Here is a 72089-nt window from a genome sequence, read left to right as displayed (position 1 = left end):
TAGAGTCACCTGATATTACTAGCCTTCCAAAACAAATGTGTGTCACAAGCAAGTGATCACTAAAAATGGGACATCAAAATTATGCCTTACCTTAACAAATACAAAAAGGTTATAATGTTGTTTATGAAGTGCTTTTTTGGAATAAACTAATATATATATATATATATATTATACATAGACTCCCCAATGAAACTTTTGTTAGTGAATGACACTTTCACCCTAATGGATGATTGAAGTAGTTCAAGTCAAATTCCAAAATTTGTAAATCCCTATAAAAACTACCAAATTTCACGTTGTGAGCTTCAATCTTTTCAATTAGGCAAAAACCTCAAAATGCCTACTTAATTAAACAACTTGATTCAAAAGGGTTCATTGATGCATGCCCCTCATTTGGTGTGCAACTCTTCGTAACATGCAAGGTAACAAGGTAATTGTTGAAAATGTCATCACTAACGACATTCTATGCATTGGTATGGTTTACAAAAATGTCAAGAATCTATATCCTATATAAGGATATTAGAGAGGAAAGGTTAAATGCCAAAGAGCTTGACCCCCTTGGAAAATAAAGGGCAGATTACGAAAAGTAGACACTTTCGATTCGGACAATTAATAAAAACACTCATGATGGCACATCTGACTTGTTATACGGTTTGAAAAATGGTGTGCCCATGTAGCGTCACATCATGTGGGGCACATGTTCGTGATTCGAGCCATGCGTGACCATTCCATGCCGTACTGCCAAACCAAGAGAGAGAGAGAGAGAGAGAGACGAAAGAGGACGATAATGAAAATGGGAGGGAGACGAAACCTCATGCACAACAATAATATTAATAATGGAGAACAAGAAGAATAAGGAGATAGAAGAGAATCTAGAGAGAAGAAGGGGGAGGAGGGATTTTTTGAGGAAAACCTAGCGCAAGGCGTGTGGAGGGCGTGTGGAGGATGTGTGGAGGTATGGGCCCATGGAAATGACAAGATCCCAAGATTAATCATGTGGCCTAGTATGCCTAGGGCGAGCTTTTTTTCGCGTATATAAGGGGGGCGCGTGGGTACGCACGCTAGCCACAAGCTACAAAGTGCAAAAGAGCAAAAATACCAACAAAACAATACCACAATCCTAAGTCCCCTCCCCAAACAAAACACACACACACACTCACACACTCAAAACAAAAAGACTTGCCCCCAATTGTGTGTGTGTGTGTGTGTGTGGTTGTAGAGGTTCTCAAGAGACATACATTAAACATACATATGGAGACATTGGCTTTCTACAATGAGGGTTGCTTGCAGCTCCTTAGGCCCCAGGTCCCGGGCCTGACCCTAGTGTCAGGTACGGCGGCGGCGGCCCCTCCGCCCGACATTTGCGACAACTCCACGCACACGCACAGCATCACGATCTCGCGCGAGGATCTGATCGCGTCCGTCCTGGAGCTCCACGCGGACATCGAGGGGCTGGAGGACGATCTCCGGCCGTCGGGGAGGGTGAACGAGCTCTTCTCGAGGCTGGTGTCGCTGTGCCTGCACCGGTGCGAGATCGACTTCGGGAACCCGGAGCACGTGCCGGCGGAGGTGGCGAGGGTGCGGGGGAGCCTCATCCGGCTGTGCGGGAAGGCCGAGGGACTGCTGGAGCAGCACTACGCGAGGATCCTCGGGGACATGCCGGAGCCCCACAATTCCTTCCATCTCTTCCCTTACTACTCCAATTACCTGAAGCTAGCCATGCTGGAGCACCATCTCCTGCTTGGAGCCGCAGCCGCTTTCTCTGCCACTGCCGCCGCTTCAAGCTCGCCTGAGCTCTCCATGGATAAGGTCGCCTTCATCGGATCTGGGCCCATGCCCCTCACCTCCATCGTCCTGGCCGCGAATCACCTGCGGAACGCAGTCTTCGACAACTATGACCTAGATCCGCAGGCCAACGAGCTCGCCTCCAGGCTCGTGGCCTCTGACCCCGATCTCGCCTCCAGGATGCGCTTCCATACCTGCGACATCCTGGACGTCGGCCAGGAGATGGCCTCCTACGACGTCGTCTTCCTCGCCGCCCTCGTCGGCCTCGACCAGGACCTGAAGCGCAAGATCTTGAAGCACCTCTCCGAGAACATGAGGCCCGGCGCCTCCCTCGTCGTCCGCAGCGCCAACAGCGCCAGGGCCTTCCTTTACCCCATCGTCGATCTCTCCCTCCTGCAGGATGCAGGCTTCCAGGTCCTGTCTGTCTTCCATCCCACAGACGAGGTCGTGAACTCTGTCATTGTTGCCAAGCTAACCAACACAACTCTCCCTCTTCCGCTCCCAATTCCGCTTAATCTTCCTGTTCCTGCTCCTGCTCCTGCATCATTATCATCCCATTGACATCTCCGCTTCTGTCTGTCGATCGATCGATCGCTCGCTCTCTCTTTCTCTATCTCCGCTTCTGTCTGTCTGTCTGTCTGTCTGTCTCTCGATCGCTCGCTCGCTCGCTCTCTCTCTCTCTCTCTCTCTCTCTCTCAGAAGCTTCATACATCCATGTCGATTAAGCTTCTGAGTTTTCCATATTTACACACCATACCCTTTTACAAAAAATTCTTCAGGAAAGCCCCTGCCTGCCTTCCCTCTCCCAAACTTAAAACACCACCATTTCACACTATACACATACATATAGATTATCTTCATAATATTGGACCCCCCCCCCCCCTGTATCAATAAAAAATCCCATGTATCCAATTCGCAGGTCGTCATCGTGCTCCCGCACCACGATTCATCGAACCCTCGACACCCCTTCCTTCCCTTCTTGCCCCCGTTGATAGATATCTTGATGAGCATGAAACCAATCCGGTTCGGCTCTTTCTCGATTGTAAGCATAGTTGATTACTTAATATATGTAAACACTCTCCTTCGTATTACTCCGGTGCACCCCTTCCGAAAAGTGTATTCATCCCCTTCTCCCGACTCCGTTCATGCCCTAGTCCCAAGCGTATTCGGTCCCTTCGCTTTACTTTCTTGTACTCATCCTAGAATAATCGAACATGACCACTCGTGTCCGTCCATTAACCATCCCCGCTAGTACAAGCGTACTACTACTTGTTCTCCACCTCTATCATAGAATGCGCACCTCCTAGTGCCTATTCGTATGCTCATCCATATGTCACACCAATTCTAGTACCATTACCCGTTATCCTCGGGAGCCTAATTTCCCTTCAATAATAAGACAACACTTTTCACCTCATTCACTCTCCAATAATATAATACGTGCCCTTTTTTATAACTAGAGTCGTTCCATCTCCCTCCCTTTCACACACACTCCAATAATATGATACCCTCTCATAATATGCTTCTATCATATCTAAATCATTGAAGTATGGCTCCAATAATGCTCTTAAATCTACTATATCATATGTATTACCATAACATCATCCACATTAATACATACATTTGTATTTTAAGTCATTATGAGTGTGTCCCACTCCATTTTAATAGCTTTATATTAAATTTAAAATATATCTATCAAATCTTATGTAACACGTGTTGGTCAATAACTTCCAAACCTTGGATTTTCCCAAGTATTAAGGATTTTATGACAATGTGAATCCAAACCTATTCAATTCTCTTGGTAAAACGACATGTTTTAATCCATTTCTCTCTATAGTTTGTTTAGATCAACAAGAATTTAAGACATCTTGTAACTTTGCTTCCACACTATTATCAAATCTTAATGAGTTCAACTCTAAGTATCTATGTTTAGAGAACCTTATTGTGTTAAAATGTGATAACAATTAAAATCATCTCCTTTTCAATTGGATAATGTAAGTGTTGCAAACACGTGCCATTGATGCTTAATGTTCCACCATATCAATAGTGTGAAGATGTTTCGAAAACAAAATGAGTAGCTAAAGAGTTATGTGATTTCTATCCTCCAAAGTTCAAACCCTATTGTTCTTTTGTTTAAATGCAAAAATTGCTCAATGAAAGGGTTTGTGACAAATTTTGTGAAATTGAACTTGCGATAATGAGCATGAGTCTTGTCTTGCATAGAATGGATGTTGAAGCATGCATTTTGGACTATTTTGGAAATGGATTTGTTTCACATTATGCAACAAAAAACTTAAAAATGTGAATTTAGAGCATTAGTTAATGAAGTTGTGGGAAAGAAATATTGTTACTTTTGCAAATGGAACAACTTTGATTCAATTAACTACCTCCCTAATTCTTAAACTATGGTCATCCTTCGCCAATGCTTGCAGTGTGAAAGTGTAGGAAAGTTTACAGAACTAGAACCGTGCCAATTGTGACCATATTTTGAAGAATAGTGTTGAAATTCAACAACTTCGCACCATGTGGTCTTTATTTAGTCTAAAGTGCATAATTTGGGTGATAAGAGCACTTGAGAATGCCACAACTCATGTTTTATTCTTGGGAAAATTTTGGGTCTTATATTCTTTTAACTGTTTTGTATGTGTAAGTGGAAAGAAGCACGTGGCATGTCCAAAAGGAACAGAGCAAATCCCAAAAGTCACAAATTGGAATAAATTGAAGATCCTCATAGGCCAAAGATATTACAAGATCATATAGATCTTATATATGCATATACATATGCATCCCAAATGATTTTCTCTTTTATTTGATTGGCTTGGAGATTTACATCTAAGCATCCAAAATGATCCTCATTGTGGGCTTCACCCCCATCCCATAGATCATATTCTTGTGGAAGATAATAATCTATCTATTGTGTTGTCCCTCTGCCCCCTAACCTTATGTCTATATAGATAGATAGGTAGATGTTATTGATTCTCTAATATGTTTTTTGAGACATTTAAGGGAATTGTTTTTTAATTGTTTATATTAGGGAATCATATTAACTAGTCAAGATTAACACTTATTCAAATAAGGATATGAGTTGCAAAAATAGTATATGAATATTGGAATGCTTGATGTTACTTGTGGGAACCTCAAGTGGAGATAAAAATGCACAAAAATACTAATGTAAGGGAAATATCACGGAGTCGGAGACAATCATTCAAGGATTTCCTAAGGTACTACCTGAATACGAAGAATTCATCTGAATTATGTCTTGAGTGGTTACTTGATTTTCATAGTCCAATATATGCCATGATCCCTAAACCCTCAATCAAATAGTTGAATGTATTCCAAGGATTAGATTACCTTATACTATACGAGGATGTTCCTACTCTTAACATCCTTTCTAGAAGGAGGGCAAGACATTATGAGCAATCCACCTCAAGTGCTTCTTCTGTCAACCCTTGCCTATGACCTCATTTGCCCATTTTGCACAAACTAGAGAATGCCAACGAAGAATGAATTGAGAGCCGATAACATTGTATCATAGTACAAATTATTAACATTCATCATACCATGTTACATGAGTAGCATATGGGTTGACCTTGTATGATTCACGCATCACTTGTGTAATGTCTCATCCTCCAGGAATGCAAGCCCATTCAAATATTCATTTTGGATGTAGAACTTATCCAAATATGCAAGTTGCATCCCAAACATGTTTCTGAGCTCATTGTAACCACATAATCATGGACAAAGTAATTGTTCCATCTTTAGTGAGCATTGCACCTCTAATTTTGCAAGTATGCATGCCTAAACATTGCATGTAACCTCACATGTTCAATTGGAGAAAACTCACCCTTTTGTCTTTCTCAAGTGTCTTGAATTATTAGTACAAGATTATACTTTGATATCTTCTTCTTTATCTCGAGATACATTTTCCATAATGTGCATGTTCTAGAGGAGCACTAATAGAGATATCTACTTAATGAAAAATTGGTGCAAGGGTTATGTTAAATTGCCCAGGAAGTTGTGTATCAAACTGGTGTTGATTAGCCTTTCATGAAAGCACTTGTAGGAGGTGGAGTTGGTGCAACTTGGAATGTATATAGATACAACAATTGTAGCTAAGGGAAAGTCAATATGGATAATATCTTCTCTTTGTATTTTGTGACTTATGAGACGATGCATTCTACCCAAGCAAAGTGCTTTAGGATATAATGGCCATTACATAAATTGTTTATTGATATATTGCACATTATTTAAGGTATTACAGGCCCCAATCTGATCTAAATTTGCTCCATATATATTGGTTATGACCAGGTATCGTATCAATCTCTAACTTTTATTAATCCAAATTATTTCCAAGGGGGAGGGTTGGGGATGACTTATGGGAGGAAGACAAATAAAAGTGAGGGGTCATTTTGTGGGAGATGCACAATACTTTCCTTATATCTTCCTTAAAAAAGTAATTAAACTCTATTGACATCTCATTATTGCATAGTTTCATTATTACAAACTCGATCTCTACTACATTTTACCGAGCTAGGAGCCTCTTGAGAAGTTTGACATGAACTCCCAATAGGCCAATGCCCAAGCAAAAACATAACCCAATGTGTAACGAGGTGGCAAATCTCGAAGGGCATTGTGAACCTTTAGGTTTTTGGTTTGTGGACTCTACATTTTGTTGTTCCAATGTGAGTAAGCCAACTTCTTCTATAAGAATCCTATCATGGTAGAGAGTTCATAGTGGTACATTTTGAATATCAACTTGTAGGGAAGAAGGATGTTTGACCCAAGTTTGATCAATTCAAACCCTAAACTTGGTAACAACACAAATGAACACGTCATCATCGTGGTGGTCACACTAAATGAAGCACAATGAGGGAATAATGATGAGAACAGAGAGATGTAATTCTCACCTCTAAATTGTATGAGACATATGACTCAATGTTTGACCTAGATGATACGAGGACATAGAATTACAAATCTTGCTTGAAATTACAGAGCTAGAATGGCAAGAGTTAATCAAGGACAACGATGAAATTGCTATCTCTATCAACATATTAAAAAAAGGCACACTATATGCTAATATGATGACATTTTCTAGTATGTTGAAAGCATGTGGCAACATGGGAGAATTGGTTGTACATACTAAAATGAAATTAGATTTTGTGATGGATGGAGGAGTTGTGAGATACATTGGATTCAATAGTTGCACAATATCTATGGAATGTATAGTGTTGTAACTTATGTGCCTTTTTTAAAACTAATGGAAAGATATTTTGTTTTGAAAAAAAGAGAGGTAATTCCTGCACTTGTATTTCAAATTCAAAATGTTACATTATAATATTTGGCTATACTAACATTTGGAGGGTGGGAATGGGGGTCTTTCGATGAAAGCAACAACATAATGCTTTTAAGGACTCGATTCCCCAAAGATTCATTTATATATTAGTCACTAAATGGTATATTATTAATAAACTAACTATTAAGTATCTACACGTTAATTATAATGAGAGAGCACATGGATCATACCTAGTGAGTCGTAGTTTGATCATGCTTGTGTCAAAGAGACATGTAATTTCCTTTATAATTGTGTTCATTTACCAATAAGTTCCAAGCTCTTTTTGTAGACACTAGATGACGAACTTCTTGACCCCTACATGATTAAACAAGGATCTAGTGATTTTAGGCCTAATATTATAATTTATAAGTTATAACATTCATGACATATCTCAAACATGTATACTTTCTTCCAAATAGGTCTCTATTCGAGAGAGATATAACTCTACGAGGTCATTTAACATCTTTTTAAGCATCATCCTATTTCCTTAATGAATCATGCCAAGTTTCTTGTCATTCTCACATTGGATTTTGATAGAACCAACCAATGTTTATGTAGAAGTCGATAGTATATCAATTTGAGGTTGATCTAGCTCCATGTTGGTTGATCCACATGGAAGGTTTGAGGCCATGCCAAAAGTTAGTTGGTTACAACTTCGGGGACACCTGTGGTACATCCAACCCAAAGCTGAGAACAAGAAAAATCATGAAATTATAGTAAATGTTGTCTAGAATATAACTAAAGTAGGGAAATACAAACGTTTTACCATCGTCATCCTCTTGAATTGATATGGTGGAATCATTCACTTGAGTGTTTTTTTCATTAAACATGTAAATACTATTAGCAATTAAAACTAAGAACCTATGCAAGCAAAGATTGTGATAAATAATGCATCTACTTAGATTTTCCAGATTGTGGCTCATGGTAGAGCAAGATTGTGTGTTTGAAAGTGTTGGGTCTTACGAGGTACCAATTGCGCATATAGGTGTTGTTAGTGATAATGTTGGTGGATGTGCAGGTACAATATTTGTATTGATGATGTGTCTATAGGTGCTTGCTCTTCAACAATTGGTTGTAGAACCACAACACCTATAGCCAAATCATTAGCATCACAACACCTATTTGTATTGATGATGTGTCTATAGGTGTTGTGGTAAAATATGCTTATTTAAAATTGGCTTACACATTTTTGTAGCTCCTCAAACTTGAGAGAGTGTAGGAGCTCCTTTGCCTCTTTAAATCCCTTATTCAAAAGCCCAACCCCTCATTACATTTCTTGTCCCAAAGAGGAATGTTGAAATGGTTGTTACTAGTTAGTATTAAGTAAATTGTAAGAAGGCTCCATGTTTACCTAAAAAATATATCAAAACTTATGGATGTATGTATGTGCATATGTATCACGTGTATCATATATGCATGTATGTACGCATTCTCTAATTCAACAATGCTTATACCATTTTAATATTTGATAAAAAATATGTATGTACTTCATAAAGTTTGATACTTTTTCCTTTTCAATAGGGAAAGTTTGGGCCTAAATTGTTCCTTAGAAAGTTTTTGAAGGCAAAAATATTTTGTACAAATACATCCTCATAAAGATTCCTTGGCATAGAGAATCTTTGCAATGTAAAGTAGTTGATTCACAATAATAATCCAGATTGGCATATCAAATGAAAGTTCTCGAATATTACATTCTAATGAAAGTCCATGAACTAAAAGAGTTTAATAATGCAGGTCTATTAGGCAGGGGTGCCCGCTGGCCCCCTACCTTTTTTTATTTAATATAGAGGCATTCTCTTTCTTTTTGAACAGATCAGATGTGGGAATAAGGGGTTTAGTTGTTCCACATGCGAGCAAGGATTTGCTGGACACTGAGTATGCAGATGACACTATGCTTTACTTGCAAGGCAATGATGCTAATTTCTAGAAGGCTGAAGGACGGATTGAGTTATTTTGCAAAGCGTCAGGTAACAATCGGCAACGGTTCGGTTTGAACCGAACTGCGAAACCGCGGTTTAACGGCTTAATGGCTTAACGGTTTCAACGGTTTTGGTTTGGTTTTAACAGTAAAAAACTGCAGTTTAAACGGTTTAACGATTTTTAATTTTTATTAAAAAAATTTTAAAAATTGTTTTAAAACAATCTTTTCATTTTTACACCTTATTCTCACATTTTAGGAACATCTTAAAAATTCAAAAAACTGAAATATTATAAATTTTAAAAAATTAAAAATTAGACCTATGTTGAAAACCGAAACCGAACCACGAAACTGCGGTTTTTACGGTTTAATGGTTTAACGATTTGAAAAATGTTTAACGGATCGGTTTTACGGTTTCACGGTTCGGTTCAGGTTTCAAAAAATTTAAACGGTTCGGTTTGGGCCCTCTCGAACCGAACCGTTGCCGATTGTTAGCGTCAAGGGGGGAAATTAACTAGAACAAAAGTAGAGGATTCTAGGTAAGTTCAAACCCACGATCGCTCTAGTGTCCTAATGTTGATTTTCAATGGGTCCTCAATGGAATGGATGTAAGTATTTGGGCTTTTTGGTGGGAGTTGAGACACCTAAATATCAGCAGCTCGAGCAAGTGAAACACAAAATTAGAAAAAAGCTTCTGTTGTGGGCATTAGTAAAGCCTTCCCTTGTTGGTAGGGTGGTTGTGGTGAACCATATGTTTCTGGCCACCATGTGGTACTTAGTGGTATGTTGGATGTTAGACACAACCTGCATAAAAAATATTAAGGCAATGGTGAGAGGGTTCCTTTGGTCGGGTAGAGACAATGAGATGGTGTCAGCTAAAGTGGCGTGGGGTTATTTAATTAAGGCGAAGAATCAGGGAGGACTTGGGCTGGTGGATCCGGTTCATCAAACTAAGGCTCTACTTGGTAAGCTTCCGGTGCAAAGTTTGCAACCCGGACCAGAATTGTGGAAGGTGCTCCTTAGGAACAGAGCTGACCTTTGGTGTCCCATGAATGGTTGTTGTTCAATTCAACTCTAAAGTTGAAAGAACCGGCTAACACGGAGGATAGAGTGGTTCTTGCCATAATGAAGGCATGGTCAAGTTTAAGAGAAGGGTTAGTCTTGATGCAACAAAAAATGTTGTATGAACAGCTACGACAACCGTTATTTTGGAACCCTAGGATTAGAAGTGAAGACGGTATGATGCTTGGACAGAAAAGTACTTGTCTTGGGGGAGGATCCTAGGGTACAAGATTAGGTCGGTACACGATTGGGAGGTCTTCAACATGAAGAGGCAAGAGGGTCAGGCTGGTTTGTAGGTGAGGGTCATGCACAACATATCCGTGGTAGGTGCTCAACTAACGAGGTGTGTTTGTGGGGTAACCTCAGTTCTTTGACAAATGATCGCAGGTGGTTTGTAGTGCGGGTGGCAGTGTTGAAGGGTAGGAGGTGGCAATTGAACCCAAACCCTAAAACACTTGATCAGGATTGTAAAATATGGTTTTTCGACAACAAGCCCGTATATGATTTGGAGTGGGATCCATTGGAGGTATGGTGGCAAACACCAAGAACAAACAACTTGAATTTATTTTTTGAGTACAATACTAAGCTAGGAAGATGAATCATTGGCTCCAAAGAGGTGGGTGTGTTGTCCGTCGGAATAGTAACCGACGGACAAGAGCGTAGGAATAGGAAATAATATAAGATCATAATGCATGTAATGGTTCACGCAGGAAGCGTGAACGGCTAAATAGACCCTACATATATAAAGGGCAGAAAACTTCTGATAGAGGGAGCGTGTATTTTTTGAATGTAAAGAAGCGTATCATAGTAGAATTCTATCTTCTCTGAAAGTCTGTGTATAGCTACGGCTAATCTACTGTGTGTCTAGAATACCTGAGCGTGTAAGAACGTGAGTGTAACCACTGATAAGGAGTCGGTTGTAGCCATCTCCCTTATACGTTGATAGGTTACGAGGAACATTCCCCTACGCATTACGCATAGACGCCACCATTCGTTGTTTCACAATCACTTGGAGGTCTAGGTCGAAGGACTGACCGCAGACCGTGTTCCTAATCGGTAACACTTTTGGCACGCTTGGTGAGCTGTGTCTTCTCACAGACGAGCAACGACGAATGGATGTTTAGCCGCAGACGCCCCAGAGAACCAACACGACAAGACCGACCAATCACAAGGTTCGTCACACGCCAGGCAAAGGAACGTGCACGGCAGAAGCCTCGTCTCAGCGACCTCAGTACTACCTGCCGGGATTACAAAGGTGATTCTTCGCTCTCCAAACACCTCGACGATACGTGGGGAGCACACTCACCACAACCACCCTGTGGTCTTTCCCGACCCGCCGTAGCCCCCAACATGACCTTTGCCTATCCCCGCTTTAACGACGAAACCGACGCCGCAACCCATATTCGCATGTTCCTTAATGTTTGGAATGCGAACCACATGGCGCAGAGCCTTTCAGAGGCGGTAGCGCACCAGTCGAAAATGACGGAGTTCGGGTTAACATTGGATGGGCGAGTGGCGTTTTGGCATTCATAGATGGATTTACCAACAATCACAACCTTCGATCAAGTGCAATCCTCTTTCTTGCGGTTCTTCCATCGGAGGGTTCCACAATGCGAAATCCTCGGACAGTTCTACATGATTAAGCAACTGCCAACCGAGACGATCGCAGACTTCAGCTTACGTTTCCAAAATTTACGGCGGAAACTAGAACGGAGCCCCGCGGAGGACGAGGCTCGAGAGACATTTCTGGCAGCATTACGCCGACCCATCCGGGCAACGCTCAACAACAATAGCGTGAAAGGGGAAACGACGGATATGGTCATTGAACGAGCGTTACAACTCGAGTTGGACGAGGAGGAGGAAAGGTTTTCTATGTCCTCCTTACGACAAGCGTTACCCCAGGACAAGGAACGCCAGTTTCGTCAAGCAATCCAGTGCACGATTTGCTTGAACTTGGAGCATTCCGCAGTGGAGTGCAACATGCGAATCCACTGTCCAATCTGCCACTTGAAGGCTCACACAGTCGAACAATGCAAATACAATATGTTGAACAGAGCCGCTCCCACAGTCCGTAGCATGGACACACAGCGTCCCCCACGTCGTAATGAACAAAGGAGGCAACAAGACCAACCACGGTATATGGATCGCAACCCACGGGACGACGAGCACCACTGGAATCGCCGAAATCACAACGATTCCAAGGAAGACGAACCAGAGGATGAGAATTATCGTGGACATCCGAGTTATGCTAAAGGGGGCCAACGCTATGAGAATCTCCGGCCGACAAACAAACGTGGCGGTTTCAATGGTTATCATGGGAAGCCGCGGCAATATCGAGATCACCGGCATTACGATGAAAGCTCGGGAGATGAGCGACACCAAGAACCACGACGGGACCAACAACAATCACCGCGTGCGTTCCGACAAACAAGGCCGGGCCGGGAGGAGCAGGTCGCACCAGGGGATCGGCACACACCACCAGGAGCCGAGAAGGGTGAATCAAGCATCCATTATTTTATTTATTAGCAGCCTGGACATTATGCCACGCAATGCCCAACACGCAAGGGCAAGGGGCCCGCCGTCAATACGATTATGGCAGAAGTGCAGCAAGTCACGACACGCCAACAAACAAAAACGGCTGATTGGGCTGTGCAAGATGAGATACGACGACAAGCCCAGGCATGGGTGGAAAAAGCAAACGCGAACAATACAGAGCGCATGCGGAAGGAGTCTGCGAATACGAGGGAGCGAGCGGAGGACGAAGGACCGGTCCCGGACCCCATTTGGCAGGCATTAATGGGCTGCGAGATAACGTTAACCATGGAGAACCTGCTGCAGCTAGTCCCACGCTTCCGCTAGACCATGGAAGAACGGGTGACGGGCATACCCGAGGTGAACGTCGCTACAAACCTTACAGACGTTAGCGACGGCCCGCTTGTAGTGGATCACCACAACCCGGCTATTATATTAATATTACACGGACAGGAAATTCCTGGATGCGTAATCGATGGCGGCTTAGGTGTCAATGTAATTAGTGCGAAAACTTGCGAGCAATTAGGCATTTCAGAATGGGAGGCTTGCCCATTCTGGCTCCGAATGGCAGATACCCGCTCAGTTCGACCATTGGGGTTAATTCGCAAGATAGGCATTATCGTGGGTGGACATCGCTTCGACATCTCGGTGGTCATCCTCACCTTGGACGCCCCAAGGGCGTACCCAGTGCTTCTGGGCAGACCATGGCTTCGGGTAGCAAATATCAAGCAGAGCTGGCAACACAAGTGTATCAGTTTCCGACACGGACGCACTAAGGTTCACATACCTATGGAAGGAAGCACGCCACAACCCAAAGGTATACCACCATTATACGCAGAAGATATAAATATGCTGGCTGGGGTGATGGATGCAGAATTAGAGGCATACCTAGATGAGCACCCTCGGATCATTCCGCTGTTCGAAATCGACGTCATCGCAACCGCGACAAAATATGCCACGACCACTATTCTCCACGACAAGCCTTACGAACCAAACCCGAAGTCCATATTGGAACTCAGCAGAGCACAGGTGGCATTCGAAAGGGAAATGGAAATTTCACGACGAGTCACCGCCTCCGCCCTGGAAGAAGTAAATGTGGGTACGGAGTCGGAACCCCGTTTCCTCTCCATCGCAAAGGAATTAAGGCCGGACCAGAGAAACACGATGATCACATTACTCATGAAATATAAAGATGTGTTCGCTTGGGCTCACGAGGACATGAAGGGGTTAGATCCCAAGTTCTATCAACGTAAGATCAATTTAGCAACCGACGCAAAACCTGTCCAGCAACGCCGCTACTGCATGAACCCGAACTACGCGACCCGCGTAAAAGAAGAAATTGACAAACTCCTGAAGGCGGGGTTCATACGGCCAATTAAACAAGCCACATGGTTAAGCCCGATAGTGGTCGTTCCAAAGAAAAACGGCAAAATACGGGTATGCGTAGATTACCAAAAATTAAATGCCGTAACCATTACGGACGCATTCCCTTTACCCTTCACTGATAGCGTACTGGACGCCGTCGCAGGAAATGAGATGTACAGTTTTTTAGATGGCTTCAGTGGGTATAACCAGGTACGCATGCATCCCGAGGACCAAGAAAAGACAACATTTGTCACGGACTGGGGAGTCTATGTGGCAGTCGTCATGATGTTCGGGCTAAAGACGGCGCCGACAACATTTCAACGGACAATTACAGAGATCTTTGGGGAATACATTCCGACGTTCATGCAAGTTTCTTTAGACGACTTTGCGGTATATGGGAGAACAATAGACCATTTTTCGCACTTACAACTGTGCCTGAAACATTGCCGCACCGCACGCTTAAGCCTGAATCCCGCAAAATGTGCTTTTGGCGTGACCAGCGGGACTCTCTTGGGCCATATAGTCAGCAAGGAGGGAATAGCGGTTGACCCGAACAAAATCTCCGCGATTACGCAAGCCAACACTCCGACAAAATCCAAATCACTCAGCTGGTTTTTGAGACAAATACGGTGGCATAGTCGGATGATACGGTATTTGGCGGACTTCGCCACGCCGTTACATGCTGCCGTACATCAGACTCCCTTCCAATGGACCGCAACGGAGGATAAGGCCTATGAGGCACTTAAGATAATGCTCACATAGGCTCCCGTCGTACAACCACCAGTTTGGGCGAAGCCACTCCACGAGTTCGTCGACACCTCGGACATAGCAATAGGAAGTGCACTAATGCAGCTTACAGAACCAAGTTGGTATCGGCCAGTATACTACGCTAGTCGCAAATTATCAACAACAGAGCGTAACTATTCCACAACGGAGTTGGAGGCGCTAGGGATGATCTATAACATCAATAAATTCCGGCATTATTTACTAGGGAGGAAATTCACGTTCCATGTAGATCATTCGGTGCTGTTGTATTTGGTGAAGAAACAAGCCGTGATAGGGAAATTGGCGCGGTGGATGCTGCTGCTCCAAGAATTCGATTTCGTAATCCAGCACTAACCAGGGACGCAAAACGCAGTGGCAGATTTTTTGAGCAGACTCAAGAATGGAGAAATAGTACAGAAAGATGACGACGATTTTCCGAACGCCGACATCCTAGGGGTAGTAGCACTAGCTGAAAGAACGGAATCGACCTTTCCGGACCGGTGGCTTATGGAAATGACGTACTTTTTAACTACAGGACTGCCTCCACCACAATTACGCACGGACGAGAAGAAACGACTAGCCGTTTGAAGCCGTAACTTCTGCCTAGTAGAAGTAGTTTTATATCACAAAGGAAGTGACGAAATTTGGTGACGTGGGGTAGGCTAGGATGAGAAAGAAGCAGTTTTACGGGAGGCGCACTACGGCATGACAGGCGGCCATTACGCGGGTGATGTTACAGCCTGGAAAGTATGGCAGGCGGGCTTATGGTGGCCAACAACGTAGAAGGACGCATCCGAGTATTGTAGAAAGTGTGATTTGTGTCAACGGATGGGCCAACCCACGGAGGGCGCAAGGATGCCACACCAGCCCGTATGACCGCTAGACCCCTTCCAAAAGTGGGGATTGGATTTTGTGGGCCCCTTCACACCGGCGGCAGCCTGTACGGGCAATAAATACATATTGGTAGCTACGAATTATTGCACCAAGTGGGTAGAAGCAAAGGCACTACGTGAAAATACGGCGACCGTCACAACTAGATTCCTTTACGAGCACATCTGGTGCCGGTTCGGCTGTCCGATTGAGCTCATCAGTGACCAAGGGAGTCACTTTCTCAATACGGTGGTTCGGGAACTAACACATCATTATGCCGTAGTCCATAAGAAGAGTATACCATATTATCCACATGCGAATGGGTTAGCGGAATCCACCAACAAGACGTTGCAGACCATCTTGAAGAAAATCGTCAATGAAAATAGAACGGACTGGGATACCAAATTACAGAGTGCGTTATGGGCGTACAAAACCAGCTACAAAACAAGCATACAGTCAACACTGTTTCGACTAGCGTTTGGGCTGGAGGCTTTGATGCCGGTTGAATTTTAGGTACCCAGTTTGCGGATTTAGGTACGGGACCGACTATCGGAAGCCAAGTCGTGACAGGAACACACGCTCCCGATGAACAACGCTCGGCCACAACCCAGCTTAGAATCAAAACATAGAAAAACGGGAATGAATGCATGACACAATGGAGAGAAGAGAACATAGGATGTTAACGTGGAAAAACCCAAACTAGGGAAAAAACCACGACAACCCACAGACTACAAACTATCACTATGTCAGAATGTACAAATCGTAAAGCACCGAAGCAACGACCTCGAGCTTTCTATCTTCGCCACAGGCGGCGGTTACAACAGAGGCAACGGCCTCTTCCTCTCTCTCACTCTCTCTGTACACAGTTACGCGCTCTAATCTTGCGCCAACAAGAATGACAATTACTCTACTAAGTTTGCCCTAAGTCATATTTATACTAATATGACTTTTCGGCTATTTACAAATATAGCCCCGATGGACTCTCAGAAACATATTTATGAATATGTCCCTTCATCCGGTGAGCACTCCTCATCGGGCCTGCATCATCCGGCGCTTGCCGGGTACTTGTCATCCGGTTCTCACCGGGTCTTCCGTAGCCGGGTACTCCACATCTCGTTTCGGCCTTGGCCGAGTTTGCTCATCAGTACTGATCTTCTCACTTCCCATCTGGAGGGACCTATTTCCTAACAAGTCGGAGGAGGTACATCTCCACCAGCTACTTGAACTCGGGGAAAAATGCGTACACAACATGGTTGTGTTGGAGCAAGAACAACGACGGCGTAAAGCGTTTGTGGATCGACATCGGAACGCAAGGGAAAAGGAGTTCGCCGTCGGTTGAGCAGTGCTGGTTTTCCAAACCTGCATGGGCCATATGCTAGGGAAGTTACGATTCCGTTGGACCGGCCCATACTGGATAATTGGAGCGGAACAAGGCACGTTCCAACTAGGTACGCTGGCTGGGGAAGTAGTACGGCAAAAGGTGAATGGGTTTCGCCTTAAACCGTACCTAGGCTCTACCACCTAACCCATTCACCGCCAAACAGGATAGAGCCAGAGAACCCGCGGCGTAAATGGACGGCTCCACTTGTACCATAATGTAAAAATAGGTTGTATATAACCGTTACGAAAAAAAAAGGAGAAGATAGCAACTATGAAAAGGACTAAATGCATGCACAGACTCCCAGTTCAAGAACACGTGACACCACGATGGCTCACCACCCAATGAACCCTAAGCCACAAAAAGAAGGAAATAGAAGATTTTCTGCACAAAACAGAAACCCACCAACTAACTATCAGTGCTCCCATCGCTCCTCCCCCTCACCTTCTCCTCCATCCTATCACAGAGCTTCAGCCCACCGCAACCACCAGTCTCCTTCCCACGAACCTGCTCTAGGGATGCCGATCTTCATCTCTACTGCCTTACGCCGATGGTTCGTGGAGAAACGCCTGGATGGGTACATCCGGGTCGCAGAGGAACCCCCACACCCGGATGCCATGGATATCGCCAGGAAGCTTAACATCGACACGGTCACCAACTCTTCCATCCGGAAGAAATTGGACCTGTCATCGCTAGGCGAAAGGTATTTTGAAATCCCTCCTGCAGAGGCACTGTAGTGATATTTCAGGCCATATTCCTCCTCCGCCAAGGCCTATAGAACAAAGCAGATCCCAAATCCCTTCTTCTGTGAAGTTGCCAAGTTCCTGCTAGAAGTCGGCTGCGTACATGTCAACATATATGGGATGCCCAAGCAGAAGGCGAGCATCATTATCGATACCTTTGAAGGGCGTGCGGTCGATTGGGGGATCATCACAGGGCCGACGTTAAGGGATGGCCTACATGCATATCAGGCATGCAAAAAGCTCATGCCGATCATACAACAGTACCTTACGGTACTATTCCTACCCCGAGGCCTGCCGGCACCGCAGCCCAGCCGACCCATGCCCCCGTCCCGATCCGCGAAGCACAGGTTAGCGGAGTTAGCGGCCCCAGAGTGGGAAGAGGAACCCCAACCCACCCAACCAGACACACGGACAACACCTACCGCCGAGCCGGACACACGGACAACGCAGGAGGAACAACCGGCACGTTTCGTGGAAGCAGCCCCAGAGCCAGACACCAAAACATGGCAGGATAGCCCTAGACCGAAACGACGTAGATTGGACATGAAAGATGGGCGGGGATTGGTCAAAGACGTCCCCACGGCGGTAGAGACACCGACCGAAGGCGATGGCTCCGCAGCTACGGAGCCGAATACCACCTTCGAAATCATCCGGGAGCCACGACCAATCATTACGACCCAGTCCCAACGAGGGAAAACCGTATTGACGGCGGAAAGCAAGGTTTTGGCATATCAAGATATCCCAAATATGGCCCATGAGTTCATCTCCCTCTTACAGTTCGGAACCTCTTTTGAGCTCATGGAATTCCTGGCAACACAACAGATAAAAGCCTCCCAACAAATGGCCGAGGAGCACGCAGAGCGCTAGATGATCGAGCGCGCCCTAACACAAACGACGGAGAGCAACGATGAGGACCGGCTAGCCAGGGTCGGCAGATAGAGGAATGCCGGGGTACGCCGAGTGGGGATGGAGCTATCCCCATTAAACACGGCCCTAGTCGAAGTCCATAGGGAACTGGCAAAGGTCAGCACGGGCGCCAAGGAGATGGCCATTAAAAATAAGAATGTTTGGAAGAAGGTGAAAATGACCCAAGTCGAGCTACAAAAAGCGAACGAACGCATCGCGGAGTTGGAAGCTAACGCGACTACGGCGCAACACGCAACTCCGCCACCAAACCATGCCATCAACGCTTTAAAGGAAGAAATTGAGGCTTAGACCGCCATTGCCTCAAAAGCGAAAAGGGCCGTGCAACTAGCGGAATCCGAAATTGACCGCCTTCGAGCTGAACTGAGCCAATCCTCAGACAAAGAAAAGGAGATACGGGCTAATGGCCAGAAGGCAGTAAAAACCCTTGAAGAGAAACTCACTACGGAGGTAGCTCAGCACATTCGGACAAAAGACGAAAATGTCCAATTACGGGAGGAAGCGAAGAAATCGGAGGCGGCAATCGCGGGACTCCGGGCCTTATTAGAGAAAAAGAAGGTATGGCTCAACGAGTAGCTGGTGGTCGAACAGGAAAGAAGGCATCAGCTCGAAATCCGCCTAAACAATGAAATGGGGAAATTAGAAGAACAACATGCAAGCTGTGGGCAGGCCTGAAGACCACGTACGAAGAAGCGGCAACGGTTAGGCAGCAAGAAATTGCAAATCTTCAGAAGTCGATGGAGGACGCACACAACCGTTGGCAGGCCATCACATACAACGTGTGTATCCTTCTCCAAACAAATCGGGAGAGGTTCACGGCGCAATTAAAAACGGCATTGGACAAAGGATGGATGGCGTGGGCAACCCAAGCAGCGGAATTGCATGCGTATCGTGCGGACTGGGAGAATCGGCGAAAAGACGGCCGAGGTTTCTATAAACTAAATGAGGAGAGCATTGCGGCCGTACGTGAGGACCTAGCGCAAGACTATCGTGCGCTAGCGGACCAACATTCCGAAGAACTCGCGCAACTCTTAGATGATTTGGTGAAAGCTAGGAAGAGCTATTTCACCAGATCAACAAGCCGGAAACATGCGAACAAATGAGGAATCCAGCGCGACGCCAAGTCCAGGCACAACCGAAGAAGAGGAACCTCAGGCCAAATCGCCAGAAATTACAACGACGGAGAACAACGCGGACCGACGAGCGGAGTCCCGCACAGTACCTGACAACGAAACCGCTGCGCAAGAGGAGCTCCATCCGCAGGAGCCCACGCTATCGACGGACCACATGGAGAACGATGCGGGTCAGGCGAACTCGCAGCCCCAGTCCTCGGAACGTACAAATACGGCCGACAGCACGGAGGAAGTAACAATTGAGACAGAGCCGCGACCGACCGCAAGCACGACGACGGCGGAGCCCAACCCACTAGATCAAGAAGAGCCCACTGTACCCGGACCGCCCAGACACAACGATTGCGACACCGGGAGAAACCTTTCCGAACAAATAGGGGAGCCACACCACGAGGCACCTACGGGCCCTACGTCGCCTCCGGACGCGGACACCGTAGCAGAACCAAACATCCGGGCCATTTTGGAAGAAGATTAACGGGATGGGTTCGACGTGCCAGGGCACGTGAGTGTAACCACTGATAAGGAATCGGTTGTAGCCGTCTCCCTTATATGTTGATAGGTTACGGGGAACATTCCCCTACGCATTATGCATAGACGCCACCATTCGTTGTTTCACAATCACTTGGAGGTCTAGGTCGAAGGATTGATCGCAGACCATGTTCCTAATCTGTAACAGGGTGTTGTAACGATTCACAATAGTTGAAAGGATAAAGGCATATCAGATGACGATCTGAAGTCGTTTTGGAGGAGACTATGGGCATTGGATATGCTAGAAAAAATAAAGGCTTGGTTGTGGCTTCTTGGCCACAAGGCGGTAATTGTAGGAGAGTGGTTGAGTTCCTGTGGTGGCGAGGCTAGTTGTAAGTTATGTGGACATGCTTTGGAATTAATCTCTCATTGTTGTTGGAATTTTACAGAGGCAATTAACATTTGGAGTAGAATCCTTCGAATCGTGGCAGCTTGTGGTGTGAATGAGAACGTTGTGTGGGGCTCCATACAAGGACGATCTCTAAAAGGGGAAACCTGGGGGGAACAGTCAGACCCACAAGGACATGGATTTATTGTGCAGGGTGGTAGTGTGCTCCAATGTGATGGGGTGAGACCTAGCACAACTTCTGAATATTTTGAGGAGATTTGGCTTATGTTAGCATGTTTATCGGTCTGGCACATTTGGATCAGGCACTGTAAGTTTGTTTGTCAGCAACAAAGCTCTCATGCGGGGAGGAGATGTTAAATATCTAGTTTGAGCTTGTGGCTCAGTTGCGCGGACGATATTACTCGATTCAGGGGGAATTGGATGAAGTAGAAAGGGCAAGGTCAAAGTTCTTGCTTAAATGGGGTGGTTCTCCCATGATGGTCACATCTTAATCAAGGCCTAAGTGGAATTATCAGGTGCCTACGTGGTTGTTTCCGCCGATGGCTCCGAATATTGTACATGGGTTGTAAATTCGTGTTCGTCTAGCATAACATTCGTTTTTCTACGTTGGAAAACGAATGTGAATGTTATTCAAACATTCTTGAGTTTTTTTTTCATTTTTAGGTTTATTTACCTCATAATAAATAGTTAATCCAAAAGTATGGTATTTACCATTCTTGGAGGGTGTTTACCACACTCGAATGATTGAAACATTCATGAATGCGAATGCACGTATGATACATATGGTTCATACTATGGTTGTAATTATGTATGTATAGCTGAAGCACAAGTGGCATAGGTCATGTTATCCGAATAACTTTGTTATAAAAGAGCTAGTTCGAAGAAGTAGAGTCGGGGTAAAATGGGGTTTATTTCAATTTTGTTGGAGTTAAGGGTTGTGTGAGTTTTTGTTGTTTTTGTTCGATAGTTTTGGAGTTGTTCCTTGGAATTGTATATGTTGATCCCAATGTGTATTCGGGTAAACTCTGTTGTATTCTATTTGCTAACTAATGTGAAGTAGTGTTTTTTGGAGAAAAAAAAGAGAGTTTAATATTATGTAATTTTTCAATGCCCCACCCGCAACTTTCTTCAATATTCATGTTTTGACTTTCGTACATAACCCTTCTTCAATGTCTACGTTTTGACTTTCGTACATAATCCTTTCTTCAATGTCTGAGCTTTGACTTTAATTTTCACATTTAATGAAACCTCCAATAATCTTTCAAATTTATCATAAGAAAATAGAACACACCATAGATTGACCCATGCGTGATATTCTTGAGATTCGACATCCGTCATATTCGTCGTATTCGAGAATAGAAAATGACCCTAAGAATATTATAAAACCATTCGTTTACATATACATATACACACATACATACATACCCATACATATATACACACATACACAAACATATATATACATATACACACACATACATAGATACATATATACACACATACATAGATACATATACACACACATACATAGATACATATACACACGCATACATATATGTGTACACAGACATACACCAATAATTAATTAACTCATTAATATAATAATTAATTTACTATTAACTAATTAATTCACGTAAACATTAATTGATTCACTAATACATTAATTAATTTACAAATACATATCTTAATTCATTAACACATTAATTAATTCATTGGAAAATATTAGTTAATTAATTAAATAATCAATTAATGCATTAATAATTAATTAATTAGGGCTTTGGCAAAACTTAGGGTTTCAGTGAAACTCTGAATTTGCAGCGGACAACAAGATGTAGGATTAGGTAGAGCATGAGAGGGAGTCGATGACGCAGGCCGAAAAGAAGAAATTTTGTCGAAATTAGGATTATGACAGAAATTAGGGTTTTTTGTCGAAACCCTAATTTCTGGCTGAGAACAGGATATAGAGGGAGGCGAGGTTGTAAGTAGCACGCAGAGGGAGTAGGGTGAGGCGTCCTCGCTTCCTGTTGGCCATTGTTCACTCGCTCGTAAATAAAACACAATTTTATTATTATTATTATTATTATTATTATTTTTTAAATTTCAAAAAGAAGAAGAAAACGAATATATTTACGTGTATTCGTATTTCTATTCGTATGGATTCGTGGGGCAGGCCCCACAAATGCGAATATTTCAATTTATGGAACACACAATTAATCAATGGCCATATTTTGATCAATCAAGAAACAAAGTAATTAAATATGGTATGTTTTCTACAAACTAATCTTGACTCACCCTTATATATGCCCATGGTGCATAAATGTCGCCTTATGAAGAACCCCCTACGAAAGATTTTTGTTTCACCTTTCTAGTGCTTTCTTATCTAACAATATTTTCCCTTCGACATTTTAGAGCGAATAAAAGTTTTATATATTACCTTTAAACGGTAAACCCTCTTACAATCTCTCTCTCTCTCTCTAGTGTCCTACATCTATTTAAGGATCTTCGGTGTATCCCAATACCATAATATCAAAAGAGAGACTATCTCGTGAATACTTAATAGCTTCCCAACCTAATGTCCACACGCTCACGAGTGCACTAAGGGAGGTCTCGCCAAAGGTGCCAACATGGAGGAGATTTACTCAAAATATCGTTGCAAATATCGAAAGCAAGAGGGGATGAGGGAGGCTGTGGTTGTTATTGCATGGATATTGAGGCAAGTTGAATGGGGGGAAGTTGGACACCTAAAATCTTAGATGTGAGGATGAGGAACTAGGGGGTCACACAAGTGAGCAATGTCGAGAAGATTCGCGCACAGTCGTGATTTGTTTGACCGGGACCACCGGGGTCTTGGACCAGGGAGGATGTTCGCAAATTTGTCAAAAAAGATGACAATGTCAACGTAAGAGTCAAGGAAACCAATGTCACACTTTAAAAGAACAAAAAAATTTATATTTGAGAAGAAGATAAATTAGAAGAATATTATATTATTGATGAATCTGATGATCTCCAAATTGACCCCCCCTTTACACAAGCCCTACTAGGGTTTTTATAGCTTTCTTCATGTACAAAACCATGGTTTTTGTGCACCTTGTTTTGCTTGCACAAAACCATGGGCTGAAAACCATGGTTTTGAGCACACGGTTTTGTATGGTTGTTTCGTATGAATTCCGAATATGATAAGGAAGTATACAAAATCTAAAGTACTCAATAGTAGCTCTAGTGGTAAGTCAATTGTCTCTTACCTTGGATGTACAAGGTTTAAACCTTGCTTGCACCCCTTTGTATACACTCAAATGTTACTAGCCCTTAATGTTTATGAAATGGGCGTGGAACCACAGTTTTTCACTTTTTCTCCCAACAGACACCACTTCACGATAACGATATTCACATCATGCATTGTGAAGAGAGGGACGTGGGAAAATGACTAAAGAAGAAGTAGATAAAGACAAAGAGGTTTCTAGCATGAACTCAAAAGTATTGTTTGATGGTGTCATGGTTGAGATTGAACATGAGTAGGCCCTACCAAGGATGATCGAACTAGTGAAAACAACGATTTCAAAAGAGGTGAGGAGAGGAGATAAAGGAGAGTCAAAAGGCGAATGCAGGTTTGAATGTCAAGATTAGGGATATGCAAATGATAGATTATCCACAACTACCTTCTTGAATGGGTGGCGAGGTTTGGAGTACTTATCATTTAGGAAAAAACACAAAGAGGAGAGAAAACACAGAGAGCGATCTGAGTAGTGTCGCTGTGATGCCTGCAACTACGCACAGGAGGGGATCCCGTGAATCATCCTCCGACATATGTCTTGTTGCGGATCTCACAATCGACTTTGGTCCTTCCTACGATGTCGAATAGAGAGTATAGGCAGAGATAGGTCGGCTTCAACAACTCTCGATTGTGGTTCATGTGGTGGGCGGCCGCCCAAACAAAAGCGATATCCGCCATCTTCTTCAAGCACGGCTCCATGCTGATTTAGAAAGAATTATCGATATTCAGTTAATAGGACAAAATTGCTATCATTTGGAATTTGAATCAGAGGAGATGGTACAAAAGTTGTTGCGGATTGGTTGCGTACAAGTTAGAGGCCTTTGGTTGCAATTTCTACGGTGGTTTCCCGATTTCGATATAGATTTGCTGAATTTGGCTGGTACATACAGGTTTGCTTTTTCGGTTATGTTTCCTTCCTTACCTAAATAGTGGCATCCGGCTTTAAAAAATATTGCATCTATGATTGGCCCGGTTCTTGATGATGAGGAAGAGATAGATAGATTTAATGCCAATCAAATGAATTTGCCTATTGTTAGAGTTTTAGGGTCAAGGGATTTTGTTTTACCTTCCTTTATTAAACTTCCAACATTGAATAAGAATACAAGTGGAAGGATTCAAAAGGTTGTATATTCAGGCCTTCCCAACCAATGTTTTTCATGTGGTGTGGTGGGTCATTTAGCTAATGAGTGTAAGGTTAAAAACGAATTTTTTCAACATAAGAAACCAACCACGCAAGATGATAGTTGGGTAAAGGTGGGAAGAGGTAAACATAATTTTTTGAGTGTGGATTCTAAGCAAAAGAAATGGATGCCTACGGGTAATAAGTTTATAACACTTTCTATGCCAAATATGGAGGAGCAAAATCATTTAGAAGGTGAGGGGGATGGTTGTTGAGCGGCAAGCTCAACCGGATCCGGATCGGCATCCAGAAGGGTGAGCCGGTGAGCTGGGGAGCCAGTTAGCTAGATCAAGCAGTAATCGGAAACCAAGTAGCAGCTAGTCTACTAGGGAGTTAATATCTCATAGTTAGTGTCAGACGCTCGTGTCAGCATTGAAGTACACCATACTTCTGTCAGTCCGGATGGACTTGTATAAAACTGTTCACTGAACACATACGATGTACAGATTGAGTAGTATTTTTTGAATTGAGTTTTTGTGTGCTCTTTCTTTGTCCCTCCCGCATACTGTTAAGCTCTCCATTAAACCTGTTCTCTGGTTTCTGTTTTCTATTGCTTCCGCACGCTATTTGTTTCTACATGGTATCAGAGCGCGAGGGTTGAGAAGCTCTGTACTCGACATTCGCTTTCGCAAGAAGAAAACCTAATCTTTGTAAAGAACAAAAAAAAAAAACAAATGGATAGAGGAATGGCCAGCTTGCTCCCGGTGGAGAAGCTCGACAGATCCAACTATGCATCTTGGTCATACAAGATGCACTAGTACCTGCTTGGGCATGGTTACTGGAGCTATGTCAACGGAGCTAACAACATAGCACCTGATGCAGCACACAAGGACTTCCCGGTGTGGGAACAATCGGCAAGCAGAGTGATGTACTGCTTTGTGTCCAGTATCGGAGACTAGCTACTGAGCCACGTCCGAGATGCCAAGACGTCAAAAGAGGCTTGGGGAAACCTGAAGAAGGTGTTCGCCGCAAGCACTACAGCCTGGAAGCTGCAACTCCGACAGGAGTTGAGCAATGTCCGGCAGAAGGACATGTCGGTGGCTGATTACACGGCCCGAATCAAAGAGATTTGTGACTTGCTTGCCTCTATCAACGTCACAGTAGAGGAAGACGAGATGGTACAAGTCTGTCTTGGGGGCCTAGTGTCTAAGTTCCGAGCTTTCTGGACAGCAATATGTACGAGGGAGAATACACCGTCATTTTTCGACTTACAGTCGATGCTCCTTGTAGAGGAGAACCACGCCGGTGCGTCAACAAGTGCACCCGGATGCTGTACATGGAGGCGGATTGGCCCCGTGGGCGTGGTGGATGAGGCGGGGCGGCATGCAATGGAGGATGCCGGCAAGGGCAAGACCGACGACACAGAGACCGGCACGCCGACAACAGTTTTGGGACTTCCACAGCCAGGGGGAGTCAAGGTGGCGTCGGAGGCTGGCAAGACAAATTTGCCACGGAATGCTAGTACTGTGGCAAAAAGGGCCACAGAGAAAGCGAGTGCTAGAAGAAGCGCGCCGATTCGGACAGATCTGGATCCAGCAAAACCGGTCGGGAGAACCGGCAAAGCTCGCACTACGCGCAAGGATCGAAAGGATCCGGAACTGGGAAGACCGGTAAGGTGCCAGCCTTGGTGATGAAGCACGAGCCAAATTCGATGAAGAAGACCACTTCCAAATCAGAGGAAGTGTGGTACATTGATTCCGATGCATCAAATCACATGACGAACCACAAAGAGTGGTTCTCCTTCCTGGAGAAACCGGAACAATCGGGAGTTGTCGAAACCGGAGACGACACTCCTCACGCAATCGTGCATATTGGTGAACTCCCTTTGAGCCACGTCGGACAGAGGGGGAAGCTGATGAACGTATTACACGTTCTGACTATCATGAAGAACCCGGTGTCGGTCGGACAGATCGTCGACCAGGGAATGCAGGTGCGGTTTACACACCTCGGGTGCTTCATCGAGGATGAGAGCCAAATTATTGCGCAAGGGCGCAAAGACGGGAGGATGTTCATCCTCGACACCAATGATGTCGGCACCGCTTTGTTCGCCAAAGGACATCGATCTCTGGCACAAGCGGATCGGCCACGTCAATTAGTGGAGGCTTCAAGACCTGAAAACGAAACAAGTTGTTTTCGGTTTGCCGAAGTTCAATGGCCAGAAGGCCCAAGTATGTGAAGCCTGCCAACTCGGGAAGCAACACCGGCTTCCATTTCCCACCGAACGAAACCATAGTTGTAACAAGCTCGACCTTATTCATTCGGATGTATGGGGACCGGCACAGAACATGAGTCTTGGCGAGAGTCGATACTTCGTCTCCTTCATCGACGAGTATAGCCGACACACATAGATCTACCTCATTGAGCGGAAGAACGAAGTCTTCGACTGTTTCCGGAACCTCCAAAGCATGGTGGAACAGGAATCGGAGAGGAAGATCAAGTGCTTGCGGTCAGATGGCGGAAAAGAATATTTTTCCGGCCAATTCAACAGTTATCTGTAGCAAACAGGAATTCGGAGAGAGTTCAGCTGCAAATACACACCGGAGCAAAACGGTGTGGCCGAAAGGAAGAACCGATCGCTTGTCGACGTGGCAAGGGCAATGCTGGAAGAGAAGAGCATGCCCCATTTCTACTGGGCGGAGGCGGTCCGGACGGCCGTCTACATCCAAAACCGGATCGGTGACAAGGTGTCTGCGCATGAGCTGTATTTCGGGCGCAAGCCAAATTTGAGACACCTTCGGATTTTCGGCAGCATAGCATATGTGCATGTGCCGGATGAGAAGCGGAGGAAGCTGGATGCAAAATCGGAGAAGTGCATCCTCGTCGGCTACTCACATGAGCAAAAGGGTTATAACCCCCGGACGAAGCAGGTTTGAGTTAGCCGCGATGTTGAGTTTGATGAGACGGCATCATGGTATGCCTTACCGGCTTCGACCTTCGACCCCGACCCGATATCGGAGGATGAGGCTAGTGAGCCTGAACCGGTCCAGATAAAAGATGATGATTCCAGGACTCAAGAAGAGAGTCCAGAATCGTTTCGGTTGAGTGGGCCGAACGAGAGACTGGGTCAATCCGACCAGTCAGAAGAGGAACTGACGAGTAGTGAAGACTCTGTCGTGCTCTCCCTGCGCAGGGAACCGAGGAGATGGTTCACGTGCAAAGAGAAGGGGAAGAAGAAGATGTCGGATTATGAAACCGGTAAGGATGAGTTGGATCAGAGCGGATCCAACTCCGGAAAGGAAAATGGCAGCTCTTCGACAACGAAGACCAAACTGGCCAAGAAGGGCCTCAAACCGGGTAACGGTGGGTTACGCCGGTTAACTTGTCAAAAGGAACCTGTTAAGCGGTACGGGTACAATGAGTACATGGCGCATCATTATGCGCACATGACCCATGTAGCGGAAGTGTGTGAGCCGGAGAGCTATGCAGAAGTGGCAAGGGATGCAAATTGGCGTGCCGCTATGGAGGAAGAGATGCGGGCACTTGATGCCAACGATACATGGGACCTGGTTGACCCTCCCCGTCACAGTAAAACGATCGGATGCAAGTGGGTGTACAAGGTAAAGTACAACGTTGACAGTTCAGTCAACCTATAGAAGGCCCAGTTAGTGGCAAAGGGATACACACAGACCCACGGAATCGACTATGACGAGACCTTCGCTCCGGTAGCGAAGATGACGACGGTTCGTGTGGTGTTGGCGGTCGCTGCGGCAAGGGAGTGGCATCTTCACCAGATGGACGTGAAGAATGCATTTCTTCAAGGCGATCTAGAAGAAGAGGTCTTTATGACCCAATCTCCCGATTTTCAGTCGGAGATGAACAAGTCGGCTGTATGCTGGCTGAAGAAGTCACTTTATGGCCTGAAGCAAGCCCCCCGAGCTTGGAATGCAAAGATTACGCACCGGTTGCGTAAGTTGGGGTTTGCGGTCTCCAAGTCCGACTCTTCGTTGTTCATCCGGCAAGGTCCGGACAGTCCGGTTTGCATCTTGTTGTATGTTGATGATCATGTCATCACCGGACCCGGACTCGATGAAATCAGCCGAGTCAAGTCCCAGTTGTCGGACGCATTTGAGATGAAGGACCTGGGGGACCTTCACTATTTTCTTGGGATTGAGGTGATCCAAACCCTCGACGACATATTGCTCTCACAAAGACACTATGTGTTGAATATGTTGTACAAGTTCGGCATGACGGAATGCCGCCCTATTTCTACACCCTTCGACCGGAAACAGAAGCTCTGTCCCAACTCCGGACCGGCCTGCGATGAGCAATGGTTCCGACAAATTGTCGGAAGCCTTATATATTTGACCATCACCCGACTCGACATCAGCTATTCGGTCGGTGTGATTAGTCAATTCATGCAGAAGCCGACCGCCGAGCATCTTCAGTGCGCGCACTGAATATTGGGGTATATGAGCGGCACGAAGGATCGGGGACTGTTATACCGGCGAGGTATGCCCGAAGAGCTAGTCGGCTACACGGATGCCGACTGGGCTGGCGATGCATCAGATTGCCATTCCACTTCCGGCTATATGTTTTCCCTTGGTAGAGCGGCTGTTGCGTGGAGCAACAAAAAGCAGCCAACAGTGGCTCTGTCGAGCACTGAGGCTGAATACCGGGGCGCTACTGTTGCCACTTGTGAAGCCATTTGGCTTCGGCGACTGCTGCAAGACCTGCGGATCGAGGTGCCAACCCCGATCCTGATCTACTGCAACAACATAAGCAGCATGCAACTCGCCAAGAACCCTGTATTCCATGCTCGCACAAAGCAGATCGAAGTGCAATACCACTTCGTGCATGAGCGTGTCCTGAGCGGTGAAGTCGAACTTCAGTATGTTCATACAGATCGGCAAGTTGCCGACATCTTCACCAAACCACTCGGATCGGACAAGTTGCAGCACTTCACTGAAATGCTTGGTGTTCAGCATCTCGACGTGCCACATTTGAGGGGGAGAATGGGCAAAGACACCACCGAAACAAGCAAAGGCAAAGAGACTGCCGATTGCGCCGGTGAGGGAAGAACCGACAAGGGGAGAGACGGGAAGAAGAAAGGAGCCGAGTCGACAAAGGAAGTTGACACATACGAACAAGTCGGAACAAGCGGTGGCGGAGGCAGAGTCAAGAAGGACAAAGTCGACCGGAAGAAGAAGGCCAAGACCCGGACATGGTCCGATGTGGTGAAGGGCTTCGAACCAGAAGACGAATTGGGATCAACCGATTCGGACAAGAGCGGGAACAAATCGGAGACAGTCGATTCGGTTCTACAGAAGGATTCAGAAGAACCGGATCAATTCAAGGCCAGGAGGACAAGAAGGCAGCAAAAGTCGACGCCAACGCGAAAGAATTGGCGAATCGGCAAAAGCCAAAGTCACAACAATGAGGGAGCTGAATTGGGCTTGTTGAGCAGACAAGCCGACCAAGGAAGTCGAGGTCCGCAGGAACAGACGGGTCGCAGCAAACGGGACCGGATCGGATGAGGAGCGCGAGCAAGGTGGAGTGATGCCAGAAAGAGCCAGGTGGAAGGACCGGCTGCCATGGAGACTGACATTACGATCCAACCCCAAGTTGAGCTTGAGGGGGAGTGTTGAGCAGCAAGCTCAACCAGATCCAGATCGGCTGAATAAGCCTGAGCCATATCGGCATCCAGAAGGGTGAGCCGGTGAGCAAGTGAGTCGGTTAGCTGGATCAAGCAGTAACCAGAAGTCAAGTAGCAGCTAGTCTACTAGGGAGTTAATATCTCGTAGTTAGTGTTAGACGCTCATGTGAGCATTGAAGTACACCGTACTTCTGTCAGTCCGGATGGACTTGTATAAAACTATTCATTGAACACATACGATGTACAGACTGAGTAGTATTTTTTGAATTGAGTTTCTGTGTGCTCTCTCTTTGTCTCTCCCGCGTACTGTTAAGCTCTCCATCAAACCTGTTCTCTGGTTTCTGTTTTCTATTGCTTCCGCACACTATTTGTTTCTACAATGGTCAACCTTCTATTAATTTTTTCAAAGATGTTATTGATGGGGATTTACAATTAATCCCTCTTGTATGCCATGATGATCCGTTGCGTGAGGATAACAATAAAGTAGTGAAGCAAAGTCTCATGATCACTAACGTAGAAACTAAAGAGGAGTCTCATTGTTTGGTGCCAAAAGCGATAGACATACAATCAAATGTTAGGATGCATTCAAAATTTAAAGGTTGTATGATGAGATCAAGAGCTAAGAGCATGGTTGGCATTGGTGGTAATACATGTGTAAATCATGACGAAGAACATACTCGATTGAGCATACATAAGTCAATCGTAAAAAAATCTTCTAATAAGATGGTTTCTAAAGGCTTGAGAATTTCGACACAAGCATGTATGCTGAAGAAATCTTCGGGGGAGAGTAAAAGAAAGGTTAAAAAACAATTACTATTAACATATGGATAATTTTTCGATGCTTTCATGGAATGTGCACGTATTAGGAGATGCATTATGTAGAAGATTCAAGGCTAGAATATGTAGGGAACTTCATAAATTCCAAGTTGGAAGTTGTGATTTGATTATGTTACAAGAACATCATTTAGATGCGAGTTGTTGTCCACCGGAATAGTAACCGACGGACAAAAGCGTAGGAATAAGAAATAATATAAGATCATAACGCATGTAACGGTTCACGCAGGAAGCATGAACGGCTAAATAGACCCTGCATATATAAAGGGCAGAAAACCTCTGATAGAGGGAGCGTGTAATTTTGGGAATGTAAAGAAACGTCTCATAATAGAATTCTATCTTCTCTGATTTCCTGTGTATAGCTACGGCTAATTCACTGTGTGTGTCTTGAATACCTAAGCGTTTAAGTACGTAAGTGTAACCCTTGATAGGGATTCGGTTGTAGCCGTCTCCCTTATACGTTGATAGGTTACAGGGAACCTTCCCCTACGCATTACGCTTAGACACATGTTCGTTGTTCCACACCCACTTGGAGGTCTAGGTCGAAGGACTGACCGCGGACCGTGTTCCTAATCGGCAACACTTTTGGCACGCTTGGTGATCTGTGTTTTCTCACAGACCAGCAACAACGAATGGATGCTTAGCCGTAGACGACCCAAAGAACCAACACTAGAAGATCGGCGAATAACAAGGTCCATCACACGCCAGGCAGAAGAACGTGCACGGCAAAAGCCGCGCCTCAGCAACCTCAGTACTACCTGCCGTGAGTACAAAGGTGATTCTTCGCTCTCCAAATACCTCGACGAGACGCGGGGACTACGCTCACCACAGCCACCCGGTGGTCTTTCCTGACCCGCTGTAGCCCCCACCATGGCCTTTGCCTACCCCCATTTTACCGGCGAAACCGACACCGCAACGCATATTCGCATGTTTTATACGATTACGCAACTGGCGACAAAGACGATAGCAGACTTCAGCTTACGCTTCCAAAATTTACGACGAAAACTGGAACAGAGCCCCGCAAAAGACGAGGCTCGGGAAACATTTCTAGTAGCTTTACGCCGGCCCATCCGGGCAACACTCAACAACAATAGCGTGAAAGGGGAAACAACGGATATGGTAATTGAACGAGCATTACAGCTCGAGTTGGATGACAAGGAGGAAAGGTTTTCTATGTCCTCTTTACAACAAGCGTTACCTCAGGATGAGGAACGCCAATTTCGTCAAGCAATCCAGTGCACGATTTGATTGAACTCGGGGCATTCCGCAGTGGACTGCAATATGTGAATCCACTGCCCAATCTGCCACTCGAAGGCTCACACAGTCGACCAAAGCGAGTACAATATGTTAAACAGAGCCACTCCCGCAGTCCGCAGCATGGACACACAACGTCAACCACGCCGGACCCCGGTATAAGGATCGCAACCCACGGGAGGACCGCTACCACCGGAATCGTCGAAATCACAACGATTCCAAGGAGGACGACCCAGAGGACGAGGATTATCGTGGACATCCGAGTTACGCCAAAGGGGGTCAGCGCTACGAGAATCAACGACAACGAGGCAGCTTCAATGGTTATCGTGGTAAACCACGACAATATTGGGATCACTGGCATTACGACGAAAGCTCGGGGGATGAGCAGCACCAGGAACAACGACGGGACCAACAACAGCCACCGCGTATGTTCCGACAAACGAGGCCGGACCGTGAGGAGCAAGTAGCACCAGGGGAGCGGCACACACCTCCAGGAGCCGAGAAGGGTGAATCAAGCATCCATTGTTTTATTTGTCAGCAACCCGGACATTATGCCACGCAATGCCAAGCACGCAAGGGAAAAGGGCCCGCTGTCAATACGATTACGGCGGAGGTGCAGCAAGTCACGACACGCCAGCAAACAAAGACGGCTGATTGGGCTGCGCAAGACGAGGTACGCCGACAAGCCCAAGCGTGGGTGGAAAAAGCAAATGCGACAAATACGGAACGTATGCGGAAGGAGTCCGCGAACACAATGGAGCGAGCAGAGGACGAAAGACCGGTCCCAAACCCCATTTGGCAGGTGTTAGCGGGCTGTGAAATAATGTTAACCATGGAGAAACTGCTGCAGCTCGTCCCACGCTTCCGCCAGACCATGGAAGAACAGGTGACAGGCATACCCAGGGTGAGTATCGCTACAAACCTTACAGACATCAACTGTGGACCGCCGGTAGTGGATCAACACAACCCGGGTATTACATTAATATTACACAGACAAGAAATTGATGGATGTGTAATCGACGGCGGCTCAAGCGTCAATGTAATTAGCGCGAAAACTTGCGAGCAGTTAGGCATTTCAGAATGGGAGGCTTGCCCATTCTGGCTCCGAATGGCAGATACCCGCTCAGTACGACCATTAGGGTTAATTCACAAAATCAGCATTATTGTGGGCAGACACCGATTCGACATCTCGGCGGTCGTCCTTGCCTTGGATGCCCCAGGGGCGTACCCAGTGCTTCTGGGCAGACCATGGCTTTGGGTAGCAAATATCAAGCAGAGCTGGCAACACAAGTGTATTAGTTTCTGACACGGACGCACCAAGGTTCGCGTATCTACGGAAGGAAGCACACCACAATTGAAGGGTATAACACCATTATACGCAGAAGATATAAATATGTTGGCTGGGGTGGAGGATGCAGAATTGGAGGCATACCTCGACGAGCACCCTCGGATTATTCCGTTGTTTGAAATAGACGTCATCGCAACCGCGACAAAATATGCCACGACCACTGTTCTCCACGACGAGCCTTACGAACCAAACCCAGAGTGCATATTGGAACTCAGCAGAGCACGGGCAGCATTCGAAAGCGAAATGTAGATTTCTCGACGAGTCACCGCTTCCGCCCTCGAAGAAGTAAATATGGGTACGAAATCGGAGCCTCGTTTCCTCTCCATCGCAAAGGAATTAAGGCCGGACCAGCGAAAAACGATGATCGCACTACTTACGGAATATAAGGATGTGTTCGCTTGGGCGCACGAGGACATAAAGGGGTTAGATCCCAAGTTCTATCAGCATAAGATCAATTTAGCAACCGACGTGAAACCCGTCTAGCAGCGCTGCTACCGCATGAACCCGAACTACGCGACCCGCGTGAAAGAAGAAATTGACAAGCTCCTAAAGGCGGGGTTCATACGACCAGTTAAACAAGCGACATGGTTAAGCCCGATAGTGGTCGTTCCAAAGAAAAACGGCAAAATACGGGTATGTGTAGATTACCGAAAATTAAACGTCGTCACCATTACGGACGCATTTCCCTTACCCTTCACCGATAGCATACTAGATGCCGTCGCAGGCCATGAGATGTACAGTTTTTTAGATGGCTTCAGTGGCTATAACCAGGTACGCATGCATCCCGACAACCAAGAAAAAATGGCATTTGTCACGGACTGGGGAGTCTATGTGGCAGTCGTCATGATGTTCGGGCTAAAGACGGCGCCGACAACATTTCAACGGACAATTACAGAGATCTTTAGGGAATACATTCCGACGTTCATGCAAGTTTCTTTAGACGACTTTGCGGTATATGGGAGAACAATAGACCATTTTTCGCACTTACAACTGTGCCTGAAACATTGCCGCACCGCACGCTTAAGCCTGAATCCCGCAAAATGTGCTTTTGGCGTGACCAGCGGGACTCTCTTGGGCCATATAGTCAGCAAGGAGGGAATAGCGGTTGACCCGAACAAAATCTCCGCGATTACGCAAGCCAACACTCCGACAAAATCCAAATCACTCAGCTGGTTTTTGAGACAAATACGGTGGCATAGTCGGATGATACGGTATTTGGCGGACTTCGCCACGCCGTTACACATTGCCGTACATCGGACTCCTTTCCAATGGACTGCAACGGAGGATAAGGCCTACAAGGCACTTAAGATAATGCTCACATAGGCTCCCGTCGTACAACCACCAGTTTGGGCGAAGCCACTCCACGTGTTCGTCGACACCTCGGACATAGCAATAGGAAGTGCACTAATGCAACTCACCGAACCAAGTTGGTATTGGCCAGTATACTACGCTAGTCGCAAATTATCAACAACAGAGCGTAACTACTCCACAACGGAGCGGGAGGCACTAGGGATGATCTATAGCATCAATAAATTCCGGCTCTATTTATTAGGAAGGAAATTCACATTCCACGTGGATCATTCGACACTTCTGTATTTAGTGGAGAAACAAGCCGTGATAGGGAAATTGGCGCGGTGGATGTTGCTGCTCCAAGAATTCGATTTCGTAATCCAGCACTAACCAGGGACGCAAAACGCAGTGGCGGATTTTTTGAGCAGACTCGAGAATGGAGAAACATTACAGAAAGATGACGACGATTTTCCGAACGCCGACATCCTGCGGGTAGCGACACTAGCAGAAAGAATGAAATCGACCTTTCCGAATTGGTGGCTTATGGAAATGACGTACTTTTTACTTACGGAACTGCCTCCACCACAATTATGCACGAACGAGAAGAAACGACTAGCCGTCCGAAGCCGTGACTTCTGCCTCGTCGAAGGCATTTTATATCACAAAGGAAGTGATGGCATTTGGCGACGTGGGGTACATTAGGATGAGAAGGAAGCAGTTTTACGGGAGGCACACTGCGGCACGGTAGGTGGCCATTACATGGGCGACGTTACAACCCGGAAAGTATGGCAGGCGGGCTTATGGTGGCCAACAACGCAGAAGGACGCATCCGAGTATTGTAGAAAATGTGATTTGTGTCAACGGATGGGTTAGCCCGCAGAGGGCACAAGGATGCCACACCAGCTCGTATTACCATTAGACCCCTTCCAAAAGTGGGGATTGGATTTTGTGGGGCCCTTCACACCAGTGGCGGCCCGTACGAGCAATAAATACATATTGGTAGCCACGTATTACTGCACCAAATGGGTAGAAGCAAAGGCACTACGTGAAAATACGGCGGCCGTCACAACCAGATTCCTTTACGAGCACATATGGTGCCGGTTCGGCTGTCCGATTGAGCTCATCAGTGACCAGGGGAGTCACTTTCTCAATACGGTGGTTCGGGAACTAACACATCATTATGTCGTAGTCCATAAGAAGAGCACGCCATATTATCCGCAGGCGAATGGATTAGCAGAATCCACCAACAAGACGTTACAGACTATTTTGAAGAAAATCGTCAATGAAAATAGAACAGACTGGGATACCAAACTACAGAGTTCATTATGGGCGTACAGAACTACCTACAAAACAAGCATACAGTCAACACCGTTTCAACTAGTGTTTGGGCTGGAGGCTATGATGCCAGTCGAATTTCAGGTACCTAGTTTGCGAATTCAAGTACGGAACCGACTATCAGAAGCCAAGTAGGAGGAGGTACGGCTCTACCAACTCCTCGAACTAGGGGGAAAACGTGTCCACACCATGGTTTTGTTGGAGCAGGAACAGCGACGGCGTAAAGCGTTTGTGGATCGACATTGGAACGCAAGGGAAAAGGCGTTCGTCGTGGGTCGAGCAGTGCTGGTTTTCCAAACTCACATGGGCCATATGCCGGGGAAGTTACGATTCCGTTGGACTGGCCCATACTGGATAATTGGAGCGGAACAAGGCACGTTCCAACTAGGTACACTGGCCGGGGAAGTAGTCCGGCAAAAGGTGAATGGGTTTCGGCTTAAACCTTACCTGGGCCCTACGCCACCGAACCCATTCACCACCGACCAGGATAGAGCCAGAGAACCCGCACCGTAAATGAGCGGCCCCACTTGTACCATAATGTAAAAATAGGTTGTAGATAACCGTTACGGATAAAAAAGAAGAGAAGATAGCGACTATTAAAACGACTAAAGACATACACAAACTACTAGTCCAAGAAAACGCGGCACCACGATGGCTCACCGCCCAATGAACCCTAAGCCACAAGAAGAAGGAAACAGAAGATTTTCTACACAAAACAAAAACTCATCTTCTAGCTATCAGCGCTTCCATCGCTCCTCCCCCTCACCTTCTCCTCCATCTTATCACACAGCTACAGCCCACCGCAACCACGAGTCTCCTTCCCATGAACCTCCTCTAGCGATGACGATCTTCATCTCTACTGCCTTACGCCGATGGATCGTGGAGAAACACTTGGACGGGTACATCCGGGTTGCAAAAGCACCCCCACACCCGGATGCCATGGACATCGCCAGGAAGCTTAACATCGACACGGTTACCAACTCCTCCATCCAGAAGAAGTTGGACCTGTCATCGCTAGTCGAAAGGCAATTCGACATCCCTCCTGCAGAGGCGCTGTAGCGATATTTCGGGCCATATTCCTCCTCCGCCAAGGCCTATAGAACCAAGCAGATACTGGATCCCTTCTTCCGTGAAGTGACCAAGTTCCTGCTAGAAGTTGGTTGCGTACATGTCAACGCATATGGGATGCCTAACCAGAAGGCAGGCATCATTATCGATACCTTTCAGGGGCGCGCGGTAGATTGGGGGGTCATCACAGGGCCGGCGTTAAGGGAAGACCTGCATGCGTACCAGGCAGGCAAAAAGCTCAGGCCGATCATATAACAGCACCTTACGGTACTATTTCCACCCCGCGGCTTGCCGGCACCGCAGCCCAGCCGGCCCACGCCCCCGCCCCGATCCGCAAAGCGCAGGTTAGTAGAGTTATCGGCCCTAGAGTGGGAAGAGGAACCCCAAACTGCCTAGCGTGACCCAAGGACAACACCACCTACCGACCAGTTGGACACACGAACAACGCAGGAGGAACAACCGGCACATTCCATGGATGCAGCCCCAAAGCCAGACACCGAAACACGGTGTCGCGAAGTTTCGCAAGTACGTGTAGATCCTAAGTGGGACCACGGGGGTCTTGGACTAAGGAGAAGAGGAGAAAGGTTAAGACAACAAATGGAAGATTAGCTCAAGAGGAGAAGAGAACGAATATGACATTATGATAGAAGAAGAAGAAGAAGATGGAGTCAAGATACTCAACAAGAAGTTCTATTAAGAAATGAATGATTACAATAATCGTCGCCGCAATGGCCGCACCCCCCCCACAATATATGAAACCGTAAGAGAATTAGTTGGAAGAAGAAGAATAAGAAAACCCTATGCGAACCCTAACCCTAAAACGAAATGGGAAGAAGGAGAACCCTAGACTAAGTGGTATACCTCACTCACACTCAAAATTAGGCAACCCCTTCAAATGTGACCCCTCACTCCCATTTATAAATGTAAAGGGTGAGGCCCAATACAAGATGAGTGGTCAAATTCCCCCTTCTCCTTTTCAAAGGAGAATATTTGATCTCGATCTTGAGACCGTCAGCCATAACTCTCACTCACCTAGCCGTCCTATTCAATGCCCATCACTCCTACACTCTTGTTCCTTATGTACCTCTCCCTAGTCTACAAGTGCACATCACATTTACTCTCCACGAATTCTGTGGTGCCCCTTTGGCACCTTAGATTATTACCCTTCCCTTACATTTTGGCTATCTTATTCTTATTACACAAATATACAAGTGCATGTGCACATGTTGCACACCACCGATTCACCCTTTCTATCCCGGTTTCACACCGTGGCCGGAAATCTTCACGACAATGGCAGGATAGCCCTAGACCGAAACAGCGTAGATTGGACAAGAAGGATGGGCGGGGGTTGGTCAAAAACGTTTCCACGGCAACAAAAACACCGACCGAAGGCGATGGCTCCGCAGCTACGGGACCTAATACCACCTTCGAAATTATCCGGGAGCCACAGCCGATCATTACGACCCAGTCCCAATGAGGGAAAGCCGTATTGACGGCGGAAAGCGAGGTTTTGGCATATCCGGATATCCCGGATATGGCCCATGCGTTCAGCGCCCTCTTACAGTTCGACACTTCTTTTGAGCTCATGGAGTTCCTGGCAACACAGCAGGTAAAAGCCGCCCAATGAATGGCCGAAGAGCATGCGAAATGCCAGATGATTGAGCACACCCTAACACAAACCACGAAGAGCGACGATGAGGACCGGTTAGCCAGGGTCGGCAGACAGAGAAGCGCCGGGGTACGCCGCTTGGGGATGGAGATACCCCCATTAAACACGGCCCTTGTTGAAGTCCATCGGGAACTGGCAAAGGTCAGCACGGGCGCCAAGAAGATGGCCATAAAAAATAAGAATGTCTGGAAGAAGGTGAAACTGACTCAAGTCGAACTACAAAAAGCCAACGAACGCATCGCGGACTTGGAAGCTCACGCGGCTACGGCGCAACACGCAACTCCGCCACCAAACCAAGCCATCGACACTTTAAAGGAAGAAATTGAGGCTCAGACCGCCTTCGCCTCAAAAGCGAAAAGGGCCGTGCAACTAGCAGAATCAGAAACTGACCGCCTTCGAGCGGAACTACGCCAATCCTCAGACAGAGAAAAGGAGATACGAGCTAACGGCCGGAAAGCAGTAAAAACCCTGGAAGAGAAACTCACTATGGAGGTAGGACAACACATCCGGACAAAAGACAACAACGCCCAATTACGGGAGGACGCGAAGAAATCGGAGGCGGCAATCGCGGGACTCCGGGCCTTATTAGAAAAAAAGAAGGTATGGTTCGACAAGCAGTTGGTGGTCGAACAAGACAGAAGGCATCAGCTCGAAATCCGCCTAAACAATGAAATGGGGAAATTAGAAGAACAACATGCAAGTTGTGGGCGGGCCTGAAGACCACGTACGAAGAAGCGGCAGCGGTTAGGCAGCAAGAAATTGCAAATCTTCAGAAGTCGATGGAGGACGCACACAACCCAATTGAAAACGGCGTTGGACAAAGGATGGATGGCGTGGGCAACCCAAGCAGCGGAATTGCACGCGTATCGTGCGGACTGGGAGAACCGGCGAAAAGACGGTCGAGGTTTCTATAAACTAAATGAGGAGAGCATTGCGGCCATACGAGAGGACCTAGCGCAAGACTATCGTGCGCTAGCGGACCAACACTCCGAAGAACTCACGCAGCTCTTAGATGATTTTGGTGAAAGCCAGGAGGAGCTATTTCACCAGATCACACAAGCCAACAACATGCGCACAAACGAGGAATCCAGCACGACGCCAATTCCGGGCACGGCCGAAGAAGAGGAACCTCAGGCCCTATCACCAGAAATGAGAACGACGGAGAATAGCGGGGACCGACGAGCGGAGTTCCCCACAGGACCAGACAGCGAAACCACTGCACAAAAAGAGGTTCATCCGCACGAGCCCACGCTATCATCAGACCACACGGAGAACGGTGCAAGCCAGGTGGAATCTCCGCCCCACTCCCCGGAACGTACAAAAACGGCTGACACCACGGAGGACGTAACAATGGAGGCAGAGCCACAGCCAACTGCAAGCACGACAACGACGGAGCCCATCCCAGTAGCTCAAGAAGAGCCCACCGTACTCGGACCGCCCACACACGGCGACTGCGACTCCGGGAGAAACCACCCCAACCAAACAAAGGAGCCACACCAAGATGCACCTACGGGCCCTACATCACCTCCGACCGCGGACACCGCAGCAGAGCCAAACATCCGGGCCATTTTGGAAGAGGATTAACGGGATGGGTCCGATGTGCCAGGGCACTGTCCCACAGGCGTGCCAGGTGTTGTTTGTCGGAATAGTAACCGACGGACAAAAGCGTAGAAATAAGAAATAATATAAGATCAGAACGCATGTAACGGTTCACGCAGGAAGCGTGAACGGCTAAATAGACCCTGCATATATAAAGGGCAGAAAACCTCTGATAGAGGGAGCGTGTAATTTTGGGAATGTAAAGAAACGTCTCATAATAGAATTCTATCTTCTCTGATTTCCTGTGTATAGCTACGGCTAATTCACTGTGTGTCTTGAATACCTAAGCGTTTAAGTACGTAAGTGTAACCCTTGATAGGGATTCGGTTGTAGCCGTCTCCCTTATACGCTGATAGGTTACAGGGAACCTTCCCCTACGCATTACGCTTAGACACATGTTCGTTGTTCCACACCCACTTGGAGGTCTAGGTCGAAGGACTGACCGCAGACCGTGTTCCTAATCGGCAACACGAGTAAAATACAATCTTATGGTAATATGCTTCGTGGTGATTGGAGATATTATTGGATTCCGGCACATGGACAATCGGTGTCGTGTATGTATGATTCTGAGTGATAAATGGATATAATTTGTTCTTCATTCCCAACAAGTGGTAGAAGGAAGAGCCCATTATCTACTCCTTAAAATTAATGATGTTGTTTGGGGTTTCTTGAACATTTATGCACCAAATGATAGGGGTGCTCGTAAGGGTTTTTGGACACAAATTGTCCAACTATTGCCACATGTTGATCATTGGTGCATGGGCGGTGATTTTAATATGATTGAGGTTGTAGGGGATAGAGTGGGTGGTTCTAATGTTGTTCTTACAGGTGGTGAATTGGCGTCATGGGAGAGATTATGTTTCATGTTGAGGATACAAGATGCTTGGCACCTCCCTTCATTTCATAGACCTAGTGACTCATTACAGTATTCTAGATCGGATAGGCGTCAATTAGGAGTTAATCTATCTCGGTTAGACAGGATATATGTAGATGATTATTTTAGTGATATTGGAGGAGATGTTGGGTTATTGGGGGTTCTTTATTTTCTGACCATGCTCTGGTACTTTTGAAGTTGGTTAAGATTACAAAAAATAGAAGGTTCTCTACTAAAATTCCTGTATCCTTCTTTTCGAATGATATTTTTAAAAGTCAAGTATTGGGTATATGGAATTGTGAGATGGGGGTTCAACTATCTAAAGTTGCTAAGGTGCAAAAAGCTTTGTATTTAATTACTGAATTTTTTAAGGATAAAGCATTGTTGCAATTACAAGAGGCCAAACAAAAGTTGTTAGCTTCTAGGAGGACAATTGTTGCTCATCAAAAACTTCAGGAGAAGAACCCACAGGCTTTGTGGGTTGGAGCTCAATTGCATCAAACACATGTTGAGATGCAACAATTTGAGGATGTTATAGCTCAACACAAATTTCGTGCATCCTCAACGAAATGGTCTCATCTAGCAGATAAGGTTAATGCTGATTTTTTTTGTGTAAATAAAATTGGTCGTACTAAGAATGTAATTAGGCAATTAGAGAGGGAGAATGGATCATTAACATCAGATGATGTTGAAATGAGGAGAATTGCCTCCGACTTTTATAAGTCCTTGCTAACTAGGCAGTCATTTACGCATGAGCAATTGGCCTTAAGATCTACATTATGGTGTGTTATGAAGAAAAAAGTTAATCTTTCTATGGCTAATGAATTGATGTCCTGGCATTGATGGTTTTCCTCTTGAATTTTTTCTTTGCTATTGGGATCACATTGGAATCAATGTATTAGAAGCGTTACAAGAGGTTTTTACTTTGGGTGATATGCCTTATCAATGGAATGCAGGGTTAATTTTTTTTATTCCTAAATTGGAGGGGGGGGGGGGGGGGGGGGGTAGTAGTTGACATTAAGAAGTGGCGGCCGATAACTATTTTAAATACTATCTACAAGATCTACACTAAAGTCCTTGCTTTACGGATGCAACCTTTATTAAATGATATTATTCATAAATCACAAATGGGTTTTATGCAAGAGTGTTCTATTTTTTATAATATTTTCATGTTCTGGGAGCTTACAGCTTTGGCAAAAGAGAAGGATGTTGACCTAGTGGTGCTATTGTTGGATTTTGAAAAGGCATACGATAGAGTTGATTGGTCTTTCCTCGAGGAAGTTATGTTATACCTAGGATTTCCAATGGCTTGGGCAGTTGCGGTAAGAGCCTTGTTTAAGAATGCATCTAGTTCCGTATATGTGGCTGGAGAAGTTGATGCTCCCTTCTCTATTTCAAGGTCGGTTAGGCAAGGTTGCCCATTGGCCCCTTGCATATACTTATTAATAGTTGAGGCTTTGCATGTGTATTTTAATAATCATGCCTTAAGGATTAAAGGGTTGCAATGGGGAGTCGATAACAAACAAGTGCTAGATACTGAATTTGTTGATGATACATCTTTATATGTGGATGGGGAGGAATAAAATTTGCGTAATGTTCAATGTGTGGTGCAAGAATTTTGCGAGCTATCAGGTGCTATAATAAATTGGAATAAATCCATTGGAATAAGAATGAAGAATAATGGAGTTTCACATTGGTTGCCCCATACGGATTTTCAATGGCTTCAACATGGGAGGTCAATACGATATCTTGGTTGTCAAATTGGTGTTGATATTACTCATGATCAACTTATTGCCCCTTTGTTGATGTCATTGAAGAGGAAATTGTTGTTCTGGTCTTCGAGACATCTATCGTTGGCTGGAAGAATTGTAATTGCTAATCAAGTGCTTCTGTCTTCGATGTGGTATATCCTCTCATCTTGGTTGTTTTCAAGATCTATTCTCTCTCAGATACAAAGTCTTGTCCACAATTTCTTATGGGGTGCATCTGATGCAAATACACAATCTAAAGTTGCGTGGAAGGTAATAATATCTTCTCCTCATGAGGGAGGATTAGGGTTGATAGAACCAATGTTTCAATGTAGAGCATTACTTGGGAAATTTGTTGTGAGAAGTATGATGCCAGGGAATGAACCATGGAAATTGTTACTTCATGAACGTATGAAGGAATTGGTTCCATGTAGAGGTGGACATTGGAAGCGAAATGTGAGGTGGTGGTTTGTGCACGAGGATATGCCTTTGACTTCTATTTTTGCTTCATATAAATTTTTTAAGTCTTTATTAAGAGCTTGGAAATGTTTGTTGCCTAATCTTGTGCATAAACATCCTATATGGGAGAACGAGTGGAAAAGGCAACCAATTTGTTGGAACCCCTTGATTTTAAAGGATGGTTATGGTAATATGTTAGGAAGAAGGACAAGATTAAATTGGTCAGTAGTTGATGAGGCATTTGCGGGTAATGTTGGTACTTGGTTAAACTTTAACCAATCCTCTAGGGATGTTAAGGAACAAGTTTTAAAATCAATAAGAGGTGGTACTTTAATGTTCCAAGAGATAAGTTACGCTTGTAATAGGATTTTACCCTCTTCATTTAATTCAAACCATGTATGGTAAGGGGCATTCTCTTCTTTTAATATCTTGATTGGAGTAAGAGCTTATACGTCTAATGAATCCTTCCGGGCATTTATAATAGTTTCATATGGAAAATTGCAACGGGTCTCTATGGAAGATGACCTTCTCAATTTAGTGGAGTGGAAACCTATTAGGATGGTTGCAAAACTAGGGAAGGTATGTATTATTGATCCCCATCCTGAAAAAATAAACCCATTATGGGATATTTGGGTTTGTGATAATAAACCCTTATTGGAGTTAGAGTGGGATCCAGCGGAATGGTGGTGGAGAGATGCTAATGGTAAGATGGTTTCTTTCTTTCACTATTCGGTAAAATTAGGTAGGGAATTCCAACGAAGGAGGACTCTAGTTATGCCGGTTGCAGCTAAGGTATGGTTAAATAATAGTTTGCCTATGCATTCTGTATTGGCATTTTGGAAATGGTTGTGGACTTTATAGATTCCTCGCAAAATCATTACATTTAGATGGTTGTGTGTACACTATACACTTCCAGTCTTTGAATGGATGCATAGGGAAGAGGGAACCAAAACTTGCTCTTTTTGTGGGCTTCACTTGGAATCAGTGCAACATGCCTTATGGAACTATATGGTTGCATGCTATGTTTGGAAACTTATGTTGCGTCTCATTGATGTTGCATGTGGACCTAATGTGATTACATGGGGAAATGTCTTTTGGATGGACGTAAATGTGGATAAACATAATTATGAAAGGGAAAAGATATTGTTTACCCTTCAAACTAGGAGAAGGCAAGTTAAGGACATACCATAATCAAGCCCAAATCGGTTGAATGTGGATGCCACAGTATGGGCTACGATATTGTCGGTGGTTCTATGGAATATTTGGATAGGTCGATGCCAAAATGTGTTTCAACAAATAAAGCAAAATCTTGTTCATTGTGTGAAGGAAATCTGGTTGATGCTTATCTCAACTCTAAAAGGTCAATATGACTCCTTCACGGGTAATGAAGATATGATTTTTCTAAAACAACAATCCTTTAAAGGCAAATGGAAGGAATTGCTAGTTTTTGTGGAGAGAAATGACAAAATGGAATGACAATATGTACCCCCGCGATGGTTGTTCCCTCCATAGGTGGAGGTTCGTTTCAATTTTGACATAAGGGGGGATATCTTACCCATCACTAAAATGTACCATTATAGGTTTGTATTTGCTTATTGCATTGGTAATGGAAACTATGGTGCAGTTTATGTAAAATAATAATAATAATAATAATAAATGGGTGGCAAGGTTTTGGGAAGGCCAACCAAAAAAACAGAGGTGTGGTGCATCAATGTTATGCATTGTAGAATTAGACAAAACAAAATGGTGACGAAGAGGGTATAAAGAACACGTGAGTGAGTGGAAGGATAGTAGTGAAACAGATGGCATTGGGTCATGCTTGCAAAAAATGAAATGTGCCAAGGTGGTTGAGCACCTAGAGGTTTGAGGAGGGGGTTGGTGATGGTGTGTGCCCATCCTCACTCCTGCAAACGAATAATGTTAGATCCTGCTTTGAGATTGTCTTCATACAATTAGGGGTATATTATAACGTCGACTTGTTGGTTAGCATTGACTTTTGGGTAGAAATAGTGGAGGGGTGTGAGTAGGAGAAGGTGGAGGTGGTAGTTCAAACAAATCACCCGACCATGCATGCAATACAACATAGTAATGAACAAGGTGTGAGTAGGAGGAGGTGACCCACTCACCTTTCTCTATTTTTTTGCATATTTATGTAAAGGGTGTCCATCAACTTGAAATGCTTGAGTAAGCGATTGTACAAATGGCCAACGTATACTAAATTCTTGAGTGGCACAATTTATGATGTGCTCATCAATGTGAATGGTGGTGGAGAATGATGTGTGCGAGGAGTGAATTATTGAGATTTTTATTTTAAGAGGGATTCTAGGACAATGCAGTCTTGTCAATGAACTTTTATGTAGTGAGTATGGGTTGATGCAATGGTGTGTGTGGAAGGGCGAGGGTCCCAATGTTCACAGTGAGCAAGATATCAAGTGATGTGACTAGGAGATGATATGGGTGTGGTTGTGCATGGGTGAGGTAAGGAGTTGGCACTCAAGGGACAATGAATGGATGTGGTTAGCATAGGGTCCTCATAATGAGGGAGTGAGTTGGTTTGGGTATGACCAAAGTGTGTGGGAGTGGTGCATGGGCAATGAGGAGGTGGATATAGAGGGAGGGGTTGTAAAAGAGGATGAGGGGGTTGGTGAGGGAGCATGAGTAAGAGTTTGTTGAGAATCAAGCTCAACTTATGTGAACACGTGCTCATGGAGGAAAGCATGATGTGTGAAAATGTTTGTGAGTACACTTTATTGTAATTCATGTGAACTATCCACTTACATGAAAAACTAGATGGTGACATCTAGTTAGTTGTCTTGAATGTGTAAATGGGATTAAAGAAGATTATATATTCTTATAATAGAATCGTTCTTGAGTGGATGTCTATGACTAGAATCCACCAACAATATACATTTGGTACTCCCTTGAGGACTTGTATTTAAAACCCACTTGGCCCATTCTGCTCCATTGATAATTTTCAATTGATCAATATAGCTTTCGCTTTAAATATGCATAAGTTGTTATCCCCTCCTATATACATTTCATTTTCTTCTTGTTGTTTTTTATTCCTTCTCTTTCTCACTGACATGTGACAACACTTCCGCACACCCTAACTCTCCAAGAGTAACTAGATCTCTCGCTAGGAGATCCCTAGAAGAAATCTGGTGCTGACTTGTCATCATGACATTGTTGTCAAGGTCATCCACAAGATATGGCATTGCATAGGAGGTGACCAACGTGGAACACACTCTTCCTCGAAGGACATATGCATGATGGGTTGCATGAGTGGGTGAAACAAGAGGAAATTAACACTAGTTGCAACAATAAGATGGGTTGAGGTATGAGTAGGATCTAGGTGTGACAAGCCATCTCCCATGCACATAACGAAGCACTTGTCAACCATATGAAGTTGAAAGGAGGTAGATTGTCTCAAGGAAGGGTGATCCTTTATGGTTCTACAGGGAAATGTCTAGTAACTCCTCAATTATGATGGTACACATCATGCAGTGTTAGTCTTCGATCACTAGAGCGGATAACAACATTAGGTAGGTGAATTCCATAAAGTCGACAACATCGACCAACAAGACTATGGCTTGATGTAGGATAGCTCTACCTTTCATTAGAAGCTAAAGTAAAGGGGAATAATAAGTGATATGTGTTTCGTGGTAAAGTGGTCTCTATCTCATTTCAAGTGTTGAGGAGTAGTACGAGCAAGTGAGTGTCCTCTGGTAGCACTACCAACAGTTTTGCTCATTTGAGTAGGTCCATAGCTAGTATGTGAAGAATAATCCTTGAGTGGTTGACGAAATTTCAAAAAATATAGATTCAAGTAAACTCTAAAATAGCGCATGGATGGTAGGGGGGAACGATGAGTCTAAATCAATTACAAGATTCATGATGAGGACCTTTTCCAAATTATTGAATCTTTTGAGCATTGACACCAATTCCTTGACAGTTTCTCCCAACCAACTCATTATCTACTATGATCACAAAAACCTGGCATATTTCTAGAAAGCCCAAGTCTTGAGTCGATTACAAGCTCATTGGGCACAATTTCTTATGTATTTTGGTTTCAAATTTGTGTATAAGCTAGGAAGACAATTCAAGGAAAGGTAGATGCTTTATTTCAATGTTCCTATGAGGCACCTCATCTAGGAGAACTTACTTTTGACCATCAAAAGTAGGTCCTCTTGGGTTATGCTAGTTTGTGGTTGATGGCAAATGTATCATTTAAAAAGTGCCCATAAATTCAACTATGATTAATTCCATTCCTAAAGATCTCATTGTAGATGAATTTGTGCAAGATCTCGTTCATGATTGTTCCAAATTGTGCATCGTATTAATCGAGGTCAAAGAGTTATGGTAAAGATTACAATTAGTTAAGTTGGCATGATGATTGCTATTTCGAAATAATTTGCTATATGTTCCTAATAGTTTATCAATATTAGAGCACTTTCTCACATAGCATGGTTTGAACACATGCTCATATAGCATGGTTTGGCATTGATACAAGCATTTCATAATATTAGACCTGTATAATCTAGATTATCTATGAAAAGTTAAATTAAATATTATCATAATATGATGCATCCTATATAGTGCTAAAAAAGACCCACTATATCATAATGTATAATACCACAACTTCAAAAACATTTGTGGCAATAGCATAAGACATCCTAACCCAGGCACACATAGGAGTGGTAGCAAGGTAGCTAGCTAGTCATGACTCATCAATATATGCTCATCCAGATAAATGTATGTGCCAAATGAATTAACTAATGTAATATGATTGTGCATCTATTCCACAATCTGGCTCACCAAAGAAAAAGTTATTCGTCCAATTGGCTTATTGTATTGGGAAAAAATTTCTTTACCATGTGAACCACTGAAATCCAAACCCTTAATAGTTAAGTGGAGTTCAAATCATTGACACAAGCATTGACCTTAACAGTTCATTGTTGTTCAGATCTTTAATTTAGGATATCAATATGATAAAAAGGAGATCCCTTCAGGTGTTGGGCATTGAGATGAGAACATGGGGATTGAGGCCCATTTTTTATGTTCCATTACTATTAACATGAAATGTCATATTTAAAAGTATGGCTATATATTAATATAAAATCAAACTTGGCCTTCAAACTAGAGTTGGCATTTCCTAGTACCTACTTATTTCCACTCGTAATGTCATATTTACGTGGTCAAGGTAGCATGCGTGTTTACAACACCAAAACTATTTACAATGATTAAGAATTCTATAGAATAACTACCTTTAGTGCATATAAAGAGTTTGTAAAGTTATTCTATTATGTTTAAATATCTTATCCTTTTGATTAAAGTGTGAGATAAAAATAAGTAAAAAGTAGAGAAACGTTGACCATGTCTATAGGATGATATTAATAGAACTTCAAAAGGGGGCCTAAGTCTTTAGTACCCCTTGTCACTTGATGAATTCTTGCCCATTTGAAAAAGAAGCGTCCATACTCATGGCAAACAAGTGTGTGATTCATGAGCTCCACAAATGTTCTCACCACTAAATTTTGATTGAAATGTGCATCAAGAACATTTGTGTTCATCGGTAGTACACATCTCGGCATGCTATATTTAAGCAATCAACCAAGGTAAATAGTACATACATGTTTTTATATCCATATCACATATTTGTCGATGAAAAATAAAGTGATCTTTTTTGTGACTTCTATATAAGAACTTTCTCATAATCATGAGTAATGTTGTCAAATGATGAAAGATGGAATTGACACTAACTATTTTTAGTTTTAAGTCAAAGCGATGTTACATTGAACTGTGTGCTAGATCAAATTATATCACTTTTATCTCTAAGTGATGAAGTGATTTGTCATTACGTGGCCTTATATCAAACCATTGAAGATTATAGAGGCGTACATATGCAAATATGTTTTTCATTTCATTACAACCAGCATTAAATGGATTATTAGTCTTGCTTCAACTGTTATTATTGTCGAAAACTAGCTAACGCAACTTGTATATGATGCACATTATGTACATTCTTCATCTAGATCCTAATTGCCCAAAAACAAACACCCAATTTTTTATGTGACAATCTTTTGAATGTTGTCACATTACTTGAAACATGTTTAATTGGGAGAGCTAGATTCTCACATCCAACATGGTGAGCTTTGTCTTGCCACCATAAATATCTAGACACATTACCTTTATTATTATTGGATAATGTACATTATATGTTGTTTTATTACCATTGCTATAGAAGTAAACAATATAATTGTTTTCAAGCCTCACTCACTGAATCCATGACCTTAAAGTAAGTCATACATTTTAAGACTGGTTTTTAAGATGATAATAAATGTAACTATACAATTAAGTTGGAGTTAGATTAGGCTAGGGTACAAATTGAGCCAATTGTGGTGCTTCTATATGTATATGTTATATGATCGGCCATGTACCGATACAAATATTTGGTAACAATCATTATCTGTATAAGAAGATGGGTTAACAATCATTATCTGTATGATAGATATATTTGGTATTATCATTTTCATCTTGTATGCCAATCATCTTCTTGTACATCAAATTCTGAATGGTCTAGTCTACTTCAAAGAGATCCTCAGAGCCATTAATCATTCTAATGCTAGCTAGCATTCATGACATGGAAGCTGCCCTAAATTAAATTAAACTAAGAAATTCTCAGGGGCAACCATCAATGGGAATGCTTTGAAGAAATGTAATGACCACATTTGTCAACATCAACTAATTTATGCTATATATCCCTAGCAACTTCAAGAATTTTTTTATCAAATCTTACCTGGTCATATTGACAATTAATTAGTTTACCATGTATGTCAGGAGTATGATGAGATGTCGTGACATATTGTGTGGATAATTAATTTTCCTGCGGATTATGTGTTGGCCAAACAAGGCTAAGTATCCCTAAGATGATGAAGCACTAAAATTTACCATCAATGTCATTGTATCTATTTCCTCATAGAGATGTTCATGATTAAAGGTACATCTAAATGTTCATACCATAATTCAGCTTAGCTGTGAATAACCTAGAAATAGTTCATGTCAGTGATAACAAATTATACATGTCGATACTTTTAACGAATTCGATTGTGTCCCTAAACCTGGTAAGAGTGATTAGCTCATGTCCGATACTTTAACGAATTTTAATGTGTCAGAAGCTCCAAATTTAAGATTATCTGTAGCAATTGTAGCACACGGTCTAGTTATACATCCGACACACGCGGTGATTATGAAAACATTACACAATGCAAAAACCCTAACAACAATCAAGATAAGTACCATAAGATTCAATGAGGCCTCTCACCAGATGGATGCCAAATAGATGATGACATGCAAAATTCATGGTGGCACACACCATCAACATGATTTATAAGGTGTTGAAATTTCATGTTTATAAGGTGCGGGTGAATGTAAGTACTTTCTACCTGCACGGAGGTTCCCGCGATAGACAATGATACAATCGATCGCTCGCCATTGTTGCCGAAAATCATAGAGTATTTAGGCTTAAACATGTCATAAGATTTTACATATACATATGTATTCACGATCGCGAATATTGTAAGCTCTACAACAAGACTTTGCTAAGTATATTGGACAAAAGAACAGACCATTGGTACAATTAAATAGATTTTAAAGTATAATTGTAGTTTCTAGTCCTTGGAAGCAGCAGGATGGAGTCTGGGCATCCTAAATTATGTATTGTAAGGTGTTACATACATGGAATGATATCATATAATAAAGATGATCAAAGTCCATCCAGCTCTATATCTAGTACTTAAGGGGAAGGGGGGGGGGGGGGGATTTCAGATAATGAAATTTACTTGGAAACATTGTTGAGCTTTATATCCTAATAGCTCCAATGTCTCCACTACGGATCGAAACAACTCCGATGTCTCAACTAGGGATTGAATCAATGTATGTATGTCCGACAAATCATGTCTTAAGGCATACACACACACACACACAGAGTATGTTGGAGAAGGCAAAGGAAGGAAGTAATTTGGAATTACTAACAAGTATATATTAGTTTGAACAGGAATTAGTTGTGAAAAGACTAGGGCATAATTAGTGCGAAAGCATGTCGATTAAGGGAGGAGACTAATGACTGGGCGAGACAAGCGAAGAGAGGATCGGAGGAGACTAATGACTGGGCGAGCGAAGCAAGGAGAGGATCGGAGGAGACTAATGACTAGCGAGACAAGCAAAGAGAGGATCGTCGTGGTCGTGGTCGGGAGGAGGATCATTGCATGCTAGGATGTGGTTGTCGTAGGCGCTCGTGGCTAGGTTAGTAGGGTTTGGATAGTGAAGAATGAAATTAGGGTTCTTGTGGGGGTGGGGGGGATTGGCATTGCCGGCCGAGACGGGGGCCGGAGGGGCCACGGGGTGCGATTGGGACGAAGGATCCCCAGGCCCGTGCTTCATGCGCGGCTTCGCCTTCTTCTTCTTCTTCTTCTTCTGGTACGCGATGCCTCGGGCTTTGGCTTGCATGTCTCGGACCTCGCGTAGGTAGAGCCGGACAGCGCGCGCACCAAACGGGTTCGACTCGGGCCTGCCCCCATTCTCCTCAAACGCGGCCCGGAGTCGTCCGATGAGCGCATCCAGGCTCCCCCAGGCCTGCCGGAGGGGGCACGCGCACCCGCCGGGGGGCTGTGGAACCCCATAGAAGGGGCAGCATTGCGCGTGCACCTTCGTCTTCCCGAAGTGGTCGAGGTAGCGTAGGAACTCGAGCACGTGCGCGCCACTACACCTCGTCAACGCGAGGGGCGGCCGGTGGTTCTTTAGGTATTGCCCGAACGTGTTCCAGTCCCGACGCTTCTGCGATTCGTAACGGCTAGGAGGAGGTCCCATGCCCGTGGTATTGGTCGGCATTGCCTTCGAAGGAGGCGCCTTTGCCATAGGACTTGAATCTGGCATGAGACTTGATAATGGTACCTCACTTCTATTACTACTACTACTACTACTACTACTACAATCTTGAAGATGTCTTCGGCCCATTATCGGCACAACCGAGGCCGAGAAATGTTGTTGTTGATGCAGGATATGTTGGGTACTAGCTCTTGGGTTGTTCTCATCTATGGCGAGGATGGCATGGGTATCTATCGGGGTCTTAGTATGAGTAGTTGGATCAGTGACAACCGCAGCAAGTGGCAATATGCTGAGGTCGTCTTGGTGGTCCTCGAAGGCCATCATGGCCTTATCACTAATGAAACCACCATTATGAACTAAGGAAGAATTATAGTGGTGGTAACTACTATTGCTACTACTAGTACTTGGGTACTCTAGTCCTGAGGAGAATCTCATGAGATTGTGATAAAATGATGCTTCTCCACCACCAATAACAAACATCAATGGGTCATGGAGAGATAGAGATGCTTGGTGAAGAGAACTCATTTGAAGAAGAATATATTGTTATTGGATAAAGAAGGTCTTCTAGTAGTCCACCAACTTCCCTTATATATTTTTGAAGTAGCAATGCATACATAGATTACATTGGAACAATATTCATTGACTTTAGTGTTCATAGATACATACATACATATATACATTGCATCTAGTGACTCTCCACCACATGGGCTATTCATTCAATGTTGAGTGGGAATCCATCATTCATTCATTCATTCATTCATTGATGATGATGATGATGATGATGATGATGATGATGAATGATAAACTAGATATAAATTATGTGATGTATGGATAGATGGATGGACAGATGGGGTAGGGACGAAGGGGACACAAACACAAATTAAAGAGATGTGTGGGGGAGAAAATAAGACATAGAGATTTTAATGTCTATCATCATCATTATTTATTCATTTATTTTGGTACTTTTCGATTCCATTCCCGACAGCTACTTCTATTACTACGAAATGGTCTCGTTTCGGCACTTATCTTGGAATCTCTAAATTCCCTACCATGTCCATGACAACAACTACTAATGGTCTCCTTTTGAAGCTTTAGGCTCCTCTATCAGCATTTCTAGTGTACAAATGAGAAAATCCCCAAATAAAAATCCATTATGTTGATCAAATCACTCGCCTGAAAAATCACTATGATGCTCAACACTTGCATTCTCGAGAACTTGACCTCAACGGATTCGTCGCTAAATTAAAAGTTAAATTGGTATCCCAATGCCTTGTGGTCATGTCAACCACGTTAATAATGCCACAAATAACTAACTCTTGCTAATTGCTTTTTCATTATTGCTAGACCGTAAGCTTAACACACTTGTTCATGACGACGTCCACTCAACATGAAGTCAAAAGTGAATAGGAGTTAAACATTAAAACGTAAGTGTTTCCTTGATTGTACTTATAAACCAAGTTAGATTCACTACAAATTCATTGGACCTCATTCGAAAACAATGTGATTGTCCTCTTTCACCTATGTTTAGACCCACCATTTTGTACCCGACGGGTATCCCACTTTGAATGTGTAGTTTTTGGACCAATACTTCAATTGTTTATGTCTAGACGACATCACAAGGAAAGTGATATATATCAAAGTCTATGCTATTTCTTAACGGTATGTGTGGAATGCTATAATGGTAGAAGACACTACACACATCTAAGACATAGCGAAAAGTGTGTATCCAGCTGTGAAAAGTGTGAATTCTCGTACATATCTAAGACACTACGTGATGCGCAAATTTTGAGGTAAAAAACACTATACACATATGCTTACATTCGAATCTTAATTATGTACACACAGTGCACATGTTACCCCACCTTTGAATCATTTTAAGCGAGAGGTTGTATTTATTGTTTGCATTGTTCTAATCTTTATGATTGTAATGAAATAATGCGTACGATTCAACATATACTAAAATGGTGTTTAGATTAATGTCGGCCTATTAGAGATTGCGCATAGTCTAATACCTCAATTTCTCTAGCCCACTAGTCACTATACATTAACTTTGGGATCTAAAATCTCCTTAAATTAAACTTGTGTGGATATGGAATCTATCGTAATCATCGTAATCATCGCCATCGATTGGCACTTTAGAGAGATTGTATTTTAAGATTGGGAAATGTATTAAATTCATTTGAACGTCATCATATGGAAACATGTGGTCATATTTGGATCACAATGACACCTCAAATATTTTACATGCATTTAGATAGCATATTCATGGACACAAACATAATAATAATAAGTGTTTGTTAGCAATTGACCCATATTTCTATCTTGTTAAAATTAGCACCTATGTAAGTGTTCTACATGCTACAACATTTTCCGTTGTAATTTCCTGCTGTCAAATTTGAATGAAAAATACACACAAAAAACATATCAAAGTAATATATAGTATAGTAGTCAATTATATTTATCTACAAAGGAACCACGATAAATAGTACTAATGTTTCTATGTCCATATTACAAATCCAAGAACCTATAGTGAAAAAATATACCAACTGTTTCGTAATCATGAGTATTGTTGTCAAATGATGAAATATAGAATTGAAACCAATTCTATAGTTTTGAGTCAAAGTGACGAACTATGGAAGCATGTACTTAGTTTGAATTATAGCATTTTTATAACTTTGAAGAGATGAACTAATAAATCCGAGCTGTCCTTACCCACATCAACCATTTAAGACTAGAAGAACACACCCAAGAGAAAATGATTTTCGTTCCCAGCAACCACTATTAAATAAATTAATATTCCTACAAGAGAACCATAATTGTCTAAACTGGTCACAAACGGGGCTTGTCTATGATTTTCTTTTTGTACTTCATTCATCTTGATATCAATTTCACAAAAGAAAACACCAAAAAATCATGTTAGATATCCTTGACTGTTGTCACATTAATGGAAACATGTCAAATTCAGAGCCCAATTTTTATTTCCAAGGAAATGAGATTTGTATCGTCACTACAAAGATACAAACGCATTCGGCTATTTTATTAGTTAACTGTGTAACAAAAGAAATGGTATAATTGTATTCAACCCTTGGGTCGTGGAAATGTGAATTTGTAAAGCCACTCTTTTAGGAAAAAAGTGTCTACGCACATGATCTCATGTATTGACTAACATTAAACTACACACTGTAGCTCGCACCCACAAGCTTACGTTTCCACACTCTAATAAAACAAGATTTTTGGCTTTTTGAATAATTTCATACATGTAATTTCTTTAATCTTTATAGTAGTTCACTCTCCAACTTGTATTATGGCAATATTTAACAATCTATAATCTCATGAAATCCCATAATGGTCTTATTGTTTTCGACAAGTCTAGCAATGCTACAATGTATGTATAGTTTCCAAATCCTTGAAGACAGATAATGGCTTTGTTTTTCTTTCACTTTCTCAAGAGTTCGTGTTTTTCCTTACTTTCTAAAGAGTTTGTGTTGCTCCTCATTTTCATAAATTGTTCAAGTTCAACCACTATAGCATTATGCACAAGAAAACTTGTAATCACCATTGTGTTCTTTTTCTTTGTGACTTAAAATAGAGATGGATATATCCATGGCAATGGGAGTGCTAAATACAAAGTTCTAATTGAAATCAAAGTTCTTCCTTATGGAATTTAGAGTTCTTGGGAAAGACTATGCATTTCTACTTGTGTTATCTTTGAACAAGACTTTCATTCTTCTTCAGAACAAAGAAACTGTAATTGTGTACTACTACAAGTAATCTTAATAATGTGTAGTGATTGATTATAGGTTAGTATTTGAAGGATTGTCAACGATAATGATCTATGAAGGATAATTTGGACTTCATTCAAATGTAGGTGCAAACATGTCGGCCACAAGGAAAACAACACGATGAAGATAAGGAAAATCACTTTATAAAGAATATTTTGCAATAAAAAAGGCCCACAACAATAATTCTTATCTAAATTTCCACAAGTAGTATCATTAATGGGTGTTTTGGTATTGCTTTGCCAATAAAAAGATGCTAGCCTTAAATATTAGAGTATATGTCTTGGTACACATGAATAGTCTTTTTACGCACGAGCCATTGTTTTCAAACAAACCATTTGGCCTAGGATGTTGAGCTAAATCATGAGCAAGCCAAGTACTTCTCCTATAGATATCATTGCAATGTTAAGGTCATGGCAATATAATAGTAATAGGTTTAGGCGATTTAGAAGATACAAGTCTATTAAATGTCATATGTCACAAAAAAGAGGGACGAGATATGTAGGACATACAAGATTTGCACTTTATCCCATGTATTATGCAATTAGAGCGAATCTCAAGCCACAGAAATTATGTATAGCAAGGGAGTATCACATGTGCTCGAAGCCACAACTAAGACAACCCCTAATAGAGAAAGGTTATTGTATTGGTCTAATCATTTTGTAAAAAGCTAGTTTGTTAATACAACATTGTTTTTGTATGTTTTTTTTTAAGTATTCGGCTCAAGAATATCTTTAAGTTATTTAATTTTAAAATATCATCTTTAATCAATTTAAACTTCATTGGATTTATTTGGGGCATCGACATAAGCATCACTCATTTGCAAATAAATAGTTAGCATTCAAATAAGAACTTGGATGGAGAGAAAAAAACATTTGAGGGGAAACATAAGTTGGCACCTCGCTATTTCTATATTCATCTACAAACTACAAATTTTATTTACCTTATGTAGAGGAATTTGATTATTAGCTATGTGATATTCACAAGCTTCGCAATTTATCTTAAGTTTGTGCAGTCGCGAGGTCCCAATACAATCCACCTTCTATACATGAAATATGTCTACATGACACATTTATTGTAAATTTATATGAACCCATACAACTAAGGGTAATGATGGAAATCATAAACCATGCGTGTTATCGTCGTCCAAGAGCTTTCACTTTTATTTCTACTTTCTGAATAGTGAAAGCTCCCACAATTTGCGAAACATCCCATGTGAATGTAGTTGTTCATACCTAGTACCCATTAAATGTTTTAAACTTTGAACATATGTTTTGGTATCTCCAAAATTTATATAATCCCCCTAGACACACGAATATTTAGGAGCTAGTAATTACGAATAGATTAAGTTCTTTACTTTTTCATATATTCTCGAATTGAGATGATATTCTCTTTGAGCAATAATGATTAATGATGTAATGAATATGGAAGCTTGCTTGGCCTAGAGCAAAATAAACACTAAAGGTAGTTTTAAGAACAAAATGTTGTGAGAAATCCTAAACTTTTGAATGAGAGAGAATAGAATAGAAATTGAATCGTCCTTGAAGAGGTCAAATTTGACCTATAGGACCAAATCAAAATATCATCTTGTATGTGACTCCTTCCAAATAAGGGGGGGTTTAGGGTTGTAAAATTGGGTTTGTGTCTTGCCTATATTGTATTTAGTGCCACCACTTTTGTTTTGTCCACGTTAACAATTGGCCCACTAACAAAATGTGTCCAATACATTAAGTATTGCATATCATCCAATTTATTTTTTCAAAACAAATTATCCTTCCATTAGTTATAAAGAAATGTCATAATGGTTACATTATACAAAGTATTTTTTCCCAAGCCCATCTTGTGTAGACAACGGTCGAGGAAACAAAACTATGTACTCCAACATAGAGAAAACAGTCCAGCAATTACAATCTATTCCTTAGACACATTGCAAGGTATCCATATCCATAAGCAACAACGAAAGTAGCTCTATTCGGAAACAAACCCTCTTAGGTCATAGTTAGGAGTCATTCAATACTTTTTCAACATGTACATCTCGGATTTGAAGGCGATCAACTACGTTCTTTGGTTTTTTAAGAGAACCTGCATATCATCCAAATTATATGAGAATAAAGTTACTTCATCAGCATATGAGGGTAAAAAAGTAATCCCATGCATGAGTTGTGGACCATCCAATCTTTTTGCTTTTGCAACCTTGTTTACTATTTCTTCAAGTTTATCAATGCATAGACCAAAGAGTATGGGCGAGAGAAGGTACCATTGCTTGAAGAAGTACTTCATGAAACCATTATCCATTTCCAATTAATGCATAACTTGCCACATAATCATGCTACAACTTCTATATACGCTAATAGCATTTAGGTCTCCATCATTCTTTTCCAAATCTCACTCCTTGGTATGGTGTCAAAGGCTTTTTTGGAGTCCACACAAAAAAAAACAATGTAGTGTTTTGTCACAGATATTTAGAGCATCATAGAAAGGGGACAAGGAATGTGAGACAAGCAACAAGATACTGGGAGAGAAAGAAAGAATTGTAACTGGTGTTGTTCACCTTGATTGGGATCAAGATGAATAATCATATTTATACATGCTCCTAAGCACTGCATGTGCATGCATGATCTAGAAGTTTCTCAACACATGCTCAGGAAGTTTCAAGAACTTTCTAGATATTTCTAGATATTTCTAGAATGACAAAACTCTAAATGTACAACTATCTTATAATAGAAGTATTTTGCTAGAACCATATGATGCATGGAGGTGCATATGACCCTTGGTTATTTCATGAGACTTTGGAAGTTTGCTTTCTATATGTGACATTATCCTCCCTCTAAGGCCGACCTCCAAGACTATGTCTTGGCTTCAGCTTGTGCAAATATCATTAATGAAAATTGTAGACTACATCAGTGGAATTCTTTAAATCCTTGGTTGGATCCCATGTTCGAGATGGGGTACCCTTTCAATAAAACAATGAACAAGGCGAGAGTCAAGTATCGTGTTCACCTCATACTCCTCCCTTGTTAACAATTTGACTAGTTTAGGAGGAGAAGGATGGCATCTTGGAATCCAAGATGGATGGCGAGGTTTAAGAATGGATACATGGAAGACATTATGAATCCTAAAATGTAAAAGGATTTCTAAGTGGAAAACAATCAGGTTGATTTTGTTGTGACGGGAGCTCAAGGCTCCTTATGCGCAACGCTCGGCCACAACCGAGCTTAGAATGATACACAGAAAACGGGAAATAAAACGCGACACAAAGAAGGAGAGAATACACAGGAGGTTTACGTGGAAAACCCCAAACTAGGGGAAAAACCACGGCAGCCCACAGGCTGCAAACTGTCACTATGTAAAAAATGTACAACAGTGAGTTCACTGAGGCACCGACCTCGTGCTCACAGATCTTCGCCACAGGCGGCGGCGGTTACAACAGAGGCAACGACCTCTTTCTCTCTCTCTCTCTCTCTGTACAGTTACGCACACTCTCTATTCTTGCACACACAAGAATGACAACAACTACAACAACAACAGTAACAACAGTTACTAAAAGTTTGCCCTAAGTCATATTTATACTAATATGACTTTTCGGCTATTTACAAATATAGCCTCGATGGACTATCAGAAAACCTATTTACGAATATGTCTCTCTTCATCCGGTTCTCCGTAGCCGGGTACTCCTCATCCGGTCTTCACCAGGTCTGCATCATCCGGCTCTCCGTAGCCGGGTACTCCTCATCCGGTCTTCACCGGGTCTGCATCATCCGGCTCTCTGTGGCCGGGTACTCCTCATCCGGTCTTCACCGGGTCTGCATCATCCGGCTCTCCGTGGCCGGGTACTCCTCATCTGGTTCATACCGGGTCTGTACCATCCGGCTCTCCGTAGCCGGGTACTCCTCATCCGGTCTTCACCGGGTCTGCATCATCCGGCTCTCCGTGGCCGGGTACTCCTCATCTGGTTCATACCGGGTCTGTACCATCCGGCTCTCCGTAGCCGGGTACTCCTCATCCGGTCTTCACCGGGTCTGCATCATCCGGCTCTCCGTGGCCGAGTTTGTTCATCGGCACTGATCTTCTCCCTTCCCATCCGGAGGGACCTATTTCCCAACAAACTCCCCCTTCACTCCGGCATGGGGTGTCTTACCAGCCTGATCTTCTTCCGGCATGCGTTCAGCTTGTCGGGTGTCAACACTTTGGTCAGCATATCTGACCCGTTCTCGGCTGTGTGGATCTTTGTCAGCGCGAACTCCTGGTCATCTACTCTTTCCCGGATCCAGTGATATCTTCGCTGGATATGCTTCGTCCGAGAATGGTAGGCCGCATTCTTAGCAAGGTGGATGGCACTTTGACTATCGCAATAGAGTCGGTATTCCTCTTGCCGGATACCGAGCTCTCCGATGAAGTCCTTCATCCATAATATTTCCTTGCCGGCTTCCATAGCCGCCATGTACTCCGCCTCTGTGGTTGACAATGCAACCATCTTCTGCAGCCTCGACTGCCATGAAACAGCTCCCCCTGCATATGTCATTACATACCCGGATGTAGACCGGCTGGTATCCACATCAGCCGACATGTCCGAATCGGTGAAACCGTCTAGTTGAGGTTTTCCGGAGCCGAATCGGAGACACATATTTGAAGTGCCCTTCAAATACCGGAGTATTCATTTGACCGCGTTCCAGTGCTCCTTGTCGGGATTACTCATGAACCGGCTCACCACTCCGACTGCGTATCCTATATCCGGTTGGGTACACACCATTGCGTACATCAAGCTCCCGACGGCAGAGGCATATGGAATCTTCATCATATCCGCCTTCTCTGCTTTCGTCCTCGGGCTCTGCTTACCGGATAGCCTGCAGTTTGCCGGAAGTGTCGATCCGACCGGTTTCACTTCTGACATGTTGAACCGGTGAAGCACCTTTGTCACGTACTTCTCCTGTGACAGCCATAATTGCTTCTTTGACCGGTCCCGAATGATGTGCATCCCTAGCATCTGTCTTGCCGGACCCAAGTCTTTCATTGAGGAGGTCCGGTTGAGAGCCTTCTTCAGCATCCGTATTTTAACTTGGTCACGTCCAACGATCAACATGTCATCCACGTACAGGAGGAGTATCAAGAAGTCGCCTCCTTCGAACTTCTTCACAAACACGCAGTGATCGGCCTGCATCTTGTGGTATCCTTGATCGGTCATGAAGGAATCGAACTTCTGATACCATTGTCGGGGAGCCTGCTTTAGTCCGTACAGGCTCTTCTTCAGCCGGCATACCAGGTGCTCCTTCCCGTTCTCCACAAATCCTTCCGGTTGCTGCATGTAGATCTCCTCTTCGAGGTCGCCGTGAAGGAATGTCGTCTTCACGTCCAACTGCTCTACCTCAAGGTCCATGCTTGCCGCTATACTCAGCACCGTCCGGATGGAGGTCATCTTTACTACCGGGGCAAATATCTCGTCGAAGTCCACGCCCTTCTTCTGCTGGAACCCCTTCACCACGATCCTGGCTTTGTATCTCGGGGGGTTTCCGGCATCTCCCGGTTTCAACTTGTACACCCACTTGTTTCGGAGTGCCCGCTTTCCTTTCGGCAACTCCACCAATTCGTACGTATGGTTCTCATGCAGGGAATCCATCTCGTCCTGCATGGCACTTAACCATTTTCAGATGTGGGTGTCTTCCTTCACTTCTTCGAAGCTTTCCGACTCCCCCTCATCGGTCAGCAGCACATGCTCTGCATCCGGAAATCTTCGGGGGGGCCTTCTCTCTCAGAGAGGATATCTACGACTTCGGGCTTCGGTAACCGGCTCCTCCATTTGCTCTTCATCTGAATCTGATTCGGGGTCTAGGCCGGTTCCGGTCTCACCTTCCTCTACTTCTTATTCTGCCGGTTCGGTATCCTCACCGTAACCGGCTGGTTCCTCGAGTGCTAACCGGTCTCTCGCCGGTTGGGTCTGCTCATCGTAGAGTCGATCCTTACCGGTCAACTCGGAGTTCATTATCTTCTTCTCCGACTCCCAGTCGGCGAGCGTCTTGTCCTCCATGAAGATAATATCTTGACTCCGGAATACCTTCTTGTCGATCGGGTCCCACACTCGGTAGCCGAACTCATCGTCACCGTAACCGAGGAATATGCATGGATGGGTCTTTGGTTCTAACTTTCCTCTCCGGTCCTTAGCTACATGCACGTACGCGAGACACCCGAACACCTTCAGATGCCGGTAGGACACTTCCTTACCGGTCCACACTCTCTGTGGCGTGTCTCCGTCCAAGGGTACTAAGGGTGATATATTAATCACATATGTCGCCGTCGACAGTGCCTCAGCCCAAAACTTCTTGGGTAGTTTTGCATGTGCTAGGATACTCCGGACCCTCTCCATTATGGTCCGGTTCATCCTCTCGGCCAGTCCGTTTAGTTCCGGCGTCTTCGGCATGGTAAATTCGAGCCAGATTCCCTTCGAGCGGCAGTACTCCTCGAACTGCCCCCGGTATTCTCCTCCGTTATCTGCTCGAACCGCCTTCAACTTCCGGCCGGTTTCTCTTTCCACTCTCGCGTGGAGCTCTTTGAAGACGGATAACACCTGATCCTTCGTCTTCAGTGGTGTGGCCCACAGCTTCCGGTTGTGGTCATCTATGAACGTCACAAAGTACTGCGCTCCGGCATGTGACTTCGTGTCTACTTGACACACATCCGTATGCACCAACTCTAGTGGTGCATTACGTCTCATCGGTAGCCTTGGTCGGAAGGAGGTCCGGTTCTGCTTACCGGCCAGACAATCAGTGCACTTCTCTAAGTGCAGGTTCTTCACTGGAATGAGGTTGTCGTCTGCAAGCCTCTTCATCCCCTTCTCGCTCATATGACACAGCCTCTTGTGCCACAGCTCACCGGCAGTGTCGGATGCCACATTCACTTCTTCCGGACATAACCGGGCATTCATCAGGTACAGTGTGTTTACCTTCCGGGCCCAAGCCACAATCAGGCTCCCTTTGTTGAACTTCATGACATCGTTCCGGATGCTACCCGTGTAGCCTTCATCATCTAGCCGACCGGCTGATATCAGGTTCACACGAACCTCCGGAACGTGTCGGACATCCTTCAACAGCAACTTGCATCCGGTTGGTGTTGTTAGCCACACGTCTCCTATGCCGACAATTCGGCATGTTCCTTCATTCCCCATCCGGACACAACCGTGATCACCGGCTGAGTAGGATGAGAAGCATTTCCGGTCCGGGGTAAGGTGGAACAACGCTCCGGAGTCTACCACCCAGGTCATCTCGTCGCCGGCAAGGTTTATCTCACTCTCCTCAGTGATGAGCATCAACTCATCTTCACTTGCCGCGATTGCCGTCGTTCCCTTCCGGTCCGGCCCCCTCCGGTCTTTACCGTTCCGGTCCGGTGTCCGCTTCGAATCGGTACCGTTGATTTCCTTGTCTTTCCGGAAATGCCGACAGTTCTTCTGGAAGTGCCCCGGTTTGCCACAATAGAAGCAAGTAGGCCTTCCCCTTGACTTTGATCGTGTCCCCGACTCCTCCCGGTTCTGGGGACTACGGTTTCTATGTCTTCCGCGTTCCGATTCTATGTCTTCCGTATCTTTGTCTTTCCGACACGCCTCCTCATCTAGCAAGCTCGACTTTACTCTTGCTAGGGATAACCGTTTTCCTTCCGGCCCGGCGTTGCCCAAAGTGACAACCAACGTCTCCCAGCTATCCGGGAGGGAACCGAGCAGGAGTAGCGCAAGTACCTCATCGACGAGAGGTACTTCTAATGAAGTTGCCTGGTGTATCAGCCCCTGGAAGGCATTCATATGCTCCGCCATGCTGGAGCCATCTTGATACCGGAGTCTTACTAGCTTCCGGAATACCGAAACCTGGTTAACAACATTTTTGTTTTGAAACATTATGCCGATCTTCTCCCAGAGCTCATGAGCCTTGCTCTCTTCATTGAAGTTGTTGTACAAGCTCATGTCAATGAAGCACCGTATGTACGCCGTTGTCTTCATGTGCATCACCTCCCATATCGCAGCGTCGATTTTGTCTGGTCTCTTGTCCCCGAACTGAACCGGCAGTTAGAGATCTTTAACCACGAGCATGTCCCTCATCTTTGACTTCCACACTGAATAGTTGGAGCCGGTGAGCTTGAACATGCCGCCAAACGAATTGTCCATTTTCTGTGTCGCTCGCTCTGATACCACTTGACGGGAGCTCAAGGCTCCTTATGCGCAACGCTCGGCCACAACCGAGCTTAGAATGATACACAGAAAACGGGAAATAAAACGCGACACAAAGAAGGAGAGAATACACAGGAGGTTTATGTGGAAAACCCCAAACTAGGGGAAAAACCACGGCAGCCCACAGGCTGCAAACTGTCACTATGTAAAAAATGTACAACAGTGAGTTCACTGAGGCACCGACCTCGTGCTCACAGATCTTCGCCACAGGCGGCGGTTACAACAGAGGTAACGGCCTCTTTCTCTCTCTCTCTCTCTCTCTCTCTCTCTCTCTCTCTCTCTGTACAATTACGCACACTCTCTATTCTTGCACACACAAGAATGACAACAACTACAACAACAGCAGTAACAACAGTTACTAAAAGTTTGCCCTAAGTCATATTTATACTAATATGACTTTTCGGCTATTTACAAATATAGCCTCGATGGACTATCAGAAAACCTATTTACGAATATGTCTCTTCATCCGGTTCTCCGTAGCCGGGTACTCCTCATCCGGTCTTCACCGGGTCTGCATCATTCGGCTCTCCATAGCCGGGTACTCCTCATCCGGTCTTCACCGGGTCTGCATCATCCGGCTCTCCGTGGCCGAGTACTCCTCATCCGGTCTTCACCGGGTCTGCATCATCCGGCTCTCCGTGGCCGGGTACTCCTCATCCGGTTCATACCGGGTCTGTACCATCCGGCTCTCCGTAGCCGGGTACTCCTCATCCGGTCTTCACCGGGTCTGCATCATCCGGCTCTCCGTGGCCGAGTCCACCTCATACAGTTTCGGCCTCGGTTCATCGGCACTGATCTTCTCCCTTCCCATCCGGAGGGACCTGTTTCCCAACATGTTGATTATTCGGAAACGTCGCCACTTCTTGTAGTCCAGCTTCGTGCAATGGCGAGTGGTGACAAAATGTTGAGCATAGGAGCCAAACCAAATCATTGGCTTCAACACTAGGGGTATCTAATCAATGATGGTTGGCATGATCTTTCATGCAAAGGCAAGTGGTGGCAAAAGTTTTGAGCATAGGAGTCAAACCAAATCACTGAGTTCAACACTGGGGGGATCTAATTGATGACGGTTGGCATGGTCCTTGTATCATTCGTTGGTAAGGTTGAGCTCCAAGAATAGCTCATGATGGATGGACTCCAGTTTTCGAGCTTGTTCTTCTTCCAAAGGGCTTACAATGTTGGAGGGGATGTAAAATTTGATAAAGTGATGGTGTAAGCCATATTTAGCAAAGAATGGGGCAACTTTGGTTGACCCATGAAGCAAGTTGTTGTGAGCACTTTGTCATTGGGAGTAGGTTGACCCAATCATTTTGTTGGTAACAAAAAGAGCACCAAAGGTATACTTCAAGATTTTGGTTAATCCACTCAAATTAGTCATTGATTTGCGGATGATATGCCAATTTAAGACAGATTCACCAAAGTACCACTTCTCTTTCAACTGATTCTTCTCCTTCTTTTGTTGGAGCTCGACCATCAACCGTAGACGGAGTATTAAATGACCCGAAGAGACAACATCTACAGACATCTTCATTGTCGTCAACGGTAGTCGAAGCCTCAACAACACCACGAAGTTTGGATCTTCACAGAGCTTGGTCACTTCTTATGTTTGTTTCTCTTGTTTAAGGTTGGTGATCATTTTGTAAAAAAACATTGTAATTGTGATGTTCATTTTATGTACCCTATTCTATAAAGGGCTTTCTGTTTGTAAACAATATTTATTTGGTCTTAAATGAGGGTTTTTTTGTGCTATACTCTTGTATTTAACCTTAATCATGTGTTCACCACACTAAGCCTTTGTTTGTTTGTGAGAGAGACGAGGGAGGAGAGAAATCATGGTGGTTGCCACAAGGAGCCACCAAGAGCATTGAGCCCACTAGAGGGCAGAACTTATGAGACCATGAGCCCATGAGAGGGCCAAACCTATGATTAACCTAGATCCCATGAGAGGCTTGAATACCTAACTCGCTCAAGCCCATGAGAAGCTTGAATCCCGGACTCTTAAGAGCCCAAGATTTGGCCAAGTCCACAATTGAGTGGAGCCCACGAGCCAAAGAACTTTGATTGATCTAATGAGCTCAATTTCCCTTGAAGTGGAAATACAAAAGGAAACCTACAAAAAAGTTTGAAGAGTCCCCTCACATGGCAATAACATCCTCCTTGCTTTAGGTTCCCCTTGGTCATATGCCCGAGATTTGGCCAAGTTCACAATTGAGTGGAGCCCACGAGCCAAAGAACTTTGATTTATCTAATGAGCTCTATTTCCCTTGAAGTGGAAATACAAAAGGAAACCTACAAAAAAAATTGAGGCGTCAAACCTATGATTAACCTAGATCCCATGAGAGGCTTGAATACCTAACTCGCTCAAGCCCATGAGAAGCTTGAATCCCGGACTCTTAAGAGCCCAAGATTTGGCCAAGTCCACAATTGAGTGGAGCCCACGAGCCAAAGAACTTTGATTGATCTAATGAGCTCAATTTCCCTTGAAGTGGAAATACAAAAGGAAACCTACAAAAAAGTTTGAAGAGTCCCCTCACATGGCAATAACATCCTCCTTGCTTTAGGTTCCCCTTGGTCATATGCCCGAGATTTGGCCAAGTTCACAATTGAGTGGAGCCCACGAGCCAAAGAACTTTGATTTATCTAATGAGCTCTATTTCCCTTGAAGTTGAAATACAAAAGGAAACCTACAAAAAAAATTGAGGCGTCTCCTCACATGGCAATAACATCCTCCTTGCTTTAGGTTCCCCATGGTTATATGCTCGAGTAGCCAGTGTTAACCGTTTCTGGAGGAAACACCTTCGATGAGCCCATAGGTTATCAGTATCAAGGGGTCGTGTTACGTGGAGGCTTCTTCTACACCGAGAAGACGTTAGGGGAACAAGGAGCATACATTGGCTACAACCCGGTAGACGTAGATGTAGCTCGGTTTACGAGTACGGGGAGAATACACAGATGAAGGAACAGTAAGAGCGAGATTTATATTAAATGAGAAAGCTCACAGTGATTACAGTACACGACTCTCAGCCGGAAACAGTTTTGTGCATAGCTTAGTGCTACGATATTGATCCTGCTAAATAATCTATATATCTCCCCCTCTCGAGGTATCCAGATCTCGGTTTATATAGTTTTCTTCTTTACACAGAGCCGAGCCGTCGACTGATTGTGAGGAGCTCAAAACTCGACTAATTTTGTTCTACCTATTTCCTTATCTACTTTTCTACCTACCGGTGAGTTTACATATTTTGTATTTATATTTCTAGCCTATGGACAACACCTGGCACGCCCGTGGGACAGGACTTTGTCCGTCGGGCCCACGATTCACAAAGTGGATGGATAACAACAGAGTTTGCCAAAATTTTACAAAATTGCCCTTTATACAAGGGGGTTTAAGGGTTCGTTTTAATCCTCTTCTAATATGCCGAGGATATCCTCGAGGGCGTGGGGTTGGTCAGGCTGCTCAGAAGGTGGGGTTGGTGATGGGGGTTTTGCTGCTGAGTCCGTGATGGCTGTGTCTTCGCGTGTGCCGCCTTCTGTTGGTTCCTATTTAGGCAGGGTTGTGGTCATAGTTTGTTGCTTGGTTGTGATGTGGGTGTTTGTAGGGGCGGGTCCTTCCTGTCTGGCTTTCGTGGTGGTTGTTGTTGTTGGCTTTGGTTCGTGGTCATCGGTCGTGGGAGCTCTGTTAGTCATGGTAGCTAGGCATTCCTCCTCGTAAGCTTTGGCTTCTAAACGGAACATCATTTGATTGTCGTTGAATTCCTCTAGAAGTTGCTCGATTTCCGCAGTGTGGGATTCTGCTAAGGTATGATATTCCTCAGTCAAGTCTTCACGGAGGGTTTGGATGTTGGTGTCATCCATCTTGTAGAACCCTCGGCCCTCCTTCCTTCAGTTCTCGGCGTCCGTGCGTAATATGTGTAGTTCAGTAGCTTGGACTGACCATTCCTACCATACATGGTCGAGCGTTTCCTCGATCTTCTTGGTGAGTTGTTGGCGATATTTGTTGATCAGGATCTTTATTTTAGTATCGTCCATGCCAATGCTAGCTCGGTGAACTTCCACTTCCTCCCTTGCAACCTTGGCGTCTTCTTGGCATTTGCGGACGAGGAGCTCCAGAGTAGCTTGGTTATCCTTTGCTTTTGCAGTTATGAGCGCAATTGTCTGCTCGTACTGTTTGGTGAGTTGTGCTACAGTTTCGTCCATTTCCTGTCTCCAAGTGTCCCATTGTCGTTCCCTGGCGGCGATGTCCTCTGTTTGCAATTGGTGATAAGCATCGAAAATTTGTGCCCTTTGGTCTTCAGAGATCCGCCACTTTTGCATGTGTTCGTTAGCTAGTTCTTGTAATTCCTTTTGTTGACGCCGTAATTCTTGGTTGTCTGCGAATAGCTCGCGTTCCCATTGGCTATTCCTATCTTCTTCCTTGATAAATCGTTCTTTGGCCTCAATGATAGCGATCTGAAGGTTCATCACCTCTCTTTCTTGTGCTTTGAGCGCGACCGAGCTTTCGGCAAGCCGTCGCTGGAGGTCAGCTTCGCGGCCCGCAGCTTGTTCTTGTAGTTGGCCATTAGTGTTGTTGTGGTTTTGTTCGATATGAGCCTTGAGCTCGTCCTGGTAGTCACGGAGGGGAAGCCCAGTCTGGGTTGCAGCTTGCTGGTTCCAGGGATTGGGTTCCCTGTCCGTCTGTGTGATTCTCTCCATGATGATAGGCGGTCGTGGCATTTGCATTGAAGCATGGTTGGTTTGGGGGTGCAGGCTTTTATCTACCAGTGACGATGTCTCACTCGTCTGTACCGAATCCGTCATTGTGCTTGCATCGACCGTGGCTACCCTGGGGTGAGTTGTGTCGTCGTTGTGTGCTTCGGTAATAGTAGCACTTAGGCTCGGGTTCGGAAGAGGGGCTGGTGAGACATCGTTACTCGGTGCATGGAGGCTTAAGGGCGGTTGTTCTCGATGTGCTAGTCCAATGACGCCAGTTTCTGCTCGGCGGCTTGCCATAGGTTAGTGGCCCATTTGGCTTGTTGTTGTGTCATTTTGATACGTCGGGCCATGTCCTTGGCTTCCTGAGTTGTGTGGTGTAGATTTTGATATGCCTCGACTAAGGCCATGTTCAGATCTAGTAGCTCCATGAGGAGGGAAGCATTCTGTGCTTGCTTCTTCCGACCTATCTTCTGTAAGGCTCGATCCTCTTGAGGTTCGATTTCTCCCATTACTGTGCGTTGGATCATTTTTGTTTCCGCGTGCTCCTCGGTCGTACGAGTAGCAACTACTTGGGCGCACGCGAGGAAATCCATCAACTCATATGTTGTGCCCAGCCGAAGTAGTGCACTGATCTCGTATGTCTTCGTGGGGAGGTCTTTGTAACCGAGGACTTTCTCCTCCGATATCTACGTGGTTTGTCCATGCTTGATCCTGCATGTGTGGAGCCATGACTCTACGGGTACCATGGTCGTGGAGGTCGGGCTGGCCTCCTTTGATTTCTGATGCTGGGTCCCCTCGGTTTCTGTGGTCGACTCACGATTGATGTGTCGTCTCGTTTTCGGCTGATCCTATAAGTCTGGGGCTTGTGGTGTTGGCTCCTCATCCTGTTTCCTCTTTTGTTGCCGTATGCCCGAGGGCTGCTGGTTTGTGGGGCATGGGCTCGGTTGTGGAGAGGGCATCGATGTCCTTTGTGTTTTCTGTCATATGGTGACATCCTCAGTGATGGGCTCCTCGGCCTCGTCCCATTCGACACGGGTCACTCGTAACGCCCGTTGCTTCTGTGTTTTTGGTGGGGGTGGTGCCGAGGTGGGAGTAGGGTTCCGAGCGGCCGAGGGAGGTGGAGAGGGCGACGGGTCTTCCCATTCTTCCTGGGTTAACTCCAAAATCTGCTCCTGCTATTTCCATGGTGGTGGCGGAGAGGTGAGGATGCGACGAGGGGAGAACGAAGGAGGTGGGTAGAGGACTGTGAGGTAATGGGTCATCACAGGTTGCAATCGCTTACCAGATTGAAAAGACTCTAGTGCTGCATGGACTCCTTCGTCGGTGATGATTCCCCAATCGACTTTGTTGCCTTCATACTCTCTGATGATTGTGGCAGCCTTATTCTATGGCATACTCATGGGATTTGTATGCACAAAGGCGTATTCCATCAAAATTCGGGCGATCTCCCCAAAAGACTTGTTTGGTCCTCCGTAAGTGTGGTAAGCTTTTCCCGACATCGAATACATCCCAAAGTATTCCTTGAGGGTCGTGTGAGGAGGAATCTCGACTTTATGTTCTCCGCCTCGCGTAAGGTCAAGAGCAGCGCGAATCATGTTGTTGGTTACTGTGTCAAGATGGATTCTGCGTGCTATTGCTTGGGCGTCCGGGTGCGTTCGGGTGTCGATAACCCATAAGTAGCCGCCCAATCCTTGTTGTTGTAGCCAAGAACGGGTTTCCTGCGATGTTGAGAGACGCATGGTGGACTCGAAGGTTTGTTGACAAGGAGAGTGGGGGGAAGCGATGAGATGAGGGCGAGACAGAGAGATGGAAGAAGATTGTTGGGGAGGCAATCGTTGTTCTCTGAAGGGGCTACGAGGACGAGAGAAGGCCTATTTGCGGGAGCGATGAGAACGAGAGAGAGCTTGGGAGCTTGAAGGTTGTGAAGGCAACAAAGCTTCTGTGTGAATGGGCGCGTTGTGTGTGGGGTAGCGTCTTTTATGTGACCGCCTAGGGTTTTGTGCAAGGAGAAGATCCTTTAGGTTCTTGGTTGTGGCTGCCATAATAAAATATTATGGCCACGCATCACAGGAGTGCTTTGCCTTGTGAGATGTGCATGTTCCTTAAATACTCTACTTTAATGCGAAGGTGACTAGGTTGTGCTCCTAAGAAAATGTCGTGATTTGGGGTGATTTGTTAGGTAGTTTAGGTAAGGCTAATTTAAATGCTAAAACTATTCCTAATATATAATTTTGGTGGGTAGGTCATTATTTTACCAATGGGGGCACATGGCCTCCTTCGTGGCGTCGTCCGTGAACTGGTCTGTGCTGTGAGACTCGACGAAGGGATTATT

The 72089-nt window shown here is 44.4% G+C and overlaps 3 protein-coding genes across 3 annotated transcripts; 2 read left to right on the top strand and 1 right to left on the bottom strand.

The window, feature by feature from the left end:
* The first annotated feature begins 1089 nt into the window (after nt 1-1089).
* LOC147866549 (nicotianamine synthase-like) lies at nt 1090-3196 on the top strand. Its single transcript, XM_087317008.1, has one exon. The coding sequence runs from the start codon at nt 1249-1251 to the stop codon at nt 2341-2343; it is 1095 nt and encodes a 364-aa protein (XP_087173134.1). The 5' UTR covers nt 1090-1248; the 3' UTR covers nt 2344-3196.
* Nucleotides 3197-43660: 40464 nt separating this feature from the next.
* Nucleotides 43661-45388, top strand: LOC147866548 (uncharacterized). The gene is made up of 4 exons (XM_087316765.1): nt 43661-44522; nt 44604-44776; nt 44862-44900; nt 45059-45388. The coding sequence occupies exons 1-4, from the start codon at nt 43661-43663 to the stop codon at nt 45386-45388; spliced, it is 1404 nt and encodes a 467-aa protein (XP_087172891.1).
* A 6444-nt stretch (nt 45389-51832) lies between these two features.
* LOC147866547 (uncharacterized) lies at nt 51833-53813 on the bottom strand. The gene has a single exon (XM_087317007.1). It carries the CDS (start codon nt 53603-53605, stop codon nt 52397-52399), a length of 1209 nt encoding a protein of 402 aa, XP_087173133.1. The 5' UTR covers nt 53606-53813; the 3' UTR covers nt 51833-52396.
* Nucleotides 53814-72089: the final 18276 nt, after the last annotated feature.

This window comes from Azolla caroliniana, unplaced genomic scaffold (genome assembly GCF_043228905.1).
Source record: "Azolla caroliniana isolate FFs.n. ecotype wild unplaced genomic scaffold, voAzoCaro1.0.p SCAF_3, whole genome shotgun sequence".
Classification (NCBI taxonomy): domain Eukaryota; kingdom Viridiplantae; phylum Streptophyta; class Polypodiopsida; order Salviniales; family Salviniaceae; genus Azolla; species Azolla caroliniana.
The sequence above is the reverse complement of the archived record's forward strand: the minus strand, read 5'-3'. Positions and strand labels throughout refer to the sequence as shown.

Bases quoted from the DNA above. Each gene is read 5' to 3' on its own strand.
- LOC147866549 (XM_087317008.1), top strand. From the start codon at position 1,249: ATGGAGACATTGGCTTTCTACAATGAGGGTTGCTTGCAGCTCCTTAGG.
- LOC147866548 (XM_087316765.1), top strand. From the start codon at position 43,661: ATGAAGAATAATGGAGTTTCACATTGGTTGCCCCATACGGATTTTCAA. The intron at 44,523-44,603 runs GTACTTTAATGT...ATGTATGGTAAG, and splicing joins TTTAAAATCAATAAGAGGTG to GGGCATTCTCTTCTTTTAAT. The intron at 44,901-45,058 runs GTAAGATGGTTT...TGGACTTTATAG, and splicing joins GTGGTGGAGAGATGCTAATG to ATTCCTCGCAAAATCATTAC.
- LOC147866547 (XM_087317007.1), bottom strand. From the start codon at position 53,605: ATGAGTTCTCTTCACCAAGCATCTCTATCTCTCCATGACCCATTGATG.